This window comes from Pollachius pollachius (genome assembly GCF_949987615.1).
Source record: "Pollachius pollachius genome assembly, chromosome: 3".
Taxonomy (NCBI): Eukaryota; Metazoa; Chordata; class Actinopteri; order Gadiformes; family Gadidae; genus Pollachius; species Pollachius pollachius.
Window position 1 is genome coordinate 49,541,792 of NC_136936.1, and position 72,089 is coordinate 49,613,880.

Below are 72,089 nucleotides of genomic sequence, written 5' to 3' on the forward strand. Positions count from 1 at the left end.
AACCGTGTAGAGGGTGCAACACAGTGGAGAGGTTTGGCAGAAATTTCTGGTAGTAATTGATGAGGCCCAAGAATGAGCGCATCTGGCTCACATTCTCCGGCTTTGGTGCTCTCAGAACAGCATCGATTTTGTCCTGAGATTTGTGGAGTCCATGTCTGTCAATGATGTGACCACAATACTCAATTGAGTCTTTGAAGAACTCACATTTGTCCTTGTTTGTCCCTCAATCCATACTCCTCCAATCTCAACAGAACTCTTTGTAGGTTTGTCAAGTGTGTCTCATCATCAACTCCCGTGACAATGATGTCATCCAGATAGCATTGGGTTCCCGATATCCCTTGGAGTACTGGGTCCATGGCGCGTTGCCATATCGCTGGGGGACTAGATATACCAAAGACCAATCTGTTGTATTGGTAAAGGCCTTTTGTGGTATTTATCGTCAGATACTTTCGTGAAGACTCCTCCATTTCCATCTGTAAGTATGCCTGAGCAAGGTCTATCTTTGAGAAACGCTCTCCACCTGCCAGGGACGCAAATATATCATCAATGCGTGGGAGGGGATACTGGTCTGCATGCAGGACAGGATTCACTGTGACCTTGAAGTCACCGCAGATTCGTACAGCACCAGTCTTCTTGACCACGGGCACAATTGGTGTTGCCCATTCACACCAGTCGACTTTGGAAAGAATACCTTGATCCTCCAAGTGCTGTAGTTCCGCCTCCACCTTTGGGCGAATGGCGTAGGGCACAGGACGAGCCTTGTGGAATTTTGGTGTTGCATTTTCTTCGAGAACAACCTGTGCTTTCAGGTGCTTCAGGGTGCCTATTCCATCTTGGAAAACCTGTGCAGACCGCAGTATCCGTTTTAGTCTTTCATCTGTAGTGCTTCTGTTTTCCTTTGAGGTGATCTGTATTGCCTTTATTGACTGCCAGTTGAGATGAATGCTTCTCATCCATTCACGTCCAAATAAAGGGACACCCTCACTCTGCAGCACATACAACTCCAACTTTTGCTTGTCCTTCCCATGTTTCACTTTAACTTTCAATTTTCCCATAGGAGAGATTTTCTCCCCTGTGTATGTTTTCAGCATTGCTGAGGTTGGTGTCAGTTTCACCTTTGGAAATGTACTCACATAATCTTTGTGGGAGATGATTGAGAGGGCAGATCCTGTATCCAACTCCATCTTTAATTTCACTCCCTCTACCTCAGGTGTCACCCATATGATGTCACGATCTGTCTCTTTAAGAGAATGAATTTTCAGACATGACAAATCTGCATTTGAATCGCTTGAATCAGTTTCACTGACCTGATGTACATTTCTGTCCCTCTTTCCTATTTTCCTTTGGTATGATTTGTTATCACTTTGCTTCGACCTGCACATTTTCTGTATGTGTCCAGGTTTGTTGCACTGTCTACAGTCTTTATCTTGAACCAGCACTCAGTTGGGTCATGTGAAATTTTCCCACACCGAAAACATGACTGTGTTCTGTCCTTTGGTTTAGTGTGAAATTTATTCACAGAGCATTCTCCCATATTTTTCGTTTGCAATTGAATTGCGTCTTTTTCAACAGTTTCCATTGAAACGGCGATGTCATATGCCATATCCAGTGTTAGATCTCTCTTCGTCAAAAGTATTTTCTGTGTATTGCCATTGTCCAATCCGCATACGAGCCTGTCTCTGAGTGCATCCAAAAGTCCCGCCCCGAAGTCACAATGTTCAGCCAATCTCCGCAGCTCCGCCATATATTCAGCTATAGACTCCATCTTTAACTGATCTCTCTTATGGAATCGGAAACGTTCGGCTATGACTAGTGGCTTCGGATTCAAGTGGCATTTTAGCAAATCCACATTCTGTTGGAACGTTTTCTCAGACGGCTTATCCGGTATGGTGAGGTTACGTAGCAAATTGTATGTCTTAGCTCCCATCAGACTCAAAAGCACCGCAACCTTCTTCTCCTCCTCCACGTCATTTGCCACACAGTATTGTTCAAGTCTTTCCACATAAGCCGACCAATCTTCTACAGTACTGTCAAAACAATCCATCCGTCCAATATTCATTTTCACTTGTTTCGTTGCTCTTCACTCACTGTGAAACTTTTATCCGGTCACTTCTTCCGTAGGATACTCCGTAGCGTTTCCATTAACGCAGCCGCCATGCGGGTGGGTAAACAACGTGATCCTGACGGCCATCAAAGACACATTCAACCTGTCTTATGGAGCATTGCACCGCGGGGATACAACACGATTCTCGTCGCCAATTGTTATGTATTACTTCATAATTATAACGTAATAAGGATGTCTAGACCAGGAGTTGTAGTCAACATAGTTTTTACTGGATCTACATAACTGGGAACATTAATCAATGCGCACACATAGAACAGGCAACGCATACAACAAAAAGTAGTTCCTTCATTATGTGGGTATACCACATACATAACACCTGCTCGGACTGGAACGCCACTGGCGTTGTGCCACGGGAGAGGGCTGCCCCAGCCGCGTCCACCCGGGCACCACAGCAACGGCAGCAGTGCTTGGCCGGACCAGACTGGTCCTGGCAATCATCCTCCGTGGACGGCTGCAGGCTGGGTTGGTCGGATAGCTCCCGCTCCGCCTGTTCGGCCACATCGAGGGTCGGGGGCATGGTGAGGCTGACGTGCTGCCCAAGCCGCGGCGAGGCAAGTCCCTGAAGGAAGGCATGAAGGGTTAGTTTAACCCTTGCTGCAGCAGGGAAGTCAGGGTAGCCACTCCGGGCGTACAACTGAACGTCCGCTGCGTAGGCCCCCAACCGTTCCCCCTCCTGGCGGCGGCGGCTGGTTAGCAGCTCCCGGCTGTGGTTGACGACTGCCCGCTGCCCAAAACGCCTCTCCAATGCCCGGGTCAGGGCCTGGAAGTCCCGTTGGTCGTCTGGGGCTAGGTCCATGAGCGCCGGCACCACCGTCCCCTCCAGCGCCAGGGCGACGTAGACGACCGCCTCCCTGGCACCCCAGCCATTGTACCACTCAGCGAGCCGGAATTGGGCTAGGTACGGCTCCAGCTGCATTGCCCCGGAAAACATCGGCAGCTTCACCGCCGTCCTTGCCACTAGGGGGCAGTTGACAGCTGGCAGTTGTCCGTCCGGGGGGCACTGCGCTCCCACAACGCAGTGTGCGTCGTGTCGGTTGGGGCTTCCATGGGCTCGACCGTCAATCCCAATCCTTTCTTCGCCTGCGCAGGCCAATCCCACTTCTGACACCAATGTGACGAGCAGCACGGGAAGGATGAGACGGGAGCCCAGGTTCAACCAATTATGTCACTGTTAATGAACTTGGGAATTCAATGATTTATGACCAGATAGTTTTTGAAACCAACGATAAAGTTAGGCAAGGTGCGTGGCACTCACGTTGGTTAATACAGGGAGAATGTGCCAGGCTGGTCAGCTTGCAGAGGAGGAGGGCTTGTAAACAAGCCTCCTTAACGCTATGTAATTCGTAACCTCTACTTTAAGTTCTACCTAACATCTTTCGTGTTTCCCGAAACGTTCTTTGCTACGAATCTCTATCGTACGTCGTTCGTTGGTAAGGTTGGTCTAAAACGCTCGTAGAACCTTCTTAGCTCTACCGTAGCGATGTTTCAGCTCCTGACGCTAGTCGCCACCACTGCCACAATGACCTCTGAAGAATAAGTCCCGCCTCCGAGCCTCCCGGTTCCCTCGGTCCTTCGCTGGGTTTTTGGATTGTCGGTGCCGTTAAAAGTAGTTAACGATTATTAATGCTACTTTAACAGCACCGACAATCCAAAAACCTAGTCGAAACTAGATGGAAAAAGTTGTAGTTCAAAACGTGACGCAGCTTTCAATTCTTCGCCACCTACAGAGTTTGATATGTACGATCATTCAAGAACCCCATGTTATTTCCCATAGACATTTCACAGAGGGAACCTGAGCCTCGGAGGCGAGACTTAATCTTCAGAGGTCTATTAGCAGTGTTGTGTTTCACCAATATACAGTACAGTACAAATAGGGCAGAGCAGGCGAGGTCAGCTTGACTCGCTTCCAATAATTTCACAAATCGCAACTTTGAAAAATTATTGTATTTATTTTTCAATTAAAAAATGAACAAAACTGTCTTCTAAATTAAGGAAATGATACTGGGAAACGAATAAACCATTATAAGCAAGGAGTGAACTTAATAAGCGATCAAAATATTTTTTTCAACCACCGCCTCTTTCTCTTGATGGTGCGCAAAAAGCAAAGCAAAGTCTCAGCATAAATAGTATTATATAATAAGCTAATTAAACTATGAAAATATACTATCAAACTATCAAAATGTCTATTTCCATAAATAATCAACAAGTCAGACACCTTTGTAAACAGAAAATCAATAGCCTCATTTGAACAGCTGGGATGAAATTAAGGATGTGATTGCCTCATTCTCCTCTGCTGTTTCTTTTTTTAAATCAGTGTTGGCTATGCTATATTCGCCCATAGTTAAATAAATGTTTAGGCCTACTAGAAGGATTTCGAACAATGTTTTATTCGCAAAGACTACAACATTTTTAGAAAGCTGTCATGCACGCGAATGAAATGGAAAATCAATCTCTGAGCAATTGATTTCAGCACGTTCTTTCCGGACAGCGCCGTTTACGAACGACGTAAGGAGTGTTTTCTAAGAAGACTCCTAAGAGACTGTTCGGGAACCACGCCTATATAGGTAAATAACTTTGATAATTCTAAAGGTAGGAATCTTCGTAGCGTGCTAAGTGTGGACGTTATCCGGAAACCGGGCCCAGATTTGGACACTCACATTTTGGACAACTTAACGGGGACTCCCAATTGACCTACACAGGGCCGAGGTTGATCAATTGGAACCGAGCCCAGGAAGCTAGACTGGTGGGCAGACTGGGACGGGGGCCTTCAGGGACTGGGAAGACCACAAGCTTCCGTAAATTGGAGGTAAATTCGGGCATCTGTCTCATGCTGTTGGTGGAGTCGGACTTCTGGCTCACATCCTCGTTCAGCTCCATCAGGATACTGACTAAGTCTTTGTCACTGGAAAGGCAAAGAACACACAAGTCCCAGTCAGTAATAAGCGAACAGTTATAGGAAGTTGTTGCTTCATAGTCTAAAAGGGCTTAACTTACTTTCAAGGATAATTTTTTTCTAATATTAGTATTAGGATGCTAATCTAAAATGAAAAAAACAATAACTGTGTATGAACATTAAAATATGGCACAAAGAAAATATATATACAAAATCCAATAAAATTAATAAAAATAAAAAGTGTAAAGTGTGAAACGGTTATGGAAAAATAAATTGATAGATGTATTTATCAGCTTAAAAGTTGTTTCGGAATTTCGAAGCAAAATATGATGACGGACAACAAAGTCTAAACAGGAACGTTTCACTCACCGTGGAACCAAGAGTACAAGGTTCTTGCACAAGGACTGGATGAACCAGGAGCCTTTCTTCTTGTCTCTGAGAGAGACATAGGAGGGAGGGGTAGACTTGCTGATCAGGAAATCTGCCATGCTGGGTAGCGACTCAATCGCGACCGATGCGTCGCTGCAGAGATCCCCAGGGCTGCTGGATCCGTCGGTCTGGATGTTGACCCTGGGGCGGCTTGTTCCGTCAGTTTGGTCGTGGACCTCAGGGTCGACGGGTCCGTTGACCTGGACGGGGACCGCCTGCTCCCTCTGGTTGCCCTGGCAGGCCTGGATGAAGAACAGCTTGGGCTTCCCTCTCAGGGAGGCGCACCGCACCCCATTCAGAAGGTCTGTGAGCTCCTCCAGCTGGACCACCCCTCCGTCCACCCCGTACACGCCGCCCTTCAGGCCGTGGCTCAGGACGACGCAAGCCACGCAGTCCATCCCACTGTGGTCCCTGCTGGCCAGCTCCCGCATGGAGGAGAGCATCTGGTCTCTGGTGGCGTCCTGCAGCACCTCCACCTTGAAGCCCAGCCAGGTGAACACATGCCTCAGGCTCTCTGCAGGACCAGTGGAACGCACATGTGCACACACACACACACACATAGACAAAGATGTAACAGGGCTGAATCTTTGCAAAAATCGAACAATCTATATATTTTGTTAAAAGTTTTTATAACATGATCTGGTAGTGTGTATGTACTGTAAAATATTTTCGCGACAGTGGTTGTGGTCGCCGTGTTCCGTGTGCCGCTGGAGTTGGCAAACATTGACACCGTCACTGAGGTGTTCATGGTGGAGGGTTAGGTGGAGTGTGTTTTGTGTGTGTGTTATTAAAGGGGTCGGTGTATGGGGCATGAGAGTTGCAAACTTCTGAACCTGGGCTCTCGTCTCGTCATTCCCGTGCTGCTCGCAACAATATGTATAAAGGAGCAGAGCACAATATATAAGTATGTTATTACTATGGGATGGACCTACCGGTATCAATGTGTGTCCCTATCCGATTGCTTTGGCTTCCACGGGAACGGCTGAAGTCAAAGTTGTTAATTATCAAGCAGAAGCCTCTCTGTTGAGCCTTCATGGGGTATCGCGTGGGATCCGTCTGATCCTGGAAACACAAAATTGTGGGAGATGGGGCTTCATATAACACCAGAGGTCAAAATCAGACGGTAACGATGCTTAACCATTCAAGGTACTTGAGGAAGTTGTGGACCAGTCGGCACTGGTGGCCCAAACCGATTTCAAGGAATTGCAAATGGGTTTATGACGTAAACGGGTATGAATAAGGGACTGTGTCATAGTTCATACCGTAAATGGGCTAATCAGGGACTGAGTCGTAGTTGCTGACCTTTAAACAGGCCTATCAGGGAGAGTGTCATACTTTATGATGTAAAATTAAGGCCGCCGCAGGAAAACAGTAATGTCGACGCTGGAAACAACGAGTGGTAACGTTAACATAAGAAGGGCAGTTATTGCAGAAATAGCCTCAATATTAAACATTACAAAAGAACACAATCATGCACCCGAGGTCACGGCTAGAGCTTTCTTTGATCAATCAGAACCAGAGTTCTGGTAAGCTTGTATCACTACTGAGAGTGGTCTTTCTGGTTGTGATGTTGGAATCTGAATCAAAAGATGAAAGGACGCTCCCCCAAAACTCAATCAAAGATCATGTGATGATCATGCAAAATAAGGACATGGTTTATTTATACGTTGGGATCATCATCTGCTGCTGTACCTTTCCAGGGCGAGGGGCATCCGATGAGGACCTTGGTCGGGAGTCGACAAGTCCCGTCTCTTTTGCTATTTTTCCTAAATACAGTATAGGTTTATATTTTATTTATTTGGTATATTAAAATGGTAATTATGTAAAATGTGTGGATGAAGACCATGACACTATTAAAAACATTCAATGTTTACCTTGTGAGGCATTAAACTGTTGGATGTCTTTCACCAACACTGGACAGACATCTTCCAGGATCTGCTCCAGCAGGTCGAGGTGAGAGCTGCTCAGGAGGTCCTTGCGCTCCATTTCTAAGAAGACTTCAAGTGTAGACTAAGGGATAAGAGCATTGAAAATTACAAAGTATAGCATTATAACAGACTATTCCTCTGTAGAGCACTCTGAAGGGCCTGTTGGAAGTGTGTTACATTAATTACGTTACTTCCCTTGGCTTAGGTCTTTAAAATGTTTGTAGAATTACATTTTAGATGAAGAGTTTGAAAACACGATCTCATAAAAATTAAAACTATATTCAGAATTCACAAAACAGCAGCCCTGAGTATTGAGAAAGCACTTACAACATTCAGCTCCAGTGCTGAACGTTGGAGGTCTTTGTTCAAAAGAAATTTGATCATTTTCAATTCTTTTTGGCCGATGCCTTTCGAAAGTTCATAAAGCAGCTTCCTATATGACAAAAGCAGACATTTAAAATTGGAATAATCAACATCTTTTCTAGATTAATAATGAATATTGGGGGGGATGGGGAAATTCATTACCTGTAAGGGGTGATAGGGTTTACTGTTGTAGACATCGTACTGTTGAGATCAAGCTCACGCAGTAACTGAAAGTGTTCGATGACACGGAGTAGATCGGCGAGTAGGTACGGCTGATCCTCAGAGAGGACGTCTTTTTCCTCCAGACGTTGGAAGAGGTCAATGGGGGACTCCACCAAGCGTATATCACATTTCAGGATATCCTTGCAGAGAAAGGCTAATGCTTTTGTGTCATCTCTGCTCAGGGCCTGGTCCACCTTTAGTAGCTTCTCCTGGAACTCCATCTCTGTTCCAAAAGTCAGATATTATAGACTGTTTAGTTATTGTTGCAGTTACGAGATATAGGCCCAGGCATGTCTCAGGGCGTTGGCCACTGTGAGAGAGTGCCAGGCATTCAACTTGAATCTTAGTTGTTGCATCTACAGCTACGACATGTCTATATGTATTGATTAACTTATTAGTAGCTGCTCTGTTATGAAAACCGGTGTCACTCCATTTCCAGGAAGTATACAGTAGTGCTCATTACAAAGAAACATTCCTCGCCACACACTCTCACACACAAACACAGAGACACTCACTCTCACACACACACACAAACACACAGACACTCACTCAATCCCACACACATACACTACGTTGAGCACTTTTGATCTACTTTGAAAATCGCTAAATAAATGCAATTAATTATTAATTTTATTGTTATCACCTGGTGCCGAAAGGTTCTTTCTGCTTTAGTTCAGGCTCTCCTATAATCGTCCTCCACAAACATTTTTTCTAAAGTGATCTAAATGAAGACACACGTCCTGTCTTACCTTAGTGTCGTACCTTATGGAGGCGTTTCCCTTACTGATAAAATGTGGTGGTAAGGAGGTTGTTTAATCATCATAAGTTTATCTCTGCAATCTGGAGAATTTGGTGATTTGTTTACCCAGAAGGAACCGGAAAGACCATACAGCAATAAAAATATGACACACACACACACACACGCACACAAATGTTTGTTCAAATCAGGCCCCCTCCATTGCTCAAAGGTTCTATGCTTACATATATTGTGACTATGCTATTCAATAAGCTATATTAACTTCCCTTGCTTTGCCCACTATTGCCGTCACTGCCGAACTAACTGCTAATGCGGAAAGTGCGCCCATTACTAATGGTTGTACTGATGTGTCTATAGCTCGGCTATTCTTATCATCCACCAACAGATGGTGCTATGGGTATTAAGCGTGACAGCCCATAGAGAGAGTAGGTCAAGAGGAATTCAGTTTAGTGATGGAATCTTTGGCTCCTTTCAGGTAGCCGGATTATTTGGATCAGCTCACCAGCAAGAGCCGGCTCTTTCGGCTCCCAAATGGCTCTTCATATTACCACGTTTTGACTTATGATTCGTACATGCCTATATGTCACTTAAATTATTCAATACATCCTACTAGTATTCAACAGTGAAAATTACATTTTCTAATATCAACAAATTGCTGTCGCCGATTGTTTTCATTGCATATGAGCTCAACGTGCATCCCCACCCCTCGCTGCTTGATTAATGGTATGATCCTTGTCGATCCACACTTTATTGGTTGCATGCATGAACCTGACAGTCAGTCACTGCACACACGCAGAGCATGCACGGAGCACACGTAGAGCGGACACTTCATATCATTCTGCCTAGGAAAACTTTATAGTTCTATTTGATGTAGGTTACGCCGTCTAGGCTTCACCTTATGGGCTTTTCCCGTGCGCTTGCTCACGCACGTGAAAATTTAAACTATGCACCAATCAACGTGGGCACCGCCCACATTTCCCACGGCACCGCGGATATAAGGCGGCACATACCGCCGCTCATCCTCCCATTTCTTTCAGCATTGTACTGATCAACAGCAGATTATGACTTCTAAGCTTCATAAACCTTGTGGCAGCGGCGTGGGCGAGGCGACAGACCAAAGGCCCTTTTCAGGGCCACTGGAGAGCGCTTCCTTAAGGGCTGGGCCCTTTTCAGGGCCTCATTGTGCTTCCTGTCCCGCTTCTCTGGCGCCGGGTGATGGGCACCTGGTGTGTTTCCGATGCCTCCGCGCTGAACACGGCGCGGTTGCCTTGGTTACCCCCGCTTCCTGCGCCACTTCCTGCGCCGCTTCCTGCTCCGCTTCCTGCGCCGCTTCCTGCGCCGCCTCCTGCGCCGCCTACTGCGCGCTACCTAAAGAGGGCTCCTCTCCAGGCACCTCTTCGTCTCACCGTCGGTGGACCTCTCCGAGGCCATCGCCATTTTTAAGGCTGGAGTCCCGGACGTCGAAGACGACAACAACCACATGAGGTGGACGACGATGCCTCCTTGGATGACGTCTTTGCAGACTCTGCGTCCGGTTTCTCCCACTCCAGGGCTTCCACCGCCTCGGTCGTCCTCAGGGAGAAGCCACGCCGGATGGCCGATCTATTCGGCGAAACCATGGGCGAGGCGGCGGCTATCAACGGCATCCCTATGCCAGCCCCGCCTCTCGCCCCCATGTCGGATGACATGCAGGGCGAATGCTTTCGCACCCTGTCTTCCTCCCGGCGGGCTACCCAGCGCCTCCTGTTCCCACCCATTCAGCATTTTTTCACCGCTTAGGGTGGGGACCCTTCTACATTGAAGGCTCCGGTGAAGGCCTTCTCCGACTTCACGGACGTGGATGGGTGGGCTGATACTCAGGCGAGGGGATCCCCCGCCCTGCTCTCCTCTGTAGAAGAGGGTTCTCTTCTACCTCGACGACCTCCTTATTCTGAGCAATTCAGAGGAAGCTGCGAGAAGGGACACCATGACAGTGATAAACCATCTCTCTTTCCTGGGTTTTGCCATCAACTGGGAAAAGAGCTCCCCGTTCCCCAGCTGACAGATAGTCTACTTGGGGCACTGCCTAGACTCAGCCACCATGACAGCGATGCTCTCGCCTCCTCGCCGAAACGCCGTCCTGTTTGCATTCTCCCTGCTTTGCGTTCGCAGAAACGTGACCGCACTGTCCACCATGTGCCTGTTAGGGCTGATGGCAGCCGCCCATCCCGTGGTTCCCCTGGGTCTGCTCTTTATGCGCAGACTCCAGCGGTGGTTTGCTTGCCAACGGTTGGACCCCGTGCGACACAAGCTCAGGGTGCTCCTCGTACCCCGTTCGGTGTCACCAGACCTGGAATATTGGGAAAACCACCCCTGCCCTTCTCGGGGGCGTTCCCCTGGACAGAGTAACGTCCTCCACTATGGGCCTTCCTAACGTCCAGGTGTCAATTATTTTTTGTTTATTACACGGCTCTTCTCAATGCAGTGGAATGCTCACGTCCACCATATTTGACCGCTTTCAAGGAAAGTGTTTCTTTTTGCCTCTGATTCACGTCGTCTGTATCACTCCGCAGTCCGGTAACTTATCAACCCCAGCGTGTTCGGTTGCTAAGCGACGTCAACGACTTTGGTGAACTATTTCTCTGCTGATCAACGCTACGAATGATAACAAATACATTGGGAAAAGACACACTGTGCAAAGTTATTTTTTCGATTTGGCAAGTAGCCATTACTAATAATACCAATACTCTTTGGCTGGGATGATGAGGCATCAGACAATCGAGTCAGTTTAGCCTGAATACATAGGTAATAAGCACCAGAGCGGGTTGCTAGTTCCATGGACAGTATCAGAACGATAACCTGTTGAACTAAATGGAAGTGGTAGGCTACACCACGGGATGCATTTGCAGACCACTGCCACATAAATAAAGGTAAGACGCGATATTTATTGCTTAAGATTTGCTGGTGCTGTGGCGAGGTCTTTTGTGTTTTTTGCACTCAAGTGGTCGGCTGTTTGAACTTGCAATTGATAGTCGGTGGAGTCAGGATGCGGTCTCTTGTTGATGTAACCCTAATGTCCCGCTGTGTCTCTATGACCCTGGACTCTGCGTTGTGTTTGATTGTTTGGTGTGATGGGTAGAGAAGGACCACGGGACATTAGGGTTCTGGATTGTGGGAGACGCTTGGCAATTTATTAACAGTGGAAAGTCTTCAATATGGCCTTGTATCTTGTATCCCTTGTATCCATGAGGGTCAAACACCAAACAAGAATTAGAAAAAACTCTTTGACCCCAAAAAATGTAAAAATAAATACATATAACTATAAACTATCTAATTTAAGAAACATTCTCTTTCAAATAAAAGTCAAAAACATTAAATTAAACAGTAGACAAAATCATATCGTACGAGATCATATAAGACGCAAACACACACATCACATATAACACTCAACAGGTAAACGAACACATTGTAATATATGCAATATATTGACCAAACAAACTGAATGGATGGGTGGTTTAAACTTATATTAAAAATATAGATTGTCCAAGATAACTTGCTCACCTTGTATCCGGGTCAAACACGAAACAAGATGGCACTCACACGAACTACGTTGGCGCACACACGTGAACTACGGTGGCGCATAAGGGACATGATATTAAAATCGCGGTAAACAGCGCCACATGGTGGCCTGTCTAATTAACAGCCTTACATTGACACAAAGTGACTTTTGGTCATTCTTGCTTTGCTTGAATTCTGGAATAATTGTGGGGGGGAGTGCATGAGTTTTGGTCAGAATGCCGGAATTAGGCTACATTTGATGGAATGCGTGTTGTGATTGAGAACAGCCAGCTCATGATGTGATACAGCGTTCAGCTGTGTAACAAATATTTTTTTCTTTTTCAATCTTGATGACTTTTGTATTGCTGTGCTGCCACACGTTTGGCCCTTCTGAACTTAAACACGCAGTTAATTTCCTTTCCTAGCTCCTCTTGTTTATGTTGTTAGCTTAGCCATGTCATGTCACGTTGTCAACATTGGATACATGGAGCAGAACATAGGTGGTCATATGTCCATGCTTTTTTGGAAACGTTTTCTTCATAAAACGTGCCAGACAGATTTTGTATACATTTTATTCCTTAGTAATTAGCTACATGGGTATGCCGTCTTTCAGAACCTTTCATTACCGACACTTCCGAATGCGTCTCTACATTTCAATCCAAACAGACACACTGATGATTCACCTGCACCAACCACAGAGACCGATACACCAGCCGTGAGAACGTCAACAAGACATGTTGGACTCAGAGACCGATAGAGGAAACATGACACTGAAGGGGAATGTCTAGGAGAAAGGAATGTTTTTGTGTTAAATTTGTTTTGTAACTGATAAGTGAAATAAATGTCTTGGTTTTATCGTCAGGTGTTAGGAGAACAAGGAATTAAAACTAAGAGTATTTGAGTTACATTTAATGTTATGTTTGGCGGGAGCGTATCTATGTTCCCCGGGTCCTATGTTCCCCGCTTTGTATGTGACCGGGGAACATAGGACGTAAACATAGGTTTAAATGTCTCTTCTCAGATTGGTTATGGTTAGGGTTAAGTTTAGGGTTAAGCCTCACCCTAACCCCAACCATAACCCTAAACCTGACCCTAACCCTTTGCACCCGGGGAACATAGGGATGGCCCCGCTTGGATATACTTAGGCAAATTCCCACCGGAACCGGCACGGAAGTGGCACGGCAGCAAACCGGTCGCCGAAAATAATAGAAATCATTAAGTCCCAAAACCGGCTCTTCGTTTACGATACCTGCCTCTTCTATTTTTGAAAGTTGCCGGTTCGCAGTCGTCTCAGAACACCTCTACAGCCAATAAGTTTGCCTTTGCTCATGAATATTCATGAGCTCACATCGACCCCTATGCAATTCACAGGGTATTGTTACAGTCTATCTATGGTATCAATAGCTAATCAGTGGCAAAGAAATGAAAGTCTGCGTCGATGCCTCGCAAGTCCAGTGTCGCGAGCGGATGTTGCCATGGCATCTGGAAATCATATCGTATTTAATGGGTTATAATATTGGTGTGTAGGGGTTGATTGTAACTCGTGAATAATATTGTATTTATTGGTTTGCTGCCGTGCGCTTCCATGGACCTATTCCGGCGGAAATTAGACTTTATCATCCAACAGATGGCGCTATGGGTCTTTGGTGTGACAGCCCAGAGTGAGTAGTCAAGAGGAAATCACTTCAACCTGTTCACGCATGGCGAAGAGACGCTAGCAAACATCTACTCCTATTTCTTATTCATTAACAAATATTACACTGGTAAAGGTAAAAATGAAGACATGTACATCTGTGAGAATTTTTATTTCAACATAGATTATGAACATGTATCTAGCCATAAAAGTAATATAAAAAACATAACAAAACCCGACTTAAGTCACTTATCTGTTGCACATTTGTATTCTTCTCCATTGCCAAATAATGAATACATCAATATTTAATCTAAAAGTAAACCAAGTCTTCCAACAGTCCCAGAAGGCCTGATGGTGGAGCGCATCTTCAGTAGGCGAGCGGAGGACGAGTCCCAACACTGGCGATCGGCCCAGCAGGAAGAACCCCTTCGTGCCGGAGCATCTCTATTGGATGATTCCGATGACGATAAAAACCGCTGTTCACTATCGGGTATTGCTTTTGAATGAGTGGGCAGTTGTACACCTCTGTTATGACCCTACTGACTAGAGGAAATAAAGGATTTAAACATAAACCAGTAAAACAGGTGAGTGACAAAACTTGTGTTGAGTCACATGTGTTTAATGTGTGGCACACTATACAAAAAAAAGGGGGGGGGGGGGGGGGAGAGAGAGAACTGGAGGAGGTGCCAAACCAAAGAACTTGGCAGGCAAAAAACACTACATATAACAGCTTATTTTACAGTTTATTATGGGTACTAAGTAGTGCAATATGTGGGGAACCAGATCTGTACACTCACATTTTGGACAACTTTACAATATGGCGACATGCAACCTATTGTGGCGAGCAGCACGGGAAGGACCCGATCACACTACACACTGCACGGGAAGGTCCCGATCACACTACACATCACACAACAATGGAACAACACACAATTAACACACAACATCCCAGACCCATAAGCCCCAACAACAGAACAAATCAACAAAACCCCCTTTGTCAACTGACTACCCCAACTCCCAGAATCCCCCGCGGCTCCGGAACATGGCGCCCACACCCGTGGTCGCCACACTATTGACCTATATAGGGCCAAAGTGGTAACTTAAAAGTCTAGACGACCCAAGCTGCAGCGAATTTAACATGCAGCCCGGGTCACTCTAGCAACTCTACACACTTCTACTACTACTACTACTCTACATTAGCTTAGGGTTAGGTATTTTACATGATGTTTTACTTGGTCACATTTTGTAATAAGAAGATGATTTGGAAGTCTTCCAAAACTTCTAGAGGAAACAAACTGCTGCTTACATGACATTTATACCTGAATTCATTAATCAATGTGATTTAATATGTTAACTGTTAATGTTATTTTTTAACTTGATACACATTTTTACGTAAGCATACCAAAGGGTTTGTATGTTAATGTTATTGTTGTATTATTTGATTTTATAATTGTGTATGTTATAATGGGTACCAATAGAAGGGATCAAAATACTTGAAAGTTAAGACGCATGAGAGACGCGGTAAAGCAGAAGAAGAGAAGAGCAGAAAATACAATTGATAATGGATACAAATTCCAGAAAAATATTTGAATCAAAATGAATTTATTTATTACTGGTTATTAGGCACACAATATACACCGTAACAAAATAAAAGGCCAACTTTCACTGGAGCAATACATTTTAACTAGAATTTGAAATAAAAACATTTTTCTACAGGTCTACAGCATCAATCATCAGTTGAGCAGTACACTGGTTTCTGCAACCTTGTTTAGAAATTTTCAATTGTCTAAAGACATGAGGATTTCCTTCTCAGTGCGCATTAGCATGAAGGCCTCCAAGTGCTCCTGAGACATTGAGCTTCGTAGCCTATTCTTCACAAACTTTAAAGTTGAGAAGCTCCTCTCACATGCAACCGGAGAGCTTGAAAGCGTCAAGAAGAACTTGTAGGCCAGCCCAATTATATGGTAAGCATCTTGGAGGAGATTATACTGTGAAAGTATCAAATGAACACAAATGGCACAATTTTGGCAGGAAGAACAGGCCCTACTGTCCAATTCCATCTTTGGTTCTGTGAATCTACCATCTGGTCCACTGTCCTCCGTCCCTATCCTGACAGTATAACCTTCTAGAGGTGACCTCTTCAATTTCTCCCACTGAGATGCCAGGCTATACAGTTCACAACGCAACGCACAAACAGTCGCTCGATCATCAAATCTAATCAGACACCTGCTGATTTCTGTGAGTGCTGCGTTTGGGAGTCCATTTTTCCTTACTTCAAGGAAATTTTTAGGGTTGAGACAAGCAAAATCTGAGACTAATTTTGCGTTGGCCGAAAACCTAGTGTCTATGCTGCTAAGAACAGTGTCCAGAATGATATTGTGGATATTAATTTCATAGGAGACATCAGGTGAAGCTACTGGGTCATCCTCCATAAGCTCCCCTGGCATTCTTTTCTTTTTTCTTAGACATTTCTCTGGAAGTGCTGACTCCAGAACCAGGTCACTGCCCACATCTTCCAGTTTTTCATTGGCCCAACTCACAAACATATCAGCTGCTCCTTTCACACCCTTAAAGTCCCTGACATATTTACTCAGGCTATCCTGTGTCCCTTCAACCAAACGCTGAGATGTCAAAATATCCATCCCATGTGTCTGTAGGTAATTGGATAGAGGGGTTGTAGCTTGAAAAATTCGTAAGAAGATTTGAGCAGTAAGGATAACCTCATACTTTAAGAGATGGTTGATGTGTCCCATAGCTTTTGCTCTCACTGACGAGGTCATAGTCTTATCTCCTACAACTGAGGCTAGGGTCAGCAGCAGGTCAACATAGAAAGCATCCTTAGGATCACCAAAGTATCCAAAGACCTTGATGAGAGCCTGATCATTAGCCCACAACTTTGTCGCCCCTATTAGGCCAAGTATCCTATGACTTTTGTCCTCACTTGTCTTCTCACACATCTCTATGCGCTTCCAAGACTCTCTGAGAAACACTACCACATCATTCAGCACTGTAAAAAGAGATGCACTTTCTATCACGCTCCCTGTTGTATCTGCCAATACAAGATTAAGTACATGTCCATAACACCACACATGGATCTGCGTGGGAGAGTTCTTGGAGAGTAATGCAGAGAAGCCCTGATATTGTCCCTGCATATTGGCAGCACCATCGGTAGAGTTACCCACACATGTGCTAATATCAATGCTGAGGTCATCTAAAGTCTGTTTCAATAAGTCTGCGAAATACCTGCCAGTGGAATTCTCACAGTCCACGACAGAAACCAATCGCTCATGAATGGTATCAGTGACATATCTTACGATGATAGCACACTGGTCAGTTGAGGTGTTAACTTGGGTAGTGTCAATTTGCACAGAAAACATACCTGCCGCTCTAACCTCATCTGCAATCGTGCACTTGATCCACTTTCCGAGATTCTCCAAAACCTTATTTACTATGTCCTTTGACATAAGAGTCACAACAGCCTCCCTGCCTTTTGCACCACCATCATGATGCTCCTTGCTTTGCTCAATAAAACGGCTAATGAGTAGTTGCAAGTCTAGAAAGTTGCCATGATTGACTGCAGTGTTTTCTAGTGTATAAGCAGCCTCTGCTTTATCCCCTCTGTAACAAAGTCCACGTTTTCCCATGACTTTAACCACATCTACCTGACGGTTCTTCTTAAAGTGATTATTGTATTGTCCACGGGAACGACTGCAGTCAGCGATGTTGAAGATCCAGCAGAAGTCTCTCTGTTGAGCCTACATGGGATATGGTGTATCCAAGAAACACAAAGCTTTGTGAAACAAGGTTCTATATAACACAAGAGGTCAAATCTGACTGTTAAGTTGTGTAACCATTAAAGGTATTTGAGGAAGTTGTGGACCAGACTACACAGGTTTTGGTTTCAGTGGATCAGTTTTTATGCGCAAGTACTACACAATTAAATGAGATCTCCCACGACTAGCTAGCCTGGAGACCCCTGACCTCACATTTTGTATCGCCACACGGATCAGTCTGGACCTCGAGTCGCACAAATTGATTTCAAGGATTTACAATGTAATTTGAATGAGACGAACAAATGCTCCCCCAAAACTCAACCAAAGATCATGCGGTGATCATGCAAAATAAGAACATGGTTTATTTATCAGACCTGCAAACACCTCAGAGTAAAAAAGGTTAAAAAAAAATCATCGGTCCAAGGACTGATGGGTGTTTCGAGATATACGGCTACTCGAATTCTGAGCTACCCTGGGCGGGATTTATCATGAATATTCATACGTAGGTTGTAGCACACAATACAATGGAAAGATTTCAAATGACGGACTTGGATGCAAAATGTAGCCCTTTTTTATACAGAAATTTGCTGTTGGTGTATTAGCCTAGGACAACACCCGTGCCATATTATTTATCTAAATAGCCCTATGTTGTTAATATTTACTAACTTTATGCAAGGTCTATGTTCGTGCAGTACTTGGCGTTGACTTGGTCCTAAAAAAAATTATTGTAAATTATATCACTTCAAAAAAGCGGTAGCTAACGTTAGTTGAATCAAGCCAACAAATAGCTGTTGTTTTTGCTCCAAAAAGCTTGACGTACCTCGAATTTAACATAAGATAGTTCCTTCAAATTAGGGCTGTACGGTATGGACTAAAATGTATCTCTATTAGGGCTGGGCGATATATCGAATATATGCGATGTATCGCGAGATGTTCTCCAGGCGATGTATAAAATGCCCCTGTCGCGAACATCGAATACAAATTGGCACGTAATGTTTCTTTTTGCCGCCGCCGGCATACTCGTTGTGTTCCCTTCTCTCGCTCTTTCCTGTGGCTCTCTGCCTCACAGACTCATATGCATTAAACACACTCACTCCCCCCGCGAGATTCTAGGATTCTACGCGCGTGTGTGACGGTCGCGTGTGTGACGTCACACACGCGACCGGTGAGTGAGAACAGCGACCGGTCACTCATCTCCTACCGTTGAGTGAGAACAGCGAGAGAGAGAGAAAAGGTGATGGAAACGGAGGATTTGGTTTCAAAAAAGAATAGTACAGGATCCGTCGTCTGGCAGTGGTTTGGCTACCGAAAGGAAGATGTGGAACAAAAAACGTCTTTGAGCTCTGTTTTCGCTCGAAAATAATTAACGGTTTGAATAAATGCTTCGTTGGTAAATCTAACTTGCTGTGATTTTCCTTTTCTTATGTGCAAGTTCTAAATTCTTCCAATAGAAAGCACTAATGAGTTTAAGCAATATGTTGTTTCATGTAATCTACATGCAGACTTATGTTTCAGGAATACTCAAATTATTATAACATGTAGTAACATTATGCCAGACATGGTTGAATCGAGCATTTATGATGTGCTCTAGAGGAGATTCAAAATATATCGAGATATATATCGTGTATCGAGATATAGTAAAAAAATATCGAGATATTCATTTTGGCCCATATCGCCCAGCCCTAATCTCTATATTTGAGGCATAGACGGTAACGGTATTATATCACGGTATGTTAATTGTATCTTCTAATTTCGATGTAAAGCTGAAGGGGTAAAATACTGGTAAGGCAGCAAAACTTTTTTTTTTTTCTCAAGTTACTTCCATCTCTGAAAAACACTAATGTTTAATAGTATGGATTTGTTGCTCCACTTGCTTGCAGGCCTTGCCGTATAATTTTGGCATCTCAATTTGGCTGAAGTGTGTGCGGGCCAGTAATTGGTACCTGGGATCGAGTGTTTTGACCATCTTTTTTGACCACCTCCTTTCTATCGACATTTTGAAAGGGAACCATGTCCTTACACAGGTAAACAGTGACAGCGTTTGTTATCTCGTTCCACCACTGGCATTTTGTCGTAAGGACTGGCTTTGGAAAATGCCTGCTGAAGCGATGTCTGATATGCAGAGACAGCTTCAAGCTAAAAGCATCTGTCTCGTAGGCTACGGTGTGGAATGAGAGCTCGTGAAGGGACCAATGCGCAATAGCATACTGCCTTAGAAGGCAGTATCGCTGTCAAATCTGTCCCTGGGAAAAGTAACGTTTCACCGAATTGAAAAAAAAACTATGTTTCGTTACCGTATTTTCAGTAGTTGCGCGTAACTTTACTTTTTACATGAAAAAGTAGGTAGGTTACTGTATTAACGCGTTATTTACTTTGTTACACACAACATTGTCTACCGGTCACACGGTAACGTCAAAATCCATACCGTAGCGCAAATTTACATAGGTGTACTTTCTATACAGTTTATACTGTACAACCCTACTTCAAATTGACGTTAAGCGTTTCCATCAGACTCGTGCGGTAGCCAGGCGTCTCATCCAAAGACGAGCTCAGTTGGCGCTGTGTGCTTCAACATTCTGAAGCAAGTGCTGAGATTCTGATTTGCCCAGAGAAATGTCAATTATAAGAATTATCCCACAATGTTTCGCAATTCTAGCCTGCATGGCATGGATATAAAGGACAGCCCCCCCCCCCCCTAAAAAAATTCTCCGGTTCTACGCGATTCACGTGAGTGACCCAATTGACCAAGAAAACGGCGATTCTTGCCGAAAAGCGACAAGTTTGCAGGAATGATTTATACATTGGGATCATCTGCTGTTGTACCTTTCCACGGCGAGAGGCATCCAATGAAGCCGTTGGTCGGGAATCGACAAGTCCCGTCTCTTGGGCTATTTTTTCTAAATACAGCATAGGTTTATATTTTATTTATTTGGTAAATTATGTTAATTCTCTCAAATGCGTGGATGAAGACTATGACAATATTAAAAACGTTCAAATGATTACCTTGTAAAGCCTTAAACTGTTCGATGCGTTTCCCCAACACTGGATAGCCATCCAGTATCTGCTCCAGCCGGATGAGGTTAGCGCTGCTCAGGATGTCCTTGCGCTCCATAGCTAAGAAGACTTCAAGAGTACACTAAGAGAGAGCATTGAAAATTACAAAGTATAGCATTATAACAGACTATTCCTCTGTAAAGCACTCTGAAGGTAGAAGTGTGCCATCTAAATTAACTTCCCTTAGGACTTTGAAATGTTTGTAGAATAACAGTTTGAAAACATTATAAAAATGGAAACTATATTCATAATTAGAAAGATTAACAAAACAGCAGCCGTGGGTATTGAGGAAGAACTTACAACATTCAACTCCAGTGCTGAACATTGGAGGTCTTTGGTTAAAAGAAATTTGATTTTTTCCAATTCTTTTTTGCCGATGCCTTCCGAAAGTTGATAAAGCAGCTTCCTATATGACGAAGCATACGTTTAAAATTGGAAAAATCCAGTTTATCTAGATAAATGTTTATGCATGTTGGGGGGGATGGGGAAATTCTTTACCTGTAAGGGGAGATAAGGCTTTCTGTAGTAGACACCTTACTATTGAGATCAAGCTCACGCAGTAACTGAAAGTGTTCGATGACACAGAGTAGATCGGCGAGTAGGTACGGCTGATCCTCAGAGAGGACGTCTTTTTCCTCCAGACGTTGGAAGAGGTCAATGGGGGACTCCACCAAGCGTATATCACATTTCAGGATATCCTTGCAGAGAAAGGCTAATGCTTTTGTGTCATCTCTGCTCAGGGCCTGGTCCACCTTTAGTAGCTTCTCCTGGAACTCCATCTCTGTTCCAAAAGTCAGATGTTAAAGACTGTTTTGTTATTGTTGCAGTTAGGAGATATAGGCCTAAGCATGACTATGTGCGTTGGCCGCTACGATAGAGTGCCAGGCGTTCAACTTGAATCTTCCTTGTTGCATGCACACCTAAGACAGTTCTATATGTATTGATTAACTTTTTAGAAGCTGCTCTGCTATGAAATCCAGCGTCACTCTATTTCCAGGAAGGGCGCACAGTAGTGCTCAATAGAAAGAAATAAAAGCATGTAGGCTAAACCTAGCCTGGCTATTGCCAGTCCTAGCTCAATCGTAGATTGCACGTTGCTCTGTGGAAACTGCTGTCATTTTCTTCAGCACAAGAGGCGTGATCAATGGGCCTAGTTCAAATGACTCTGTACGCAATTGGCTGCTTGCCAAAGACGCATTCTTAATTTGTCTGTTTTTAGCCGAATTACCAAAACGCTATAAACTTGGAACGATAGGGGCATGTCTCATGGTAAAAACGAAATCGCTATTTTAAACCAGTTACAAGGCTTTACGACTCGATATTTAGATTGGTGAACACAGAGCTTGTGACATCAGTCAACAACACGCAAGCTGTTGGTTTGTTCCTGAATCCTCGGACGCCAGCCTTCTGAGTTACGTCATTTCCGGTCTCTGAGCATTTATAGTATTCCCGTTCGTCCTTGTGATTGTGTCATGAAATTGGCTAGTCGTTTATTATTAGCTACATTAGCCTCTTTAGCAAACCAGTCCGAAAAGAAACAACACAACTTTACATTGTATTGTACGCATAGCAAAACCGTGCAAAGCATAAATTGGTGAATAAAGTAGCAATGTAATCAAGTGTGTAAGAGCATTTTTTAAAAAAAATCAACATTAAAATGACCAACGTGGTAGAGATACAAAGAAAATAAATCTTTTAACAGGTGCAGCTATTTCTGTTGAGAGCGTCATCACTACCCTCGGCTTACTCTCAGAATTCCGAGAGACGTAGACGAAAAGAGGGTGGTGCCTCAGAGAAATGCCACAAGAAAGCTGGGAGATTTCCGACTTCTGACTCGGAAAGCTGGAGTCCGAGGATTCAGGAACACACAATAATTTCCGGTCTCGGAGCATTAATAGCGTTCCCGTTCGACTTTGTGATTGTGTCATGAAAATTGCTAGTCGTTGTTAGCTTAATAACTTATCCTGCACCAATCTTTGCCAGTGCGGCAGTGCCTGTCAATGATGAGGACACACAGAACAAGCATGAAACTGATGACGATGATAGTGATATGTTAAGACTTGTTGATTGCCTTACACATTAAACACATTTGTCATGAAGAGCATGTTGGCCCTTAATAGACATTAATATCCATTAATTCCAATAGCCTCCTTTTTAGCTCACCTCAACTTTAGTGGGAGCAATGAGTTTGCGTAGCTGTGTTCGAAATCGTTCCCTATCACGGATATAGTGCACTATATAGGGCGCTCGCCATTTTTTTAGTGGTGTTCGAATTCTCAGTGGTGAATTTCATGCACTATACAGTGGACTTAAAATACCCAACATTTGAGTGAACATACGATGTTCCGTACATGTTACTCCCGTACACCACAATGCAATGCGGTCGTGTTTTCCGGAGGAGAAGAAGCTGAATAACTGAACATTTCTGAATAGAAATGTCAACAATTTATTTGGGATTTAACAAAGAAAATGTAACAATCAAAATTAATTTAAAAAAAACCTTGATCAAGGAAATGTAACTTTTAACATCAATACAACCTCCAGCTTTCCTCGTGAGTGCCCGGTTTGTTTACATGATGTGGGCGCAGCTGTCTGCGTCACACAAATACCCGGCGCATTTACTGACGCAAAAGACGTTTAGAAATGTTCAGCGTAGTGTCCGAATTCTCGTTTGTTCGTTCCCTATATAGTGCACTATATCATAAACACTATATAGGGAATAGTGAGTGAATAGGGAACGATTTCGAACACAGAGCCTCTTCGTCTTTGCGGTATTTTTGCGTTACTTTTTCTGGTATATTTTTTTCTCACGTCGCGCCCCCCCTGAAGAACTCTGGCGCCCCCCAGGGGAGGAGCGCCTCACAGTTTGAAAACCACTGCTCTAGGTTATTAGAACCTTTTTCACGGCAGCCATTTTGTAAAATCCAAGATGGCAGGCATATAGGTATCAGGGCAAATGAAAACATTTTTCTGATTGCTTATAGAATAAAGTTTCCAAAAATGTAGTTTTAATACTCTCCACAAAAATCTGGCGACATTACATAATGAACCAGCCTAATGTATTTGCCAAGATGGCGTAGACGGGTGAACTACTGTGTGTATAAAATGTCCCTTTTAATAAACAATCTGTACACTTTAGTTATCAATGTTAAGACCCTTATTATACTACCAAAGAAGTGTCGGGCTACTTCTAGCCTTTTAAGTGGTTTAAAATAGCAATTTAGTTTTTACCATAACACATGCCCCTATTGTTCCAAGTTTATAGCGTTTTGGTAGAATCGGCTAAAATCATCCAACTTAAGAATGCGTCTATAGGCGCTTTTTTGCTCCCAAACGAACATTCCAACTCGTTTTCACACTAAACATATCCCAGATCCATTTTACACCGGATTTCTCCTTTAAGCTCTCAACGGAAAATAACATATACTAAACGTGTAGGCTACTTATAACATCCTTTCAAAAGTATAGTTGAAGAATAATATTTTTTCACCTGGGTAATTATGAATTGGATTATTATTACCTGGCGACCTTGTGTTTGAATGGCGAAAGGTTCTGTCCGCTTTAGTTTCAGGCTCCCCTATTATAGGCCTACTCCTCCACAACGTCGAGCAGAAACGTCGGAAACGCAACAAATGTAAAGTGATCATCTAGATGACGACACACGTCTGGTCTGTGGCTGTTTTATGCCGCCTTCAAAACGGTGGGAGGTTCGGACCTTAAGCTCGGAGGAAAGTGCTGTGAACACTCTGTTGGGGCCGAGTTTTCGCGCGGATTTTCACGCGGAAGTAAAGCTACCCGAGTCCTCTGAGATCACGTCCAACAATGATAAAAAGTGGCTCCTCTCCCTCTAGCACCCCGCACTGCTCCCCCGCGCCCTTCTGCCCGTTCTCGATGTCCCTTCACACCAAACGCGAAGGGGCGACACGAAAAAACCTCGTTCACGAGGATTTGCAGAGCGACACTTTCGCTCGAGTTGAAATATTTGAACTTTGCCGCGACATTCGCGTGATGACAGCAATCAGCGTTCAACAGCGTGGCCACTGAGTGACGTAACGTAACAGCCAATCAGCGTTAAACTATGGCGACACATTAGTGCCATAAAGCACTAATGTGATAAAGCAGTCGAATGCTCATCTGTGAGAATATAATTTTAACATAGATTATGAACATGTATCTAGCCATAAAAGTCTGAGAGAACTGGAGGGGGTGCCAAATCAAAACACTTAACATGACAAACCCAGTCTTCCTAAAAGTAGAGGTAACCAGAATTTAATGAAAACAAACCTTCCTACTCTCGACTTTAACACAACTACAGGGGTGGCACACACCAATAACCTAATGTCTTTGATAGAGAAAAAACGATTATATGTGATGCACATGGAAAGGGTACCCCAAACTTACCTTGCCATTTCATGATAAGAGAAAACATAAAAGGGGCAGGAGAAGTTGCATAAACAACGGAACACAAGAGCAGTTAAATCTATATAGGATGGCAAATGCTCTCACTTTTCAACAGGAAATGTACATTTCAATATCTCATTCATGAGAGTTGGTTGGTCGTTGAGTGGTGGACCAGTCTTATGGGAGGCCTCTGTGATCCCGCTTTGCATCTCCTCACTTAGGCCATTAATGTGGGTGGCATCAAGAATTTGCATTTCCTGCATCCTGTGCTGGCAGTGAAAGGGATAAACACACACAGCACACAATAGCAGTGCAGGCATAAAGCACTGCATTTAACGACTTCTTTAACAGTGCATTATGGGCTAGAGCCTTTTAACCGGCTCTACATTTGGCCCATGTGTGGTGCGAAGTAGGAGAACTCGAAAGAAGAAAATGTTGTCTGAGCATGCTCACCGTAGCACATATTCCAGTTTGTTTGTTGTTGTCCATTTCAGTTCATTCATTTCTATCAGCTCGTTACAGAGCAAACAAATATTGCTGACACGCTGAAACGGTACAAAACTGTTCCTTTCCTAAATTACACATACCTGACCGTGCCAGGTGATTAACTATATGCTTTCCCCTGAGCCAATGCGCCACCCAGTGGTCATACACAAAACTGCATGTCACCAAATAAATCAAACACAAACGAGTAGCATAATGGCTCGTAAAATGGGTACCAATTAGTGCCCTATATGGGGAACCAAATTGGTACACTCACATTTTGGACAATTTTACAATATGGGACACCCTAAGTATTGAACTATATAGTGCCCAAGTGGACCAATTGGAACTGAGCCTGGGGAGCTACAGACTGGTGGGCAGACTGGGAGGAGGCTCTTCAGGGACTGGGAAGAACACACTCATCCGCAGAGTGTGGGAAGGTTGGGGCATCTGTCTCATGCTGCTGGTGGGGTCGGACATCTCGCTCACGTCGTTGTTCACCTCCGTCAGGATACTGAGTAAGTCTTTGTCACTGTGAAGGCAAAGAACACAATTCCCAGTCAGTAATAAGTCAACAGTTATAGGAAGTTGTTTCCTCGTAGTCCGAAAGAGCTTAACTTTTACATTCATTGATTATTTTTTCTGATATCAGTATGAGGATACAAATTTAAAATGCAAAAACAACTGGATATCAATATTAAATGATGGCACAAAGAAAATAATTATATACAAAATAAAAATCTAAGGTGAAGTGTGTAAAGCATGCAACGGTTATGGAAAAATACATTTAGAAATGTTTTTGTAGCGACAGCTTTCCAATCAAGGCCACTAAGAGGATTACGTGGCCTCCATGCAGTTACGCTTCTTTCCAAACAAATCCAAGTCCAGATGTGAGAATAGTTTGAAAGTTTATTTTACTGAAAAGATGGACTAACAACTGATGAATAATTAACAATAACAATGATGACAACGACGGTAAACAGAAAATATCAGGAGCGCCACTAACCCCCTTTCCATAACTCGTGTTATGGAAAGGGGGTTAGTAGGCTAGACATAAAACCGGAAAACAGATCGTTCTGGAGACCAGACTTCATAACAACAAGTATGGACGCCCGCAGGGACCTCTTTGCGCTTCTTTGCTGAATCAGATGAACCAGTTATTAGAACTGCTTGCGATGGTTGAACATGGGCGAAACTAATAACCCTCGCTGAATGCCGAGGTGGGTTCGCTTCTGAGAGCATGAGATGCTGCGTTCAGGTCCGGGGACTCAGACACACTCAGGGACGCACGGCGAAGCAACCGGCATAAAGACAGCAAAATCGGACTATGCGTTAAAGATACAAGGGCATTTCATCTCTAATGACCCACGTAGCATGTGGAAGGGCATAAAGTGTGTTACAAATTACAGCAAGAAGAATGCACAATGACCCACGACCCCTCCTTGCCTGATGCTCTGAACCACTTTAATGCCCGTTTCGAGGCCTCCAATAACTCCCCTACCACCAAGATTACATCCTCGCCAGGGGACTACCGTCTGGGCTTTTGGTAGTGGCTGTAGCAGGAGTGCAATCTCCCTCTCTGATACACTCAGTGTGTCACCTGTGTCAATGACTATAGACTTATTGCTCTCACCCCAATCATCATGAAAACATTTGAGAGGGTGTTGATGTCACATATCACAACACCATTAACATTACATCCGACTGTCACCAGTACGCTTACAGGCAGAACCGTTGAACTGCTGATGCACATTCAGCCGTTATCCACCAAGCCTTCACACATCTGGAGACTAGTAATTCATGTGTGAGACTACTTTTTCTGGATTTTAGTTCTGCTTTCAATACAATCATTCCACAGACACTGGTCAACAAGCTGTCAGCACTCTGTCTCGCTCCATCAATTTGGAATTGGATACTGGATTTCCTGACCCACAGACCTCAGTCTGTTAGGATTAATAACCTCGAATCCTCACCCACCATCCTCAACACCGGCAGTCCTCATAGCTCTGTGCTCAGCCCTCTACTGCACACACTGCTTACTCACGACTGCAGAGCACACTACGGCAGTAATGTCAAAGTTAAGTTTGCAAATGACATAGCCGTGATAGGACTTATCAGCAATGAGGATGAGACGGCTTACAGGCAGGAAGTGAGGGGACTGGAACTGTGGTGCGGGGAAAATAACCTGATCCTGAACATAAAGAAGATGAAGGAGTTGATTGTGGACTTCCGCAAAAAGGGCCCTACCCCTCCCCCCTCTACATCGACAAAAATGTCTAAACACGAACGTTTCACTCACCGTGGAACCAAGAGTACAAGTTTCTTGCACAAGGACTGGATGAACCAGGAGCCTTTCTTCTTGTCTCTGAGAGAGACATAGGAGGGAGGGGTAGACTTGCTGATCAGGAAATCTGCCATGCTGGGTAGCGACTCATTCGCGAACACAACGTTGCTGCGGAGATCCCCATGGCTGCTGGGTTCGTCGGTCTGGGCGTGGACCCTGGGGCGGCTTGTTCCGTCAGTTTGGTCGTGGACCTCAGGGTCGACGGGTCCGTCGACCTGGACGGGGACCGCCTGCTCCCTCTGGTTGCCCTGGCAGGCCTGGATGAAGAACAGCTTGGGCTTCCCTCTCAGGGAGGTGCACCGCACCCCATTCAGAAGGTCTGTGAGCTCCTCCAGCTGGACCATCCCCCCGTCCACCCCGTACACGCCGCCCTTCAGGCCGTGGCTCAGGACGACGCAAGCCACGCAGTCCATCCCACTGTGGTCCCTGCTGGCCAGCTCCCGCATGGAGGAGAGCATCTGGTCTCTGGTGGCGTCCTGCAGCACCTCCACCTTGAAGCCCAGCCAGGTGAACACATGCCTCAGGCTCTCTGCAGGACCAGTGGAACGCACATGTGCACACACACACACACACATAGACAAAGATGTAACAGGGCTGAATCTTTGCAAAAATCGAACAATCTATATATTTTGTTAAAAGTTTTTATAACATGATCTGGTAGTGTGTATGTACTGTAAAATATTTTCGCGACAGTGGTTGTGGTCGCCGTGTTCCGTGTGCCGCTGGAGTTGGCAAACATTGACACCATCACTGAGGTGTTCATGGTGGAGGGTTAGGTGGAGTGTGTTTTGTGTGTGTGTTATTAAAGGGGTCGGTGTACGGGGCATGAGAGTTGCAAACTTCTGAACCTGGGCTCTCGTCTCGTCATTCCCGTGCTGCTCGCAACAATATGTGTAAAGGAGCAGAGCACAATATATAAGTATGTTATTACTATGGGATGGACCTACCTGTATCAATGTGTGTCCCTATCCGATTGCTTTGGCTTCCATGGGAACGGCTGAAGTCAAAGTTGTTAATGATCAAGCAGAAGCCTCTCTGTTGAGCCTTCATGGGGTATCGCGTGGGATCCGTCTGATCCTGGAAACACAAAATTGTGGGAGATGGGGCTTCATATAACACCAGAGGTCCAAATCGGACGGTAATGTTGTGTAACCATTAAAGGTACTTGAGAAAGTTGTGGACCAGACTCCAAAGGGTTTGGTTTCACTGGATCAGTTTTTTTGCGCACGTACAGCACAAGTAAATGAGATCTCTGTATTTGACCCACGACTAGCTAGCCTGGAGACCCGTAACCTCTCATTCTGTGTTGCTGCAAGGATCGGTCTGGACCTCTAGCCGCCCAAACCGATTTCAAGGAAATACAAAGTAATCAGGGCATAAACCAATAAGCCAATAAGGGACTGTGTCACACACATCCATGAGGGCAGTTATTGCTGAAATAGACTCAATATCAAATATTGTTGGAATCTGAATCAAAAGACGAACGAATTCTCCCCCAAAACTGATCATGGGATGATCATGCGAAATAAGGACATGGTTTATTTATACATTGGGATCATCGGCTGCTGTTGTACATTTCCACGGCGAGAGGCATCCGATGAAGACCTCCGATGTCGGAAGTCGACAAGTCTCGTCCGTTGGGCTATTACTCCTAAATACAATATAGGCAGCACTCGAGTTGAGGGGGGATGTGGGGGGATGGCATCCCCCTTTGGAATTAAAATGATCAAAATCATCCCCCTTCTGAAACAGCCATCCCCCTTCCCATCCCCTGTTATTTTATCAATTAATGTGGAAATATTACTGCTATTTCATTATAGCGGTTTCCTTTTTCAATTCGGCGCAACGTTATTTTTCCCAGGGACAGATTTAACAGCGATGCTGCATTCTCGGGCAGTATGCTATTGCGCAGGCACGCTTGCTGCGCGCCTGCGTGCTTGCCCAATAGTGCCTTCACGAGCTCTCATTCCACAACGTACGAGACACTGGTAGCGTAAAGCTGTCTCTGCATCTCGGACATCGCTTCCGCAGTCAACTCTGTTCCCTTTTCTCGCTTTCATTCCAACCCGTGAGCAACGCTAGTCTCCCTTCTCTGCCGAATGCATTTATGAAAAAAGAAAATAAAAAAATAAAAAAGAAAAAGAATAAGAATCAGTTTTTAAAATCCTTAAATGTGATGCATGCCTCCGAATCGTGTGATGCGTCCGATCAGCTGCGTTTTTGGGGATCCAATAAGAGCGATGACTATTTTATCCCAAAAAATATATAATAATATTAATAATAATAATAATAATAATAATAATTATCACACCGTTGGTCTCCCACCATATGCGCTGTCATCAGCACAAATGAGCACCTAAAAGTTAAAATCCACCATCCCCCCTGGCTTTTTATTACAACTCGACCACTGAATATAGGTTTATATTTTATTTAGTTGGTATATTAGAATTCTAATTCTCTCAAATGCGTGGATGAAGACCATGACATTATTAAAAACGTTCAATGTTTACCTTGTGAGTCTTTGTGAGTACCATGTGAAACTGTTGGATGTGATTCCGCAACATCGGACAGACATCTTCCAGGATCTGCTCCAGCAGGTCGAGGTGAGAGCTGCTCAGGAGGTCCTTGCGCTCCATTTCTAAGAAGACTTCAAGTGTAGACTAAGGGATAAGAGCATTGAAAATTACAAAGTATAGCATTATAACAGACTATTCCTCTGTAGAGCACTCTGAAGGGCCTGTTGGAAGAGTGCTGCCTAAATTAACTTTTTGAATAACATTTAAGATGAAGAGTTTGAAAACATGTTCAATAACTATGACCAATATTCATAATTAGAAACATTCACAAAAGTATTAGTATATAGAGTATTGAGAAAGCACTTACAACATTCGGCTCCAGTGCTGAACGTTGGAGGTCATTGTTCAAAAGAAATTTGATTTTTTCCAATTCTTTTTTGCCGATGCCTTCCGAAAGTTGATAAAGCAGCTTCCTATATGACGAAAGCAGACATTTAAAAGTGGAAAAATCCACAGCTTGTCTAGATTAACAATGTTAATGAATGTTTTGGGGATGGGGTTTTCTTTACCTGTAAGGGGAGATAAGGCTTCCTGTAGTAGACATCGTACTGTTGAGATCAAGCTCACTCAGTAACTGAAAGTGTTTAATGACATGGAGTAGATCGGCGAGTAGGCACGGCTGATCCTCAGAGAGGACGTCTTTTTCCTCCAGACGTTGGAAGAGGTCAGTGGGGGACTCCGTTGAGCTTATATCACATTTCAGGATATCCTTGCAGAGAAAGGCTAATGCTTTTGTGTCATCTCTGCCCAGGGCCTGGTCCACCTTTAGTAGCTTCTCCTGGAACTCCATCTCTGTTCCAGAAGTCAGATGTTACAGGCTGTATTGTTATTGTTGTGGTTAGGAGAGAGGGCTGATTAACTTCTTAGTAGCTGCTCTGCTATGAAAAATGGCGTGAGTCCATTTCCAGGAAGTGTACAGCAGTGCTCAATACAAAGAAACATTCTTTGCCACACACACACACACACACACACACACACACACACACACACACCAGATCAAATCAGAACAGGTATAGATACACACACACACACACACACACACCCCGGTCCCAACCCCTCGGGCCAGGGGAGAGGTGGTGGATGGCGTGTACCGCCGATATCCACCAGTCGGAGCCAGAGAGCGTCCATTGCGTCACCCTAATCGGCGCAATGGAGAACACCTGCGACGGAGAACGACAAAGACCAGGGGTCTCATTTATAACCGTTGTAATAATTTATAACCACAAAACGGGGCTGAAAGTGGCGTACGTGACTTTCCACGCCAAGGTAGCGATCTATAAAAAACTAACTTGACGGGAGAATGTGCGCAGCCCTAAGCAAACTCTGACCCATGCGTATGTAACGGGTGTTGAACTGCTTTGTGTTCTGGCGAATGCGTTGGAAGGGTGGAAGGACGGCTGGACAACAATGGAGGGTTTCTCATTTATTGGAATCTGGATGAGCCAAAGAAAATCATGTCACCGCATGTAAACCGTCATAGCCAGGACCACATTCCCGCCTCCACTCAGATAGCCAACCGCATTCTGAGCTTGGCGCTGCATATACGTCACTAAAACACGAACTTTTCTTAAAGCGACAGTACAGGTATTGAAAACACATTGACATAGGGGTTGGAACAGGTTACAAAAGGGACCTTGAACATAGCTTAAACACATATTTACTTCTTACTAATCAGAATTTGGTGACATTTCAACATAACTAAAACATGTTGTTTCACCCTGGTTACACGTACGCATGGTTTGGAGGAAAATGAGAATTGGCGACACAGACGGTGTGGTGGTGAACTGAAGTCAGACTGAAGAAATGTAGAGTGAGAAGAACGATTATGTTTTATCATCGCCCTTCATAAGTTTAATTTCAACCCGTATCATGCGTTAGATCTATGTAATCAGAATAATTTAAGTCAACTGCGTTATTTCTCAGTTATAACTCCAGAAACATCTCCTTAGAATCGAAGGGTTTCAAAATTCTCTATATTTAATCCCGTCACTCCATACTGGCCACTGACGGCGCGACTGCATGGAATAAAGCATCTATCCAACATGTGTGAATAACATAATATTTTTATGTGACACTGTAAACACATAATCAAATGTCAATTAAATCCCAAGTGCGGAAAACCAAGCCACATACTCCTCATCACAATCGTTATATTATTGTCCGTTCCTCTTGATGCTTTTCATGACAAATCAGGCATTAAAAAGGAGTTATGTTCAAGAACATTTAACGTGGGTGATTGCAAACTGATTATCCAAGGTGTTCTCGTTCAGTCTTATTACCGTAACCCTATAAATACAGCGGCGAGCCCCGTGCGTAATGCTGCACCATGGCACTGCTGGAGGACCATGCAAATGGCAGGATTCGGAGGGAGAGGGTCTTCAGGGACCATAACGATTCATTGGTACATAAAAATATGTACCTTTATGTTAGGCCACTTCTTTTTTAATTCTGGGACTGTGAGATCTGTGCCACTGACAGAGTTCACTGCTGCAGCAACATGTTGCCACTCACTCTGCCTTTTGTTGTAAGTGATCCCAATCCCATGACCGCCGAACAAAACTACTTTTCGGGCCTCCACCTCACCCACAAGTGTCTCCACACGCTTTTTTGCTTTTCTCAGTCCTTCTGCCATTGTTTCCGACAAGACATAATACTTGCATCTGAGTCTGTTTTATATGCAGATCGCATTTATGAGGTCGTATGCATTGACCATTTATGGCTAAAAAGGGGCGTGTACAGGGCGGAGCGTGAAGCTGATTCAGCTGCGCACACTTGTAGGCACTCTGTGATTTATAAAGCAAAGATTGCTTAGAGGCAGGCCCGCCGCTCCCTATACGCAGAGTACGCAGAGTGCGTAGGGCACCAAGTACCTGGGGGGGGGGCACCAAAAATTATGGTTTGTAAAAAAAAAAAATAATAATAATAATTATTACATTGTTGAATTAAAAAAATATATAAATTAGTTATGAAGAGGCCCACTGTTGTTTTTTCTTAATTGCATAGCCTATCACTCAATTTCGGCAATTATATGTTTTTACCTAATATATAAAAAGAAGCTCCCCTTCCCCCCCCCCCCCCGCCCCACTTTATAAATGAGACCCCAGGTACCCTTTAAAAGGCTGTGACTCGTTCTCTTAGGCAGGAGAACTGGGAGCACGGGTGAACCAGGGAACCTCCGGGACCCGATACGGATGGGTCGACAAGCGGATCTAGCGGACCTTTCCCTAGCGTTCCCGAGGGAGCCCGCACATACGGACTACGTTCGACGACGAGGAACGCCCCGCCGGCACAGCGCTCCAGACGGGAGCGACCTCCCTCTCCAGGGACAAGACCGGCCCGGCTGGAGAGACAATGGCATTGACTTTACCATGGCTCACGGAGCCATTAGTATTATTTTCGTTTATCCCGCGTTGGGCACCCACCCACGCGTTTCAATTCAGTTTAGTGATGGGAATTTCGGCTCTTTTCAGGGTGCCGGATCATTTGGATCAGCTCACCAACAAGAGCTCCCAAACGGCACTTCATATTACCACTTATACCTTTTATAATTCAGCCAAATGTAGCCATTTTTTACTTATGATTCGTATGTGTTTGCCTATATGTCACTTACATTTTTAAATACATCCTATTAGTATTCAACAGTAAAAAATACTTTTTCTAATATCAATATTTTGCTGTAGCCGATTGTTTTCATTGCATATGAGTGCAACATGCATCCCCGCCCCTTGCTGCTTGATTAATGGTATGATCCTTGTCTATCCACACTTATTTTGGTTGCATGCATGAACCTGACAGTCAGTCACTGCACACACGCATAGCATGCACGGAGCACCCTTACAGCGGACACTTCATATCATTCTTCCTAGGAAAACTTATATATAAAAGTTTTCCTAAAAAACAGAGCTTTCTTTCTTTGAACCGGCTCGTTCGGGACCGAACCTTCATTAATTCAGCTGACCCTGTACATGCATGGCGAAAAGAAATGTTCAAAAGGGTACCTCTCCTAGCAACCATCCTCTCGTCCTATTTCGTATGTTGGTTGAATCCATTGATCCGTTGTTATTTACCGTCAAACTCAACAGACCTGGTGGCTCAATATAATGCTATTAAGCCACCGGAGGGCTCTCAAACAGCGTGTTCCACAGCATGTTGCAGCTGTCAAGAGTGGAGGGACAGCCTTACGGGAGAAAGATGGCTATGTTTTTGCTAACCGTTTGCTGGCACCTAAGCGCTGGAAGTATGTATGTGCGTTCGAAGGGGACAAAGACAACAAGGAAAAGGTATTAGAGAGATTCGACGAGCACTGCCTGTCTTAAGAAAAACGAAACGTACGAGAGATGTGTATTCAACATCAAGGAGTCATTTGATGGTTTCCTCACAGACCTCAAGCTAAAAATTAAGTTGTGTACTTTTAATGAACTTGGGGACTCATTGATTTGTGACCAGATCGTTTTTGGAACCAACGACAAGAAAATGAAGCAAGCTGTTCAGGTAAGTGGTATTCACGTTGGATAATACAGAGAGAATATGCCAGGCTGGGGAGCTAGCAGAGCAGCATGAGGCGTCCGACGGCACCACACATGGAGCGGATGCGAAGTGGCAAGGGACATTGCACATCGTTTTCCCGGAATCTTAACATTGGAAACAACCGCTCTCCTAGAAAATCCAACTGAAAAGGGATGCCAATTTGCATTCCCAGAGGAGAGTGCCAGTGCCACTTCGTGGCAGCCTGAATAAGGAGGTGGCCAGGAGGACAAAGTTTGGGGTCATTGAACATGTGGAACAACTGACTCCATCACCTGTGTAAGGGAAACTAATGGTGAGTTAAGAGTCTGCCTGGATCCCGACGATCAGGATCCTTGCAATTGTTGCCTCAACAAAAAGGCAACGCAACTAATTAAATTTCCCATGTAATTCGCCACCATCAAGCTCTGTATAACAAGTGTATAACGCTACAAAATCACACCATTATACAATGATAAAATATATATATGTATATATATTTCGCAATACGTATCGCAGAAAGACAAAGGGGTGACGTGTTATCCCCATGGTTACGGCCCACCCGAAGATACTGTAGCGACCCCGCAGGAACATGGGGGAGACTCTTGGGGAGTTCATGGGGTAAAGAGGTTGCCCCTAGGTCAGCTGATCGGTCAGGTTCAGAAAAGGGGAGGGGCCGTCGTTGTGTATCAGCTTTATAATGAGCGATGTTGCATATGAAATACACCCCACACCGCGGTGTTAAGATGAACCCTCTCTCGGACGCGGCCACCAACATCAACCGCTGCAGACGGAGCTCCACACAGCCACGTGGTGCCGTGAGTTACCATCAGGGGTGGACTGGCTATCGGGAGGTTCGGGAGATTTCCCGAACGGACGGACGGTTTCAGACTGAGTCGGCCGGCCGTAATTTTTATTATTTTTAGGAAAATAAAAAATAATAAAAGTGACTTGACTTGAATAAAAGTGCCTGCTGGATGTTCGCAAGAAAGCGCGAAACGGAGCTCTGGCCTGGTAGTAAAACGGGGCCGATTTATAACCTCAATTTAGAGGGGGGATCACTTTAAACAGTGTTGGGACTAACACGTTATTAAGTAACGCGTTACAGTAACTACGTTACTTTTGCGGTAACGAGCACAGTTACTAATTACTTTGTCAAAATCAGGAACGCGTTATCGTTACTGCGATTTAAACAGGCTCGTTACTCGTTACTTCACGTGCATAACCCAGGACTACAGTTTCCGTGGTTGACGTGAAGCGGACGTGAGTCACGTGACGCAGCGACGTGCAAGTAAATGAATTAAAACAACGGCGGCAGTCGACGGTCCAGGCGTTGTATTTCTCTCATGGAAATATGCACATTATTTTTCCTTTCTGACAGTAAAAGACATAAGGAATATTTTGGTGACCTGTCATCTTTGTGGAGGTTCGAAAACTCTTGCCACATCAAAAACTAGCAATTCTAATCTGATGAAACATCCTCAGAAACAACAGGCATCTACCAAGCTAGTTGAAAAAGACCCTGAAGGTAACACAGGTGATGCTGCTGCTAACGTCAGCTCCGCCGACGCTAAAGGAGAAGCCACTCCAGTCAAACAACGAAAGCTTGATTTTACAAAGCCTGTTGCACAGTCTATAACCCAGACACAGCTAAACAAATGATGGAGATGTATGTCTAAGACTGATATAGACATAGACATACTAACATAGACTACTAAAGCACTTTATCCACCATTATTGATTTCATCAGTTGTTTTATTTATCTAAACGGCCAGAGTGGAGGAAATATTATTTTTGTTAAACATTAACTATGTTTGTGAGGCTGAAAGTACTTTTTATTTATTTAGTTTCTCTTTGTGAGGCTGAAAATACTTTTAAGTTTGCCCATCATTATTGATGATGAGGTCTCCAGTTGGTGGAGTTTAGCTGTTTTGAGTTAAGGTTAACTTACAAAGAACGGATAAACCTCACTGTGTTTACATTGAAAACATCTATTGTATCAGTTTTGAACTATTGATTCCTACAGTTGCTAAATGGTCTGAGGCACAGTTTAATTTTTGCACAGCCAAAACAATACTTTGTACCTGCTTCAATGGCTACGATAAATATGCCTATCAAAAGTTTCAAAACATACTATATGTTGTGTTTTGTTGATCCACTGCTTCATCGTAGTGATACTTGGTACAATGATCAAATTTTACAGTTGTTTTGTCGAACACTTTGCCACATCAACCCCAAAATGTACGTGTAAGCAATTACGTGTAAGCAAGCCAGAGGACTGGCAGCCTCCCTAGGTATCCAGTTAGGGAGGTCCTTTGCCACATTAACACAATAAGATAGTTTAGAAAAAAAAAAGTTACTTTCCCTAGTAACTAGTTACCTTGAAAGTAACGAGTAACTTAAAGTAACTGAGTTACTTTTGAAAGAAGTAACTAGTAACTGTAACAAAGTTACTAATTTAAAGTAACTTGCCCAACACTGACTTTAAAACACAGTGTACGGGGCTAAAAGCGAGCGGCCGAACTGCCCACCCAAATTGGACTGCTCCGCGTTCTTTCAAATCTGATTGGCTCAGCCTGACACACGGCCGGGTCACTTACTTCCTGTTTAACTCCCTCTGAAGTCACAGAAAAATATGAAAATGTTGAAAAGGAGCAGGTCACAGCAGCGTAGATATGACAGGTGCACTAGCGGGCATGTTTGGCAATATAATAATGACTTAAACTCCTAAACTCATTAATATTAGCCTTACATTATATGTATTTTATTTCTTTGTCTTTCATTTTGTTATTTTCTTTGTATTTAAAGGGTAACTGTTCCTCCTAAATTATGAAAAAAACATAAATTAAGAGAATATCCACTATTCCCTTTAATGTATTGGCCTGCTTGATTAGAATTATTTGTTACTTCTCATTTTCATGCTGGTGTAGCTCTACAGTCAACACAGGCAGATTCAGAGTCCAGCAACAGGGAAGGTGAGCTAGCTACCGAGATGAGGGATTTAAATTTTTTGAATTTGTATTGTTGTATTGTATTGATTTGTACTTTCTTCCACCCTCAACAACCCCCCAGAAAAGGTGTGCGCATTTATGAAACCAATGATGGTATAAAACAGAAAGTGGTTCACATGCTGTAACAAAGACAACTCTCTGTTCTGCTCAGTATGTTTGCCTATGCAAAGCTGTCTGCACTATTTGGAACCTTTTCTCCCTTCATTTACAGAGGGTTGCTTATTTGCTTATACATTTTTGCCTGTGAACCTCACACAATTCTAACCACACCCACATCCCAACATTGACATGTATTTGCAATGCAAATATCCACGGTCAAGGACTAGTTTATATTATTGTATATATCATATATATATCATTGCCTAGAATCACGGGCGTGTGGTCGGCCGCTGCCTGCTCAAAAGGTCTGTGCTTCTCTGCTGCAAACACGACGCCTTTTCTATATTTATCTGGGGACATCTGCAAGATGCAATTAAAAAAATTGTTGCCCTTCATTGAAGTCTTCACTGGCAACATGCAATGGAATTAGCCCTGAAGAACGATCTCTTCCTCGCAGACTCCGGTGCGTTTTGGTGCAGAACTAGCCATCTCCAATCTGCAAGTCAATGGCATGGAAAAACACCTCAAGTAATGTAACTGTGATCTAATGAGGTCACTTGGTGAGAACATTAGGCTTGATTACTGGACAGAGCTTAGGTTGCCTGAGATTCGTTTTGAACTTAAAGGCTAGTTAGGGAGCCAAGCACAAAGGGCAAGGCAACTTATTGTAATTGTTAGTTTTGTTAGGGGGCCAGGCACAAGGTGCCTGGTGACCTATTTTATTTTATTATTGCATCTTTTATATTCCATGGGCTGCTGTAACAAGTTAATTTCCCATGTATGGGATGAAATAAAGTTCTTATCTTAACTTATTGTGGGTGTTTTTATGTTTATTATTCTGCTACGTTTGACTTACACATCCTAAACTGCTCGCACGCTTTTGATGAAACTTTCTACAGCTGTAGAGGCTGACTCAAGATTAACAGAGAATAAATATTACACTGATTGGCCCAAAGGTGGCGCTAGAGCAACAGTGCAAAAATGCAAACTTTGAGCAAACATATCTAGTAACCGCTTTGACTTAAGAGTCATGAAACTTTGTTCACACATGTATAATCCTCATGGTGAACAAATATGTCTCAAGAACCTATGACTTTATTTGGATTTACAACTATCTTGAACTTTGTAAAAAATACTTCCCTAAGGATCCTACATTTTTTCAATTAGACAAAAATCCTTTACCACGTATCATCTTCGGACAAATGTCTTCAATCTGACATAGAGCGAAGTCTGTACAATAATGATTTGAGCACCCAGGAGCCATTGACTTCTAAAATTAAAATTTCAATTAGGACGTGGCATTGGAATGGGCGTGGCCTGTGGCTAAAATGAACACAGTTCATAGACGGTATGTTTGATTTGAGCGGGACCAACTTAGTGGCTGTTTGGGACTAAAGTTCCAACTGCTCAAGTAAAATTAAGTCGATTGACAAAACAACATGGCCGCCAGAGGCTCAAAATCGTCCAAATTTAACTTAACGCCAAAAGGCAGGGTTCATTTTAACCCAATCATCATCAAACTTGTTGTAGTCAAAGGCACATCGGTCAAGAGGAATCCAATATGGATTTTATCCATACTGGGCTACAGGGGGAGCTATATCAATTAACTGAAAATGCAGACTTTGGACAGATATATTTTCTGACCTTTTTCTTCTACAGTCATGAAAACCTGTACACATTTGTATCTCCTCATGTTGAGCAAATGTTCCTAGGAAACCCAGAACCTATAACAAAATGGCGGCTGGACGTCCAAATTAGCCCAATCAATGTTAGGTGACTAAAGGTGGGGTTAACTTGAGTCAATTATTACCAAACTTGGTGTACTTAAAGAAGTATAGGTCAAGGTTAACCAGGCTAAAGTTAATAAAAATAGGATGATAGGTGGCGCTAAGGCAATCAATTGAAAACTTGAAAACTCATAACTCCTCAGCCTTTAGACGTACGGTCATGAAAGTTTGTTCGCCCATCAACAGATCCAAGCTGAGGTTATTCCAGCGTTATCAACCGTATGCAAACAAAATCGGTCTTAATTGTCTTCGTCAGGGTCTTAAAGGTTTGCGTCAGTCTTAATGCTCAATCAGATTCTTCATGGTCTGCGTCAGGGTCTTAATGGTCTATCAGGGTTTTATTGGTCGAATTTATGCTAGGCAGCCGTAAAATGCTGCTTGCAGCTTTAATTAATTGTATTACCTGGTGAGATTGTGTTTGAATGGCGAAAGGTTCCGTCCACTTTAGTTTCAGGCTCCCCTATTATCCTCCTCCACAACGTCCAACAGAAACACGATTTCTAAATTGATCTAAATGAAGACACACGTCCGGTCTGTGTAGGCTGTGATACTGCCAGTTTCTGCTGTTCACCTGAACGTTTATAAGAAACCAAAATCATATTTCCTTAACTGGCAGGCGTGTCCTACCTAATGGAGGTGTTTCCCTTACTGGTAAGTCATTATAGAGTCAATCCTTATTACTTTCAGAGAAATAAAGCATTGGGATACAGCACAGTGATACGATGTCATACGTATGTGGGCCCACTACTGCTTAGGTCTTTGATAAACGTGTTATTTTTGGGGTCCTGCTGTGAACTTTGGCCGCCGCTCCCGCACAAAATCTTACGCTCAGCCACGCGTGAGATGATCTCTTCAATCTGGAGAAGTTTGACTGCTGGAGAAGTTTGACTGCTGGTAAATTTGTTTACCCAGAAGGAACCAGAAAGATCATAAAGCAATTGAAACATGACTCTCTCTCTCACACACACACACACACACACACACACACGCACACACACACACTAATATGTACCAGGCCTGAAAAAATGACAATAGAAATAGATCGTAAAAAAGATTATAACATGATAGGATAGTAGTGTGTATGTACTGTATATATGTGTAAAGGAGTAGAATCTGGACTAAGACTGAGACTATATTGGTTTTGTATAAGTATATTATAGGCGTACCTTCATCAATGCCTGTCCCCTCCCGCTTCTCGAGTTTTACACGGGAACGGCTGAGTCAAAGTTGTTTACTGTGTGACCAGTGTAACACACACACATAATGTTGTGATGATATTTAGATTTCGTCACTGATTTGATGTGACTGTCGAAATGTAAATCTGAATCCATGATAACCCCAGATTTCTGGCTTTGATTGAGGTTTTCAGGGACAGGGAGTGAAGGTTTTGGGTTACTTTAAGCCTTTCCGTTTTAGCACCAAATACAATTATCTCGGTTTTGTCCTCATTTAGTTGACGAAAATGTTGGCATATCCAGTCTTTGAATTCCCAATGCACTGGCACAGCAGAACTATGGGCCGATGGTCATTTGGTGATAGCGCTACATAAATTAATCGGCAATGATGGTCAATATTGTTATTTTGCATGATTTGCAAACATATAGGTATATATTTTATTTATTTGGTTTATTATGTTAATTCACTCAAATGCCGGAATTACGACCATGATATTATTATGAACTTTCAAATGGAGACTCTGGCCCAATCCCAAAGTCAGCCCTGAGGACTAAGGACTAAGGACTTAATTGATCTCAGGTGCTAAGTGAGCGAGTGTGTGAGGCCACATGGGCTCAGATAGGTATATATGGGATTGGGACAGCACTTCACGAGAGCACATGTTACCTTGACAACGTTTAATGACAAAGATGTTGCTGACACATGCCGGTTTGGGAATTCTCATTTTTGTAAATGCAATGAAAACAATCGGCTACAGGAATGTATGGATATTAGAAAATCTAATTTTTACTTTTGAATACTTCAGTATAAAGGATGTATTGAATTAGGTGATAATTGGCCTACAGATACTAATCATAAGTCAGAACGGGCTACATTTGGCTGAATTATAAAAGGTATAATTAGTAATATGAAGAGCCGTTTGGGAGCCAAAAGAGCCGGCTCTTGTTGGTGAGCTGATCCAAATGATCCGGCTCACTAAAAAAAGGCAGAAATTCCCATCTGGTCGCGCATTGACAGTAGTGTCGTCTTGTTGTTTACCTTCGTAATTTCCGGACTTCCCTATGGTCTCCGGGGTAAACGTCACAACGCTTTGAACTGTGGGTCATTCCCTTAGGTGAAGTGTGCACTGATGCAGACTCACAGAAAGGGCTCGGTAAGTGTGGACTCCAACCCTCACGCCCTTTGGAATTGAACATTGGGACAGCCCTAAAGCCTTAATAATTTTGCAAGAGGGCGCAGCAAAGTCTTTGAGTCTGTGAGTCCGGACATTGGGATTGGGCCTCTGTTTCCCTTTGATGTCTTCCAACAGCTTTTTTACTTTTCAAGGCATTCGGCATACCATGGAGGCCTCGGTTGGAAGTCGATAAATCCGGTCTCTTGGGCTATTTTTCATACAGTATATGTTTATATTGGATTTATTTGTTATATTATAATTATAATACACTCAAATGCATGAATGACGACTGGACATTATGATTCACTTTTAAATCAGGAGATTGTTTACCTTGTGAGTCCTTAAACTTTTCGATGTGTCAGCAACGATTGACAGCGTTTGGATTTGAGTTGGTCCTCCAGCAGGTCGAGGTGAGAGCTGCTCAGGAGGTCCTTGCGCTCCATTTCTAAGACTTCAAGTACAGACTAAGGGATAAGAGCATTGACAATGACATAGTATAGCATTATAACAGACTATTCCTCTGTAGAGCACTCTGAAGGGCCTGTTGGAAGCGTGCTACCTAAATTAACTTCCCTTGCCTTAGGTCTTTAAAATGCTTGTAGAATAACATTTGAGATGAAGAGTTTGAAAACATGATCTCATACAAATGTAAACTATATTCATATTTAGAAACATTCACAAAACAGCAACCCTGGGTTCACATAGTAGGCTATTGAGAAAGCACTTACAACATTCAGCTCCAGTGTTGGTTGATTGTTTGTGGTCAATTCTTTCATATCTTGTGTTTTGAGGCTCCTCGAGATTTTATAAAGCAGCTTTCTACATGACAAATGTAGACATTTCAAATGAGAACGATCAACAGCTTAGTTTGATGACTAATGTTAATGCATGTTGGGTGATTTCTTTATCTGTAAGGGGAGATGAGGTTTTTTATCTCATTATTGCCATCAGAATCAGACAGTAATTCAGAGCGATCGACAGTTAAGAGAGGATCGGTGAGTAGGTTCTCTGAGTCGTTTTGGTCTCCCAGACGGTGGAAGAGGTCACTAGGGGACTCCAAAAAGCGTATATAACATTTCAAAGGCTAAAGCTTCTGTGTCATCTCCGCTCAGGGCCTGAGCCACCTCTAGTAGCTTCTCCTGGAACTCGATCTCTGTTCCAAAAGTCAGATGTTATAGACTGTTTTGTAATTGTTGTGTTAGGAGATATAGGCCTAGGCATGTCTCAGGGCATTGGCCACTGTAAGAGTGTGCCAGGCATTCAACTCGAATCTTCCTTGTTGCATACACACCTAAGACAGGTCTATCGGTATTGAGTAATTTCTTAGTAGCCGCTCTGCTATGAAAACCGGCTTCACTCCATTTCTAGGAAGGGCAGAGTAGTGCTCAATACAAAGAAACAGAAACCCTGTAGCCTAACCTTGACTTGATAGGCAATTAATTTGCTCTAACATGAATCTAACCGCACCCCCCCCCCCCCCACACACACACGTATTAGTATAGCATGGGCCTACCTTCATCAGTGTGTGTCCCTATCCGAAAATACTTTGGTTTCCATGGGAACGGCTGAAGTCAAAGTTGTTGACGATAAAGCAGAAGCCTCTCTGTTGAGCCGACATGGGATATTGCTTGGCAGCTCCTAGAAACTCAAAGCTGCATGAGATGAGGCTCCATATAACACCAGAGGTCAAAATCGGATGGTAATGTTTTGTTACCATTAAAGGAAGTTGTGGACCAGACTGAGGTTTTGGTTTCAGCGGTTTCGTTTATATTTGTCCTTGCATATGTGCAAGTACTACACACTTACATGAGATCTCTGCATTTCACCCAGGTCTAGGTAGCCTGGAGACCTCCGGGAGGTTTAGGGGGGTAGGCTTGCAAGGGGTGGGATATGACGTGGGGTCGTAGGTCGTGAGAGGCCGGATATGAACAATGTTGGGGTAAGGCATTACAAAGTATCGTTACAAAGTATCGTTACAAAGTAACGATATTACTTTTTTGGGTAACAAAGTAAAGTAACGCATTAAATTTAAAATATCGGTAAATACTCTACTTTACTAGACTATAGTAACACGCTTTCCTGCGTTACCCAAGCCACTTTTGCCTGTGTAAAGTTTTGATCTGTTATGGTGTGTGCATGCGTGCTGCCTAGGAATGACGGTGCACTGGATAGACAGCATTACTTTAAAACTTGAGAAGGCTGCTCTTGCCTGCAAGAGGGCGAGAGGAAGACAAACTTACAATGTCATAGCTTGCGAAATAGATCAGGTTCATTCAGCCTTTGGACCACATAAAGTAACAGCATGTGTCACCGCCGCTCAAGTGCATTTCTGTTTAAATTGTATGGGATAAATTGACCTTTTTATATTTTTCATTGACCACTTCATTTTTGTTCTCATGTTTCCCAAAGCCTGTGTTTTGAAACGTATGTGTTGCTACTGATAAACTTCACCATAGCCTACTTTATCCTGTTGTTTGTGGATTTTACAGTGAGGCATTTCTTTGTGCAGACAGGGATAATGTTCTTTCATATGGTTTTATATGCCATTTTGTATAGATTTATACAATAAACACTAAGTGATGATAGGGCTATGAGGTTTTTCCATGTATCTACAGTAAATTAAGAAACGTGAAATTAAAGTAATAAGTAGTGAAGTTACTTTTCAAATGCAGTAACTAGTAAAGTAATCTCATTACAATTTACAGAAGTAACTAATAATAAGTAACTCATTTTTTTTTGGGTAACTAGCCCAACACTGGACATGAAGCAGAATAAGTGCGGCCAGTGTCAATGTAGTTTGTCTTGGTATGACAACAGACAGCATGGAGGCCGAACGGGCAGAACTCATCGCGATCGTCTTAAATGTTGCCGCAACGTTGCATCATATATTCTTCTGCATCCACAACATCCGAAGCATTGATGAAAGATTGGAGCATGTGTTAGAGACAAATAGAAGAAATGACGAAGAAGAAAAGCGTCGCGATCACTGCATGATTGGAGAAAGAGAGCGTTTTTGCTGTTTAACCTGCATGGACGGCAGGGAAGGATCTGGAGAATCGAGAGACCGAGCAGCGAAATGTTCTTGACCAATGTTCGAGAATTGTTATAACGAACACTTGGACAGATTTAGTTGATTTTATGTGTTTAATTGAGAAAACAGGGAGTGGAAGGCTGGGACCCTATAATGTTCAGCTTTCTGTAGTAAAGTTATAATAAAAAAAAACAATTTACTGTCTACGCGTGCAGCTGGTAACACATTGATTGTAATTTATTGTATGATGTGTACTTTTAGGGTTATGATAAGACCTATCCTTTAGCATTCATCTAAGTGCAAAAAGGCCATAAACCTGAATGGGACATGATTGTTTAGTTAACAGTGTATACAGAAAGACATGTATGGCTGTGCCATCATGCACATATCTGCCTACTTGAACAAAGTGCTAATAGGTCATGAACCTGCAATAAGCTTGATGGGTTGTAGTTAGCAGGTGTATTGACCCACAAAAAGACATGAAAGACTCTGAAAAGCAGTGCCAACATGCAAATATTTTAACTCCTATAGTCAGTCGTATGTTTATTTTAAGTGTTCCCGCCACAGGAATGCACGAAGGATGCATCATCAACACGCCCACTCGCGTGGTGTGAGAAATACCGACATTGTATGCCTCAATCACATAAGATAATTTACATTTCCTCCAGAGAAAATAAAACCTCAGGGGTAGTATTTTTACGGGAGAACTTCAGGGTACAAATGTCAGGATATGTTTTTCAGACATACGAGCCATCTAGAGAATATACGGGGAATATCAGGACTTACATGTACGTCTGAAAGCAGCTATAGTTTATGATGTAAACGGGCCAATCAGGGACTGAGTCATAGTTTATCACTTAAAATTCAGGCCAACGCTGGAAAACAGTAGTGTCATCTCTGGAAACAACGAGTGGTAACACTAACATTAGTAGAGTTAAAACATCCATAAGGGCAGTTATTGCAGAAAAAGACTCAATAACAAATATTACACCAGAACACGATTTTGCACCAGCTGAATTTCTCTGGTTAAAAATGTTTTTTATTCCTGTACTTGCTGAAGGCATTTTTCTGTCAAAGCAGGAGCTCGCACCTAGAGGTCACGACTGGAGCTTTCTTTGCTCATCAGAACCTGAGTTCTGATTAGCTGGTATCACTCCTGAGAGTGGTCTTTCTGGCAGTGATGTTGGAATCTGAATCATAAGACGAACGGATGCTCCCCCAAAACTCAAAGATCATGTGATGATCATGCAAAATAAGGACATGGTATATTTAAACATAGGTATCATCAGCTGCTGTTGTACCTATGCAAGTTGAGACATCATCAATAGAAGCGGTGGTCTGAACTCGATAATTTGCAGCTCTATAAGGCAAGGCAAGGCAATTTTGTAAATATATCACTATTCATGCACAAGGCAGACTCAAAGTGCTTCACATAGAAACATCGTCATCCAATAAAATGAAATAAAAGAAAATAGATGAGTAAAAGAAAACAAAGGCAAAGTGTAATGTATTTAAGATTAAGCCGAAAGCTAAAGCAAACATAAAAGTCTTCAGTCTTATTTTAAAAGTGGTCAGAGTTGGGACAAGTCTTAAATCCTCAGGGAGTTTATTCCAGCTATTTGTTGCATAGTAAATAAATCCTGCTTTCCCATGTTTCGTGTTTACTCTGGGGATACTTAACAGATTAGTCTCAGAAGATCTTAGTGTTCTAGAAGGCTTACTTAGTGGAAGCATATCAGTGATATACTTTGGCCCTAAACCATGTAGGGATGTATAGGTGAGCAGTATGATTTTAAAATTCTCACATACAGGGAGCCAATGGAACGATTTAAGAATTGGTGTGATGCGTTCACATTTTTTTGGTCTTTGTTAGAGCTCTAGCAGCATCGTTCTGAACAAGCTGTAGTTGCCATAGAGGGTTTTTTTTGTATGGAGACCATTTCAGTAATCAAGCTTACTAGAGATAAAGGCATGTACAACTTTGGTCAAGACTTGAGTGGACATGAGCCCTGTAAGTCTTGCTACGTTTTTAAGGTGATAATGGGCAGATTTTGTAACTGATGTAAATCTGAATCATCCATGATAACCCCTAGATAACTGGCTTTGATTGAGGTTTTCAGGGACAGAGAGTGGAGGTTTTGGGTTACTTTAAGCCTTTCCGTGTACCGTGTGCCGCTGGAGTTGGCAAACATTGACACCGTCACTGAGGTGCTCATGGTGGTGGGTTAGGTGGAGTGTGTTTTGTGTGTGCTGTGTGTGTAGATAAAACGATTCAATGATTTATGACCATATCGTTTTTGGAACCAACGAAAATTAAGCAAAAGCTGCTACGGTGCGTGGTAGTCACGTTGGGTAATACAGGGAGAATGTGCCAGGCTGGTGAGCTGGCAGAGCAGCTTGAGGCATCCGACGACACCACACACGGAGCAGACCGTCACGTGGCGAGGCTGTGGACGCCATTTCAGTACAAGGAAAGCACCCAGTTCAGATACAAGGACAGCTAGATCCTTCACAATACAATCTGATGATGGACAAGTATACAGTAGGAACCGCGGGAGTTTGCTTTGGATTCAGGAGCATGGTCGGGAGCTCATGCTGGGGGAGCAGATCAGAGTAAGTTCAGACACACGCTGATGATTCACCTGCACCAACCACAGAGACCGATACACCAGCCGTGGGAACGTCAACGAGACATGTTGGACTCAGAGACCGATAGAGGAAACATGACACTGAAGGGGAATGTCTATGAGAAAGGAATGCTTTCGTGTTAAATGTGATGATTTGTAACTGATGAGTGAAATAAATTTTTTGCTGTTATCATAAGGTGTTAGGAGAACGGGGAAATATAACAAACAAGGTCTAAGAGAATTTGAGTTAAATGTAATGTTAGGCAATGTTTTATGGAAAGTTTGAAAATGTATCTTGTTAAAGTTACCAGTAGTCAGAATGGAATGTCTATAGCTCGGCTATACTTACCTTCCACCAACAGATGGTGCTATGGGTTTTTAGTGTAACAGGCAGCCCATTGAGCGAGTCGGGCAAGAGGAAATCATTTGATCCTGTAAATGCATGGCGAAGGGACACGTTGAAAAAAAAGAATAACTCCTAGCAACCATCTACTCGTCCCATTTCTTATACATTACACTGGTAAAGGTAAAATTAAGAGATTTTCATCTGTGAGAATATTTATTTCAACATAAATTATGAAGATGTATCTAGCCATAAAAGTCATTTAAAAACCCTAACAAAACCTGACTTAAGTCACTTAACTATTTCACATTTGTATTCTTCTCCATTGCCAAATAATAGATAAATATTTTCATGAGAACCATTCAAATAAACAATCATTTCATGCCTTGAATCAACCATCTAAAATAAAATATACATCAATATTGAAGTAAACAAAGTCTTCCCCAACAGTTGGATAGTGCCACTCATATCCACCACAAGTCCGAGGTCAGTTTCATTCTTCGGGGGCATTAAGCTGTACGGTCTTAATTTTCATTTTGACAAAGCGGTCAATGGCTCGACCGTGACAATGGAGGGCATGGGGGTGATGCGTCCATTGGACCATTTCTGCTGCCGCCTCCCCAATCCGTGGCTCCCGGCCAAGATGCAGTCCACCCAGATGGTGTCTGGTGTCTGACGCCTTGAGGAACACCATCAGGTCCCGGAAGGCCTGACGGTGGACCGCATCGGTGAGCACATCTTCAGCAGGTGAGCGGAGGAAGAACCCGTTAGTGCCGGAGCATCTCGATTGGATGATTCCGATGGCAATGAAAATGGCTGTTCATCAGGTGTCACTTTTGAATGAGAGTGCATCAGTTGACACGGTGCAACTTTATAACAAAGTATTTTTTTTACTCTTACTCAAGCAGGTTTTCAAATTGGAATATTTACTTTTACTCAAGTAGATTTCGAAGGAAGTAATTGTACTTTTACTTGGGTATAGATTTTCAGTACTCTACCCACCCCAGTGTACACTGTGTACACTGGGGCCTCTACGAATTCTCTTTTTTCAATAGGAAATTTCCTTTACTAACGAGATGACCCGGAGGTACTTGGAGGAAAGGTGGTTCGAATTCTAAAAATGCTTAGGAAAGGAGCATTTTTAAATAAACATTTGATAATAATGGATACCAATGCCAGAAACATTATTTGAACCGAAATGAATTCATTCATTGCTGGTTAGTAAGCACACAATATACACGTAAGAAAATAAAATTCCCACTTCACATTTAAGAAAGACTACTGGGGGCAGTGAATTTCAAAATCTACACAAAATGAGCCTCTTTTTTTCACATGTGAATTGGGATTCAAGTGTCCTTAAATATTCCCGTTGGCCAAGTCCGACCTATGTGATTCTCACTGTTGTCGACAACCTCATTGAAATCAATATGACAAGAATGCATGGATCGAAAGAGCACTTGGCTCCAGTCCAACTTCGGAACTGTAGTTCCACGTTAGAGACGCCAGAGTCAGCAATACTCGCAGTCGTGCGATGACGTCGGTTAGGAAAAGTGGAGTCGAATTAATTTCAGACAGTGATGTCTTTTCCTATGTTCGAAAGGAAGCACCTTTTCATCTCCTTCACCCAATGACGTTTTCCACAAAGATTAAGGAAAGGAGGCATAAAGGTTAGGAGATCATCTGAGCTTATCAAACTTATATCGGAGACGGGCGCATTTGTCCCACCTAAAAATTATACCGGATCTATCAGGTTTCCGATATGTGTCCCCCCCAATGTTAAACTCATTCCTACGCCCCTGCTGTTACACAACATGAAACGGCTTTTAGAGCACAGCTTAGCTCCGAAAAATGGTGCCTTGCCCAGTGAAGCAGGTAGTTAGTACAGAACAAAACATGTGAGCAGGGCCGGCCCAAGGCATAAGCGAACTAAGCAGCTGCTTAGGGCCCCGTGACCACTAGGGGGCCCCCAAGAGCAACTAACTTAAAAAATAAAAACGCTTTTTTTTTTTTTTCACGTGTGCGTGATGATGATTCATATATTATCAAATGACCGTTCTTGAACAAAAAAAAAAAAAAACCAACAACAGTATCATGTTAACAGAGTCTGTTAACATGATATCAAGCACAGTGTAGTTTCCTACTGCCTCGCTGCTTGACATTTGACCTCCGCTAGTAACGTGTGCAGTGCACCCAACCGTGCGGTGCGCACTCAGCATCTAGGAGCTAGGAGCAGGTGAAAGATGTCGCAAAAAAAGGACTTACCCCTCAGGGGCAGAAAAGAGAAAAAAGAAGAAAGATGAAGAGGAGAAAAAACGACAAGATAAAGGTATGTCTCGGTAATGTAACATTTGGTGTCAAGGAGATTTTGAAAAGTTCCCTGAAATTAGGAAAGTCCCTAATTATTGTTGACATTTCGTTTCAAATACGTTAGCCTATAATAGCAAATTTGCTAGCTAACATTAGTTCAAAATGTCTTACTACTTCTCTCTTGTGGGTAGGTTAGATAGCTTAGCTTACTATTCAAGCTAACGTTTTTGTGTTTGTGTAATACTTTGAATAAGTTAATTCTCAGTGTATATATATTATTCTGGGTCACTTTTTGGCATCAAAACGTTTGATAACGTTTGATAGTAAATGTTTAATAACTAACGTTAATTACAAACGCGGTGACGTTTGCTAGCAATATGGTTTTGCATTAATGAATTAATTTAGTTAACTTATAGTTTGAGGTATGTTGTTTGCAATTGTTTGCTGCAGAGCACAGTAATTTATGTGAGTAAATAAATATATTCCTTTTACATCAACTCCCTGTTATGCTGATACGTTATATGAAACTTCCCCAGGAGCACTGTTAAAGTATTTTGGATGAGGCTGTGACTCATTCCAGGAGCAATCCACCTCCTCAGGAGCAGCCCAGGCTCAATCAGGTAATCAAAAAACTGTCACCATATATATTTAATTTCTAGTCAAATTATCTCATTAAGATGTAATAATATAAGATATAATCATATGACAAGGGACATTTTTTTCATCTCAGATCCATCTCCATCCTCTGCTACATCCACTGTACCCACTGTCCTCTCTGCAACCTCAGCTGTACCTGGTAAGTTAACTACAAAACAGCCTTTAATGCTCAGTGCACTGCAGAACATACTGAGATGAATATTTTTATAATATAAGATATAATATATAATCATATGACAAGGGACATGTTTTTCATCTCAGGTCCATCTCTATCCTCTGCTACATCCACTGTACCCACTGTCCTCTCTGCAACCTCAGCTGTACCTGGTAAGTTAACAACAAAACAGCCTTTATAATTGCTCAGTGTACTGCAGAATATTCTGAGATTAATAATTTTGTCCAAAAATATTATTTTAATTTCCCTATAGGTCCTTCATCTTTGGTCATGGAGATTGATGTGTCTTCTTCAGCATCCAGTTTCTAGCAGGGGTCAGCAGCTCCGCCAGTGGACCCAGCTGAGTGTCCCTCTTTCCTGACGGACTCAGAAAGGACTGAACAGGTATTAAGAGGGCCACTGCCTATAAAGGACACATTCACATTCCCGAAGAGACACGATGGCCGAAGCTTCCACCATCACTACACATACAGACAACTAGTAAATGGGGAAAAAGTCAAGCGGAGCTGGCTCACATATTCAAAAAGTAAAGATGCGGTCTATTGCTTTTGCTGCAAATTATTTTCAAAAAAGTCCATAAAACTGGCAACTGAGGGACAGCAGGATTGGGTCAACATAGGTGCACTGTTTAAACAGCATGAAAACAGTGGAGATCACTGTAACAACCTGGTTAAATGGAAGGAATTTGCCTTGCGTCTTTTAAAGGGGAAAACTATCGATGAAACAGAAATGGGCCTCTTAGAGGCAGAAAAGAATCGCTGGAGAGATGTCCTCACACGTCTAATCAGCATTATCCAGTCATTGGCAGAAAGGAACCTGGCACTCAGAGGATCTGTAGACACATTACATCAGGCCAACAATGGGAACTTTCTAAAAGAAGTGGAACTCATGGCTACATTTGATCCAGTGTTGAAAGATCACGTGAGACGAATTGACAGTGGAGCTGAGCATATAACATATCACATATTTGGGGAAAACAATTCAAAATGAGTTGATAACCTGTGTAAGTGATAAAATACTGGACACAATGGTTTCAGAAATCAAGGAATCTAAATATTATGCAATAATATTGGATTGCACCCCAGATGTAAGTCATCAAGAACAGATGTCTGTTGTTGTCTGCACTCTAAGTCTTGTCAAAACACCAGAGATAAAGGAACACTTCTTGGGGTTTCTTGTAGCTCCTGAATCTACAGGTCAAGGCTTGTCTGAACTAATTCTTCAGAGGCTTGAAGAATTGAACATCCCCTTTGAGGACTGTAGGGGACAATCATATGACAATGGTGCAAACATGAAAGGGGCAAATAAAGGTGTGCAGGCTAGGCTTTTTAAAAAAAATCCACGTGCTTTTTATTTGCCTTGTGGAGCCCATACCTTAAATCTTGTGGTTTCAGATGCTGGCAAAGTGTCCGTGGATGCCACTTGTTTTTTTGGAAATGTGGAAAAAATCTACAAACTCTTCTCAGGTTCTCCTCAAAGGTGGGACATCTTGAAGAAGCATGTGAACATCACACTCAAGTCCTGGAGTGAAACACGATGGGAGAGCCGGATTAAAAGTATAGAACCATTACGCTACCAAGCAGACAAGGTGAGAGAAGCTTAGCTTGAAGTCAGGGAAAAAACTACTGACTCTATACTGAAAGTTGAGACCCACTCTCTTGCTGAAGAAATCGGATCATTCAGATTTCAAATTTGCTGCGTGGTTTGGCATGACATTCTCTCCCAGATTAACACCACAAGCATACTTCAGTCGCCCAACATGCAGATTGATGTTGCAGTGAGCCTCATTCAGAAAAACAAACAAAATTTAATCAGTTACAGGGCAACTGGTTTTGAAGATGCACAGGTCTCAGCAAAAGACATGTGTGAACAAATGAACACTGAAGCAGTGCTGAAGCAGAAGAGGTTGCGAACCACAAAACCGCACTTTGCCTATGAGATGCCTGATGAGCCACAAGCTGATGCAATGAAGAGGCTGGAAGTGTCCTTTTTTAATGCTACAGTAGACTGTAGCATCCGGTCTTTAGAGGACCGCTTTCAGTCCCTAGGGGAGGTCAGAAGCCATTTTGGAGTGCTTCTCAACTTTGGCCAGCTTGATGCACAGACAAGGAGTGATCAGCGTAAACTTCTTGGAGACAAACTCACCTTAGGGGAACAGGCTGATATTGATGGGAGTGCACTGGCTACAGAGATGGAGAGCCTTCCAGAACTCCCCAAAGCACAGATGACCCCATTTGAGCTGCTCACTTACCTCTCTCAAAATGAGATCTGTGAGTTGTACCCAAATCTTTGGGTAGCTCTACGGATAGCCTGCACTCTCCCTGTTACTGTTGCGTCTGCAGAGCGGAGCTTTTCCAAACTCAAGTTAAGCAAGAACTACTTGAGATCACCCATGGCACAAGAAAGACTGAGTGGACTGGCAGTGATGAGTATAAACAACAAAGTTGGCCATCGGATTTCTTACTGTGATGTCATAAATGACTGCCTCCAGAAAGGCCAGGAAACACAGGTTCTAAGGAGTGTATTTTGTATTTCCCTCCCTATTTTTACCAAAGATTATGCACATTTTTACATAGTTTTCAGACGTAATTATTTAACTTTCTATTTTATTTGATATTTATGTTTATTTCATCAATGCTGTTTTTTACATATAAAAGTCAAATGTTTGAATTACAGGAGTGTGTTTTGTATTTCCCTCCCTATTTTTACCAAAGATTTTGCACATTTTTACATAGTTTTCAGACCTAATTCAACTTAATATTTTATTTATCAACCATTTGTGTGTTACCTTGTTTTAGGTGCCTGTTGATTTTCATCATTATTTAAGTATTTGTTGTATTTTTATTTTATTTAATACTGTCTGTTTTTGTATATTTGGTGTTGCAGTTTATTTAAAATAATAATAATAAAGCAGATTGTGTTTACAGTAACTGATTAGTTTATTTTGTTACTTTTAATTGACCTAGATGACATTCAGTATCCCACTTAGTACTATATCACTTTGAATATTAAGTGTTAATCAACCCCAGGCTGCTCTTGTAGCTGAATTTGCTACCATTTCAGATTAAAAACCATAGATGGGTAAAACATGCCGGGCTGCTCTTTGAGGTTTAATGTATTGATTCTCTGTGTGGCCAGTAGGGGGAATTGCTGACTTTGCCAAATATTAATTGAAAGATTTTTCTGTAAGTTTGCAAATCTTGTGTCTGCTTCCATTGCATTAATCACTGTTGATTACAATCTAACTACAACAAAAAGTTTTCGCATTTAGTTTTACAAGTGTATTCGTAATGACGGAGTAGAATAAGTAGAATACGTTTATAGTAGGTGTGTGAATGATCAATAATCATTATTATTGGCAGTAATAGAGGGCCCCAAAATCAAATTTCGCTTAGTCGCTTGAATCACAGCCAACCTGAAAGCATTTCTATATCTTTTCAGAGGTCAATAAACAAGTATAATATATAATGATGTGAAAATATGAGCCTTAGGACAACAGAGTATAAACAATATTTTTACATTATCTAAAAGGCTATTCCATACAGGAACATAAGGCACATATAAAGGTAATTAGGTAACTTCAAAGGAAGGAGAAATAAGTTCAAGCATATACATTTAACAAACAAAAGAAATTATATATATATCCATATGAAAATGTAATTATAGTAAGCCCTAACGGTACAGCACCCCTTTATTCTCATCCATCGTTATTTTGTAAAGGTCAACTCTTCATTAATCTACATTATTAAATGTTAGTGTAATCTATTCTTAAAAAGGTCCATTTAAAAATTGATATTTGGTTGTAGCTTGCATTTAACCTAAACTATAATGTTTGTACTGTGGGGCTTTTCTATCAATTAAGGCTTGCACATCCGTGCCAAAAGTTAATAATCGTGAATGATCATGTTGGCTTAATCCAACTTGCAAGTGTAAAATAGTGGGGCGAAGGGCATTTGGCTGATGGGGGATAATGATTAGTGGAAGTGTCTCTGTTGGCTTTTGGAGACATTCGTTTTCTAGGTTGTCGTGGTTGCTTCCCTTTTCAATAACTAAAAGTAGGCCAATCACAAGTTGGTATCCAAAACGGAACGGTTGCGATTCCAGAGCACACCGTCATGTTAACTAAAGCATCCTACATTCATGTACCGCTTTGCAAGTCAACATTGGCTTATAGCACTGACCATTGTCCACATGATACAACTGATTTAGCGAGCGTGAGAGACTACTTACTCTGTAAGGACTATTTAAAGTCCAAATGTGTAACGCAATTTATTTTTTGTTTTTATTTTATGGTTGTTGCCGTTGTAAAAAGAGAAACAGATTAATTTAATTGGAGCGTCGGAGAAATGATATGGACCGATCAGTGGCTCTCTCGCACTCGTGCTCTCTCTCACGCTCGCTAAATCAGTTTGGATACCAACTTGTGATTGTCCCACGGACGTCAACATCAGACGTCGTAAAAAAGACGTCGCCTGGCGTTACAAAACAACCCCTTCAGTGGACCGAAACTTGACGACCAATAATGACACAGAAAAGACGTCACTCCGACGACACATTGCGCAGTGGGAAGGTGAACGACCACGAAGGTACCTGATTGTATTTGATTAAAACTGGGTAATTCAAAGGCTAAATCAGTCCAAAATCCACGATAGATTCTAAATGCATGTGTAGTCTTTGCCAAAAATGACATATTTCATGATTTCTTATTAGGCGAAAACTCGAAATGAACCATCGCGCTCAACATGGCAGGATCTTCAGACTGTGGGTGAAGTACGTTACCTCTCAATAAGTTACGAGTTTCGCACGGTAGGTCCTCCATGCCCTCCAGACCTCTCAGCAGGTCCTGTGCTGTGGCCTCTGTTATCCTCTGTTTTTCTGCGCTTCCACAGCTCCAACATCTTCAGTTTTATCATGGTCACATTTGTACCCCCTTCCTTGATACCATCCAGATCTGTGATGCTCAGGGCCAAGTTAATGGCCACCTCTTCCAACTCCTTTCCCAGCGTTTTGGCCACCTGCAGGAGCTGCTTAGTGGTCAGAGCCTGACCTCGGTTTGTGCCTGGAGAATGGACACCATGGTAATTCATTCATTTGATAAATAAACTGGGAACATTTCCTTAGTTTCTACTCAAAGTGCATGCAAACTTAAAATACATAAAGAATTGAGTGTGATATTAACATTTAAGACATTATATGTAATTTCTGCCGCTAAGGGTTGTGTAATCAAAACAATGTATTGTGTGATTGATAGCCCAGAGGTCAAAACAATCATACTAAAAATAACTTTAAGCATGTAGAACGTTGTTGTAAGTTCATAACATTACCATACACATTACAGTGTTTTACACATAATTATATTTAGTGGTGGATGCTGACAGAGGGGGTTGATTACATTGATGTGACGGTAATCACCGGTATGAGTCCCGTGTGTCTTGCGATGTTCAGGCCTACCTGCCCAGGAGAGGGTAGGACAGCAGCAAATTCTCTTCATAGAGCCATCGCTTGGTCAATACTCCTATATAATAGGCTAATTACAAAGTCCCCTGCCCTTAACATAACCTAGCTAAAATCCAATTGAACTGGAGACATCTCACGTTTCAAAAGGTTCCTAATGGATTCAAATCACGTGAATAAAACTACAAATTTCTCTGGGTTTGAACATTGGAAACAATTCGGATAATATAAATACACAACATCAAAATATATAACATAGGTAGTCATTTTTAGTTATATGTTACATATTAGGCCTTTATCAACATTAACAACTAGCTATGGCAAATAGTTGCTATGTAATAACGTTACATAGCAACTATTGTTACTAGCTAGTTGTTAATGTTAATTTAGCTTAATTATTCATTTGTAACACCTTCCAAGGCTCACCTGGCAACAAAGGATTGTTGTTCGGCATCACTTCACTACGGGACTTCTTCTTTTGGCCTGTGTTCTGCTCTGCTGAAGAGAAGGCGGATGTCATAGAGGATGTACACCTGTTGTCCAGCAACAACAATGATCCAAAGAACACAGCACCACCGAAAAACATGTGAAGTTATACCTTTGGTTCTTTTCCTTGGCTCTAGTACCTTCTTGCCCTCCCAGTCCCCTAGGATTTGCCATGAAAAACATCACAGTCTTACGATGCAAACCACAAAAAACACAAAATTAAATTGTGTACATCCGTTACCTTTTGTGATTTTAGCAGTCCATAATTCCTGGTCAGAGTCTGGGTCCATGACAAACAATTTGAAAGTGAGCGGCTGATCGAAGATTGCTTCAAAGAATCCCTTCTTCTCTGCTGCCTCAGTGCAGAATTTTTGTTGCTGTATTTTACACACACACACACACACACACACACACACACACACACAGACACACACACACACACACACACAGACACACACACTTAATGGACTGCACAACACTTCTTCATTGCAGGATTATGTAAGATTAAATGGGTTCACAAAACATACCAGAGGTATAATTTCCACTTCTGGGTTGCTTGTGAGTTGGTAGACCTTCTCTTACAGCGGGCCGATTTGTAAATGCTGATCAATTTCTTACCGGAAGAGAGCACCTGTTTATTAATAGCCTGCACACACAGGGAAAGTATGTGCAGGAACAAATTATCAGAGAAGGAGAGAGGGAGGAAGAGAGAGGGAAAAAATAATATGTGAGATGAGATACATTTTCAAGATAGCAAATCTTGAAAAGGATTTAGACAGATGGAACCTCAAGACAGGATCTTCAACCGAGTTATCTAGCCTAGTCAACTCCACTCTAACCGCGCCTAGCCTAACCCAGCTCAGCCTTGTCTAACCCAGACTAGTCTAGTCCAGCCTAGTCCGTCCTAGACCAATCCAGTCAAACCCAGTGTAGTCTAGTCTAGCCAGTTCTTGGCTAGCCCAATCGAGCCTAGCCAGTTCTAAGATAGACCAGTCCAGCCTTGCCAGTTCTTGAATAGCCCAGTCCAGCCTATTTTAGTCTATCACCAGGACTCTCTTTCCATTACTGACCCATTGGTTCATTTGCCTTGTCACCTTGATCTCAGACTTGTCGTTCAAGGCCAAAAACACGTGGAAGCAGAATTGTTCTTGATGGTCCTGCTCCTTGTAAACCAGCACCACCCCGTGGTACTCTTCAGGCTGACTGCTTGGAATGATGGGACCCACGGGACAAAGCGAGGACACGCGCCATTTAACATGACTCGCCGTGAACTCCACCGTCAACTCAATGTGTCCATGTTGTTCCTTTACGTGCAGAAGACTGAAGCTCAGCGCATGCTCAGGGTCTGTGGAAACGTTAGCATAACATAACATTATTCTAGCCTGTTGGGAAACGATAATAGCCAGTATGTACATAAAATATCATAATTCAGAGTGTAATTTATGCAAAAGTAAAATGTATGATTTTTTTTTTACGGAAAGTTTGACAAAGCAATATCTGGAACATGTAACAGAAACAGAAATCCAGCTATCAAAAGTCCCTCCCTCTGTCTCGCCAATAACTTATTTGGAGCATCCCGTTCAAGGCATTACGTCGCTGGATGAGAACTCATGCGATCGAGGTTACCAGAGCTGCCATGCACACGGAGATTCAGTATTCGGCTCATTAATCCCCCCCTTCTTATGTTCTCACCAGCAAGGCACAGAGAGTGTGGGAGATGGATAAACTTGAGCACAGATGGATCCTTGTTGACCACATTCACATTATAAATCGATCCAGCAGGTCTCCATGAGTCCTTGAGGAACTGAGAGAATTTGGACCAGCACAGGACCGAGTAGCGGACCAGAGCCTGCTCAGACACTTCAAACACCAGACCTGTAGCCGAACACTCATAGGTCCCCTTGCCTTCCAGCTGTACCCTAGCACGCACGCACGCACGCACGCACGCACGCACGCACGCACACGCACACGCACAACAACAGAATCTGTTTGTGGTTGGGACCATATTATTCTGATAACCCGAATGTCCGAATGTCACTCACTGGAAGCTCCACTTAGAAATCTTTTTTGGGGTAACCTTCCAAAACTCAGGCCTCTTTAAAAAAAAAAAGCAGAAGCAAACAACAATAAAGAGCAATACATCTTATTAACTTAACTTTAGGGTAATTTATGTAATGTAAATAAAAAAGTATTTATTTGATTGAAATTCACCTGCTGAGCTGCTTTGCATTTTTCACAATGTGAATTGAAGTACATCTCCTCTGTCAGGATAAATAATTACTGTCAGTAACAAAACCGACAGCATGTCCAGCGTAAGAGTAATGTGGACATTAAGCTCTCCAATAACAGTTGGCCTAATGATACACTGGCAGGCAGCATTCCTGGTTCAGTGAACCTGTATATATTTTTTAACACTCAGTGAAATACTTCTGTTGTCAGATCACCTAGTCATTGAGACTCAAAGCTCAATGGAAGAGTGACACTGCTCACCTTCATCAATCTCAGCACTGGCGTCTGGCAAAAAGAAAAAAAAAGAAGAGAGAGCAAGAAAGAGGCATGGAGAAGCCTGGAGGTATGTAGCGTGAGCAGGGGCGGACTGGCCATCGGGAGGTTCGGGAGATTTCCCGAACGGCCGGACGATTTCAGGCCGAGCCGGCAGGCCGAAATTCTTTTAGATTTTTTTTATTATTAATATTATTAGTATTTTTAATTATATATTTATATATATATTTTTGTTGCAAAAGATGTTAAAAAAAATGAAAAAGTTAAGTATGCCGTGATTTGGGGTGGCCTGCTGCCGGATATTTGCTTACAGCGCGAAACGGAGGTCTTGCCTGACGGTGAAACGGGGCCGATGTATTCCTGTCAATTTAGAGGGGGGAGCACCCCCACAGTGTATGGGGGCAAAGCGAGCGGCCGAACGGCCCCTCCCAACTTGGACTGCTCCGCGGTCTGTCATTTCTGATTGGCTCAGCCTGACGCACGGCCGGGGCACTTACTTCTCGTTGATCTCACAGAAGTTACACAGAAATACGAAAATGTCAAAAAGGAAAAAAAGGTGGTGGAGAGGAAAAAGAATTGGGTGGCGCTCAGAAGTTGAGGTTGAAAAGGAAAAAAATGTTAGAGCAAGACGCAGCCAAATGTGCTAAATTAACCGACCTTTTCCGTGGAAAAGCCAAGGTTGACGGCGACGACCCTCCTGTCAGCGAGACCAACGGTGAGGCGGGAACAGGACACAGCAGCATAGCTATGACAGGCGCACTAGCGAGCATGTTTGGCAATATAATAATGACTTAAACTAATTATGGAAGTACCAGAGACGCCGGAGAACTATTCATAATATTGTAATGACAACGGAAGAGGCAGTGAATGAAGTATTGATTAGAAAGCGATTTATTAGATACCACCGCTAACACTTCAACACCGGTAACCACAGCAACGCACAACAAACCCCCGCCCGCCCCCATCTCCCAAACCCTGTGACGCTACAATATCATCTGGAGGCGCACACAGCTTTTGGCCGTGATATTATATATTATATTATATACTATTATATATAGAGCTAAAAGTAAGTTTAAGAATTATAGTCTCTTAACTTTTATTATTATTGTTGTTATTAGTCAAGTCCAGTGAAAGCGGAGGTGATGCTGAGACACAGGGTGACTCCAGGCATGGTGGTGATGAGGAGGTGGAGGAGAAGGAGGAGTATGGAACAGAAACCAGCAAAGAAACAGTGAAAGGTACAAGGGCAATTGTTTTATGAATATAAATAAAAACAAGATTATGTTTGAAATGATAAAAAACATAAATTAAAGAATATCCACTATTGCAGATGTAGCTCTACAGTCAACCCAGGCAGAGTCACGGTCCAGCAAAGGGGAAGTTCAGCTAGCTCTTCACCCAGATGAGGTTGAGGGATTTCCTTTTTTTGACCGCCCAGCCTCAAAAGATTTTTCCACATTTTTTAACTTCCACCCTCAACAACCCCCCAGAAAAGGTGTGAGCATCTATGAGACGAAAGATGGCATTAACAGAAAGTGGCTCACATACTGTCAAAGAGACAACTCTCTGTACTGTTCAGTATGTTTGGCCTATGCAAAGCCATCTGCAAGTTACAGCAAATTTATTAAGGGGGGGATGACAGCCTGGAAGCATGTTCATCAAAGAATAGAAGAGCATGAAAGAAACCAAGTCCATAGAGATAGTGCAGAGGCATATTTTATGAAAGCCAGCCAAGCAGACATAGCAAGCCTACTTTGTGGGAAACAAATCTCTCTGCACCGTGATCAGGTCAGGAAGAAACGCCAAGTCATGGATCGTGTAATAGGAGTGATCAAAGTTTTAGGGAAGTGTGGTCTAAGCTATAGAGGCACTGAATTTGAAGCAGCATACACCTGGGATAAGTTCACTGTTGACCATGGAAACTTCTTGGAAATTATTCTATTAAGCAAATTTGATGTCTCGCTCCAAGAACATGTGAAGGAATGTGTTCAAAAAAGCAAAAGCCTACATGACAGTGGTGCAAAAGGCAGAGGATCCCTGGTAATACTGCTCTCTAAAACCTCTGTCAACAAAGTCATTGACGTCATCAGTCACTTAATTAAGGAGAGCATATCTAGGGAGGCAAGAGCGGCAGGGATGTTTTCTGTGCAGATTGACACCACACAGGATGTTACTTCCACAGACCAGTGTGCTGTAATCCTCAGATATGTCAATGATGAAGTTCAGGAGAAGCTCATAGGTGTGGTTCAATGTGAGTCATCAACTGGAGAATATTTTGTGGAGCTACTTAAAGAAACTCTGTCAAAGGTGGATATTGATCTTCAGAACTGTGTAGGCAACTCAACTGATGGTGCAGCAAACATGCAAGGCCAATACAAGGGGTTCTCTACCTTACTCTCATCAGAGTCTCCTAATCAGGTGCACATCTGGTGCTATGCACATGTGCTTAATCTGGTTTTGGGAGACACCACAGGCATTGTTATCGAAAGTGCATCTCTTTTTTCTATTATAAATGATGTAGCTGTATTTTTTAAAGATTCATACAAGCGTATGAATGTCTGGGAGAAGGTGAGTGATGACAAGCGACACAAAAGGCTGTCTCCAATTGGAGAAACTAGGTGGTGGGCAAAGGACCAGGCTCTCAGCAAAATATTTGGCTATTTTGGTAACCCCGACAATGCCTTGTTCGTGGACTTAATCCTAACACTGAAGAGGATAGTGGAGGATAAATCAATGAAACCACCTGTCAGAGCAAAAGCAAAGGGTTACTTTGAGTCCTTTTTGAAGCATGAGACAATCCTGACTGCACAAATATTTCTTAGGATATTTGAGATCACCTCCCCACTCTCCAACTACCTGCAGACCAGTGGCATGGACCTAATCACTGCGCATCGCCTAGTAATGGGGGCCCAAGACTGCCTAAAAATATGCACAAGGGACATGGATGCCGTGACAAAAGCCGCTAATGTCTTTGTTGAGTGGGCTAACGATAAGCTGGAGGAAAACAAATCTGAAGAGGTGGTACAGGCCGCTCTCCCTCAAAGAAAAATCAAAAAGAAAAAGACCATGCCAGGTGAAGAAGCAGAGGAAGAACACATATTGAGTGCAGAGGATCAGAACAGGATCAAGGTACACAACATCATTTTGGATACAGTGACTGAGAGCATCCAAACACGCTACTCTACAAATGGAGCCCTTTATGATGATTTTGCCTGCCTCGACCCAAGGAACTTTGACACATTGAGAGTTAAGAACCTCCCATCTGAATCCCTGGAACAACTCAGCCGATGTCTCCTGAGATTTGACGACAGAGCCACCACTGGAAGGCTCAAGGCCGATTATAAAAAAACATTAATTAAGAGAATTTCCACTATTGCCTTTAATGTATTGGCCTGCTAAATTAGAATTATTTGTTATTTGTCATTTTCATGCAGATGTAGCTCTACACCGGCAGATTCAGGGTCCAGCAGAGAGGAAGCAGAGCGAGTTCTACATCCAGATTATTTTGATGACCAGCTGTTTGTTTTCTCTAACTATATAAATCAAACTATATCAATTAAGGAAAGTCTTTCTGTCTGTGTGTGTGTCCTAATTTTTCTCCTAAATGGCTTGACCTATCACTCTGAAATGTTGCATAGCCCCTCAATATATACCTGGCCAGAGACTGACAGAGCCATTTTTCTAATTTGTCAATGCAAACGTTGGTTAAAAAAACCTTGATTAGTGATTTATGTGAAGCAGTAACCAGCAGACAATGTGTATGTGTATGACAATTTTTTTCCACTAAAATAATTGTATCTTGCACTATTTAGATCATTTTCAGCTTTGATTTACCTTTCTAGGCAAATGCAATTTGTAATATTTTGTACATGGACAAGATTGCTTATAAAATATTTCACAATATTCTAAACACATGCACATCCAGACATTGACATGCAGTTGCAATGCACATATCCACGGATAAGGACTAGTTTTTATTATTTTACACCGTGGCAAAATTCTACGCACGCTATTCCCGCGGTCTCATAAAAGGCCTCTCCATCCCAAAATTCCGGGCCAAATTTTTGTCCCAGTCCATCCCTGAGCGTGAGTGAAGAACCAGAAGTACCATGACTCTTACCAGAATCTGAACCGCCCTCCTCTTTGTACCTGTCCACCACGGGCACGCTTGCTTCGGTGAGACTCAGCCCTGGGAAATGGTGGTCAATCAAATCTGAAATGTATGAAGATGAGATGAACAAATTCAGCTGCCGTGAATAGTGAAATAGTATTTATTAATACAGATAGAGTGTTGGAAAAGATATTAAAATGTTGGTAAAATTACCATATTTATAAGATTGCCACGGCCCGCAAGGGAAAGGGAAGGGAGGCCCATCTGGATATATCCGATTAACATTTGGCTAGTAGTGGCTGAAAACCTTTGATGAAGAGATCCTTGAAGGAACTCTTGACAAAGACTCCTAAGTAAATTAGAAAACGCGTTGCGTTTTCTAAGTCAAAACGCAACGCTGTCAAAAATATTTACAGCTCATATCGCTCATTCGATCTTGCTTTTCCATTTAAAGGAACCGCGCTTTTTGCCTACTACGCGCTCGTAGTTGAGGAAATGCTGCTGCTGATGCCGAGCCACAAAAACACAAGATAGTCACAAGTTTGGTCAATAGAAAAAGAATAATAAGCATAAATACATGCAACACTGAATAACTAATTAATGGAGCGATTGCTTGTATGCTAGATTATAGCTTAGTTGATCGCTATCGTGTGTGTGTGTGTGTGTGTGTGTGTGTGTGTGTGTGTGTGTGTGTGTGTGTGTGTGTGTGTGTGTGTGTGTGTGTGTGTGTGTGTGTGTGTGTGTGTGTGTTGTTGATCATTATGGAAGAGATCCACTCAGCGGGAGCATTTGTTCCAGCAGACACACGGCAAACAGACAAATTAGAAATATTTTTTTGGTGTGAACGCACAGTCAGAGCATTTAAAATCAACATTAAAATGACCAACGTGGTACAAATACAAAGAAAATAAATCTCTTTGCAGGAGCAGCCATTTTTGCTGAGCACGTCATCACTGCTCTCGGTCTACTCTCAGAAGGCGCCTAGGAAGGCTGGCGTCCGAGGATTCAGGAACACACTATAATTTCCGGTCTCGGAGCATTTATAGCGTTCCCGTTCGACTTTGTGATTGTGTCATGAAATTTGCTAGTCGTTGTTTATCGTTAGCTTAATAACTTGTCCTGCACCGATCTTTGTCAGAATGATGAGGACACACAGAACAAGCATGAAACGATGACGATGATAGTGATGATATGTTGAGACTCCTTGATTGCTTTACACATTAAACACATTTCTGCCATGAGGAGCATGTTGGCTCTTAATGGACATTGACTTAGTGGAACGTTCATGATTGATCACTTGTAAAACATTCAATTAATCTAAAAATGTAAATCAATTAAGTTTTAGGTTGAAGCTAGCTTATTTATTTTTTTACCATTTTTTTTTTTACCAGTTACCATTAGATTTCTTGGCCCTGAAAATGGTAGTTTAGCTATCAAAATAAAAGCTCTAGGTTATTTAGAACCTTTTTCACGGCAGCCATTTTGTAAAATCCAAGATGGCGGGCATATAGGTATCACGGCAAATGGAAACATTATTTTTCTGATTGCTTATACAATAAAGTTTCCAAAAATGTGTAGTTTTCATACTCGACATTACATAGTAGTGGTGCAACGGTTCAAGGGTTACCCGTGATCCGTACGGATCAACCCTCACGGTTCGGGACGCAAGTGATCAGAGGATCGGCTGATAAAAAAAAAGTTGTGCGAACACGTGATCAGCGCATGTTTAAAGGACAATTCCGGTATTTACAACATCATCAAGTATCGTAGCGAAAGACAGTTTCTGTGGTGTTTTATTTGGCGTTCCGCAAATCCCATTGAAACGGAGGGTTTCAATGGGATTTGGGGGGATTGGGACTAACCCTAACCCTAACCGGAAGCGGAAATGTACGGTTTATGTTTGGTTGTAGTCTTTTCGCTCGGTTCTCCGTATCAACAGTAGGGCTAGAACCAAGCGAAAAGACTACAACCAGCCCCCCTTGCAATGAGCAATGAGTCTTCCAACAGAAATCAATGGATTTACCAAATGCCAAATAAAACATGACAGAAACTGTATTTCCCTACCATACTTGATGAAAAAAAAAAGATGAGGATGTCTGCATTGACTTGGGAGAGTGTAGACTCTAAAATCTCCCCAGGCAATGCAGACATCCTGAATTTAAAGCTGTAAATCCAGGGTTAGGGATTATTTACTATCCATGTTAAAAAGAAGAAGGAATAATTCCTCAGATTGCACTTTATTTTGTTTAAATTAGTTTTTCTAAGTTTTTATTTTATGTGGACACAAGCAATTTTTTTTAAATATTGACTTGGCTTAAAGGAAGCAGAATTATTACCTAATTTTTCACTTTATTTTGTTTTTACACATTTGAAGATTTTATTTTAAGTCACATTTGTCTTGTTATCTTTTTGTTGTTGTTGATCCGAAAATGATCCGACCCGTGACTCAAAAACCGTGACAAGATCCGAACCGTGAGTTTTGTGATCCGTTGCACCCCTATTACATAGTGAACCTGACTGAATGTATTTGCCAAGATGGCGTAGACGGTCGAACTACTGGGTGTATAAAATGTCCCTTTTAATGAACAATCTGTACACTTTAGTTATCAATGCCTCGTTTTATATGTTAAGACCCTTATTACACTACCAAAGAAGTGTCGGGCTAGTTCTAGCCTTTTAAGTGGTTTAAAATAGCGATTTAGTTATTACCATGAGACATGCCCCAATATATCGTTCCAAGTTCATAGCGTTTTGGTAGAATCGGCTAAAATCAGCCAACTTAAGAATGCGTCTATAGGCGCTTTTTTGCTCCCAAACAAACATTCCAACTCGTTTTCATACTAAACATGTCCCAGATCCATTTTACACCGGATTTCTCCTTTAAGCTCTAAACGAAAAAAAGCACATATACAGTTAGATACTAAACGTGTAGGCTACTTATAACATCCTTTCAAAAGTATAGTTGAAGAATAATATTTTTTCACCTGGGCAATTAATTATGAATTGGATTATTATTACCTGGCGAGATTGTGTTTGAACGGCGAAAGTTTCTGTCCGCTTTAGTTTCAGGCTCCCCTATTAGGCCTAGTCCTCCACAACGTCGAACAGAAACGTTGGAAACGCAACAAATGTTAAGTGATCATCTAAATCAGCGGTGTCAAACACACGGCCTGCGAGATGATTTGATCAGGCGACTTGTAGAGCATAAATTAATTAATAAAAGTAAGTCTCTAGCCCATTCCTGTGATGAGTAATGATTTTTTTTAAAGAAATAACCAAATTGCTCACTCCAGCCGCTAGGGGGCAGCCAAAATAAAAAAGGAAGGAATTCCACACTTGTCCTTGTTTCACCAAAATCAAGAAGTTATCATGGGTGGCATCCCCATTACCAAAATGTCAGTGTGTGAAATGTGCAGGTACTCAGGATTTTACACCTGATATTGATGCACTCGTAAATGCTAAAAGATGCCAAGTTTCAGGAGCCAGCAGCAGCAAATAGACTGCTGTGAGAAAAAAAATAATAATCAGCAAGTAGGCCTGGGCCTAATTCTTGTGATGCCCTTTCAGAAATGTTTGTGTAGCACTGCATATATTTACATGCAACTAGGGCTAGATTCTAGGTTTTTTTAGGAGCAAAATGGTGAATCCATACATCAGAGATATCACAAATACACATTTCGGCATATAAACCAAAAAAAGAATAAATCAAATATGTAAAAAAAGGAACTAGACCAGCATTATGGTGGACAGGAGGGTGGTCCTGCAGCATGAAATGCTACGGCTCGAAGATGTCTTTTACAGGTAGCTCGCCATCTTGTTCTTTTCTCGGTTCCACCACACGATCTCCTCCTCATAAAAAACCCGGCCTGTATTACAACAGGCGATATACAAAAATGTCCTTTAGTTCACATGCATTATACCAAAATTAAGAACTGTGTAATAACATACGTTTCATACAATAACATAGCATTTACACTGCAAACCACGGAGGACCGCACCTAAAATGGCGGCGCCGTTCACTTTCATTGAACTTGATCATGCTTAGCCTCGTGTTGCTTACGGTAAACTAAAACACACAGTAGCCTCCACAAATGAAAATAAATACATTCCCATTGTCTAGCTAACAAGTACAGAAAACATGAACAACTGATATATCATTTTACACGGTTTAACTCACCGAGTCCTCCAACGAATAACAAGAGTCCCGTGAAACAATCCAAAAAACAAAACGAAAAGTGAGGCCCAATGCTCCCCGAAACCTTGCTTTGTTTCCTCTTTTCTCTATCCTCTTTTAACTCTTTATTCTATTCTCTTTCTACTTCGCTTTCCGTCTGTGTCGCTAGTTTTTACCCGCAGAAAAAACTGCCTCGTACTCGTTCCTCTCCCTTCCGCTCGCTCGCCCAATCACTCGCAAGTGACGCTACTTCGCTCTGATTGGTTGACTACGGCTGCACTCGCAAAAAGGGGTATTACACTATATATATACATATATACATCATATCATATATCACTATATTATTATAATATTATAATATACATATTATTTATAAATATATTATCAACTTTCCATTTCTTTAGGTCAGTTAACCTGGGTTACAATCACACTCTGATTAATACAGATCTTTGAAAATAAGTTTACTCAGGTTTCATGTTAAAAGATAATGAATATTGTGCAGTATATCATTCTCAGCTTCAGAAGCCTACAAAACAGTTTGATCTGATGTAGCCTAATCTCATTGCTCACGAATATTATTAACAAGTGATGGGGCAGATGGGCATCACTGGGTTGAAGTGGTGTGACTTTTTTTGAAGTGATGTTTTACAGACTCGTAAAGATGAACAGTAATGATGGTTAAGGATTTGAATAGATTTGTAAAGAAGAACAATAATGATGGCTAAGGTTTTGTACAGATTCGTAAAGAAGAACAATAATGATGGCTAATGTTTTGTACAGATTCGTAAAGATGAACACTTTTAATTCAAGGTTTGAATACATTTGTGGATATTAAGACTACAATAGAGATTTACATTAACATTACAATTTTAAAAGATAGGACCTTGGAAATTAGTTAAAGATTCGTAAAGAAGGACAAAATTCGTAAAGAAGAACAAAGAAGAACAATAATGATGGCTAAGGTTTTGTACAGATTCGTAAAGAAGAACAATAATGATGGCTAATGTTTTGTACAGATTCGTAAAGATGAACACTTTTAATTCAAGGTTTGAATACATTTGTGGATATTGAGACTACAGTAGAGATTTACATTAACATTACAATTTTAAAAGAGAGGACCTTGGAAATTAGTTAAAAGGGCACAGACAGCCCACAGTTGGTACTCTTTAACCCGCCTAATAGCGCGTTCTACATGAATTTGCAGTCTTGCTATCGCTTGAGTCTTTCAAACTTCCTCTGCAGTGAAGTGTCCACTTGGGCCTAAAAAAGGAGGCATTACAAGGGAGACCTGTCTTTCAGAGAGAAGGTCCTTGATGAGAAAGCCTTTATCGGCCATTACCATATCTCCTTCAAGCAGAGAAAGGATAACAGATTTTTTGGTTATTTCTTTGTCAGATATTGAGCCTGTATATAAGGCACTGACAAAAGTCACTTCACCTGAGGGAGCAATGCCTATAAGGCCCTTAAATGTGGTGTTACCTTTGTAGTGTGAGTAAATCGCAGAGTTAAGGACCTTGGAGCTAGGTTTCTGTACATGAATTTCTGTGCAATCCAATATAACTCCAGTAGCCGGGAACGTACATTTGTACGTTCATGCCTGCATAGGTTCATCCACAGTTTTTCTTGAAGGCCACATTTGAAGTGATCCCAACGTAAAATACACAAAGTTGACCCAGGTCACACAGATCCTGCTTACTGTTGGCTGTGATATATGGAAACGGGTTGCAAGGTCCTGCTCAGGAAATCCCTGCCTCAACCTACAAAGTAAAAGAAAAAACTGGTCCATAGTGGACAATTTAGAGGCGCTAAAGCCTTGATGAATTACCTCCCCACTAGTATGTTTAAGTCGCTGAGCCTGACTCCATCCCACCATATTTTCTGCAGTAGGTTGCAGGGCCATAAACACAGCTTTAAATGTAGCATAATCCGGGAACCCTGTATAAAATGATATCTGTTTATCATCACCTTGAAAATTTGAAACCCCAAACAGTTTTCGTTGAAGCTCTGCAATTAAAATTTCTTGATCAGCGAAGGTCTTGCGGGCTTCCTCAAGTTGATCTTGAAGTGAGGGAGGCAGTGCAGCATGATCGTGGTCTGGTTGCGGAGGGGACGTCTCTTCACTGGAAGTATAAGAGAAACATATCGATGGACACATTAGGTCTTTTACAAGGATACTCATGCTCAATGCATGTAACCAATTACACCTTTTACATAACTCTTCAGTTCTAACAACACTCCTCCTCTCTGGTCTGAAAGAACTCCAAGCAAACACAGTTGGCACAGCTCCCTGTTACAGCTTGGTGATGGTGTCACACCAAAATTGTACCAGGGGCGAAAATTGTACCGCCTACGTAATTCGCGTTCGAAATATTACGTCATCGTTCGACGCGTTGCCAGGCAGGTTTCAAAAAACATTTGCGCTCATGTTGCCAAAGACGAAATAACATAATACAGATAACACTTGTTTTTAAATTATATTTGTATTGTATTGAATTTAGCTAGTAAACTGAGTGTTTGCAGTGTATCATAGTCTAGCTAGCTTGTGTTTATAGACTCAGTTTACTAGCTAAATGCGATTAAACAATTACATACAATACAAATATAAAGTTAAAATAAATGTAATTTGTCAAAATAAATGTTATCTGTTTAATGTTATTTCGTCTTGTGACGCTCAATGAATGAACGCGAATGTTCGTGAACGTTCATGAACCTTCCTACGTCATCGACGCCATCGTCAGGCAGGTTTGGAATTTTCACAATTTTCACCCCCTACAATTTTGGTGTGACAATGTCTGGATTTTTACAAGGCAGTCTGGGAGGAAAATGCTCCGAGCACACTTTTGTGTATGTGTTTATCAGAAAATAAAATGTAATCATATAAACATTATTACATGTATAATTTTATACATGTACATTTCAACAACTGGGCTCTCTACCTTAATCTATCTACTAAAACGGGCTAGTTCTTGCTAGCCTGGCTAGCTGCTAGCGATACAAGCTAGTTATGGGGACCGGCTCACAGCACCAGACATATCATAAAACGTGCCTTAAAATGACTACCAGGATCTCTTTTGATGTTGATAATCCGCTCTCTACGTAGTCCCAGATCTTTGGGGAAACGGTGAAAAGCTTGTCCTCCGTTCGATTTTTTCCTGTGTGATGAAGTGCATTGGGGAACACAACAGTGAGGCGCGATTGCATCGCGTTGCGAAAACTCCCGGAAGTGGTAGGTGTACCCCTCAGGCCCCTTCGAACGTTCGAGGCGAATAAGGCGAATAATGAGTGATGTTGCAAATGAAATACACCGCGGTGTTAAGATGAACCCTCTCTCAGACGCGGCCATCAACATCAACCGCTGCAGACGAAGCTCCACACAGCCACGTGGTGCCGTGAGTTACCATACAAGTAGTAACATATAGGTTTTCATATGGTTGAGCGTTATGGAATAGGCCTACTATACTATTAAATAAATAAAAATATATGCGTTCAATTGTGTAGATTTGAATGTTTTTATTTAAATATAACTTATTAATGAAACCTCCACACATCATAAGCATTCCCAACAATAACAACTTTAACATTCAAGACTTTTTGAATGGGATGTCAAAAAATATTTCAATCAACAAGTTATGTTTGCCTTCCATTAAAAAAAAAAAAAAAAATGAGACCGGCAAGAACGAGAAATAAAAATGAAACATTTGACTTATCACATTCAGGACTAAAAGTAAAATAATACCCAAATACAACCAGTTAGGAAAAAGCACAACTTGTTGACATGTAGCTTATATAAATCCCACAAATCCACTCAGCTATGCAAGAAATGTGTTCTAATACTTTAAATGGGGATTTCATTAATAACAATATCTTCTGTGCCATTAAAATTATGCTGAATTATTATGATACGACTTCTTACTATGCTATTAATTACGACCATCCTGTATTCAAACATTCCCT

At 42.3% G+C, this 72,089-nt stretch overlaps 3 protein-coding genes across 6 annotated transcripts in view; all 3 read right to left on the minus strand.

Annotated features, from left to right (window-relative positions):
* Positions 1-3,975: 3,975 nt before the first annotated feature.
* On the minus strand, positions 3,976-8,942 carry LOC307072594 (caspase-8-like). Of its 2 annotated transcripts, none has more exons than XM_079731952.1 (8): positions 8,710-8,942; positions 7,901-8,183; positions 7,703-7,808; positions 7,322-7,457; positions 7,140-7,213; positions 6,380-6,509; positions 5,388-5,961; positions 3,976-5,027 (listed from the first exon to the last, which is right to left on the minus strand). In XM_079731952.1, the coding sequence occupies exons 2-8, from the start codon at positions 8,179-8,181 to the stop codon at positions 4,817-4,819; spliced, it is 1,512 nt and encodes a 503-aa protein (XP_079588078.1). In that variant the 5' UTR covers positions 8,182-8,183; positions 8,710-8,942; the 3' UTR covers positions 3,976-4,816. The 2 variants fall into 2 exon arrangements, with proteins under 2 accessions (XP_079588078.1, XP_079588077.1); XM_079731951.1 differs by having other exon boundaries at positions 3,977-5,027; positions 8,604-8,719.
* An 11,721-nt stretch (positions 8,943-20,663) lies between these two features.
* Positions 20,664-40,453, minus strand: LOC307073716 (caspase-8-like). Its single transcript, XM_079733660.1, has 10 exons — positions 40,322-40,453; positions 31,028-31,310; positions 30,826-30,931; positions 30,453-30,602; positions 28,890-29,019; positions 27,898-28,471; positions 24,235-26,130; positions 21,213-21,495; positions 21,015-21,120; positions 20,664-20,796 (listed from the first exon to the last, which is right to left on the minus strand). The coding sequence occupies exons 2-7, from the start codon at positions 31,306-31,308 to the stop codon at positions 25,962-25,964; spliced, it is 1,410 nt and encodes a 469-aa protein (XP_079589786.1). The 5' UTR covers positions 31,309-31,310; positions 40,322-40,453; the 3' UTR covers positions 20,664-20,796; positions 21,015-21,120; positions 21,213-21,495; positions 24,235-25,961.
* Positions 40,454-71,679: 31,226 nt separating this feature from the next.
* Positions 71,680-72,089, minus strand: part of dop1b (DOP1 leucine zipper like protein B) — a 25,703-nt gene continuing 25,293 nt past the window's right edge. For all 3 annotated transcript variants that reach the window (XM_079731742.1, XM_079731740.1, XM_079731741.1), the window contains exon 38: positions 71,680-72,089. This exon is cut by the window's right edge and continues 604 nt beyond it. The gene's annotated coding sequence lies outside the window, so the exon portion shown is untranslated.

Excerpts from the sequence above, each read along its gene's own strand:
- LOC307072594 (XM_079731952.1), bottom strand. The coding sequence starts at position 8,181 with ATGGAGTTCCAGGAGAAGCTACTAAAGGTGGACCAGGCCCTGAGCAGA. Across the intron at positions 7,809-7,900 it reads AACCCTATCACCCCTTACAG|GAAGCTGCTTTATGAACTTT; the intron begins GTAATGAATTTC and ends TTTGTCATATAG. Across the intron at positions 5,028-5,387 it reads CTTGTACTCTTGGTTCCACG|TGACAAAGACTTAGTCAGTA; the intron begins GTGAGTGAAACG and ends TTGCCTTTCCAG.
- LOC307073716 (XM_079733660.1), bottom strand. The coding sequence starts at position 31,308 with ATGGAGTTCCAGGAGAAGCTACTAAAGGTGGACCAGGCCCTGGGCAGA. Across the intron at positions 30,603-30,825 it reads CAGCACTGGAGCCGAATGTT|TCTACACTTGAAGTCTTCTT; the intron begins GTAAGTGCTTTC and ends CTTATCCCTTAG. Across the intron at positions 26,131-27,897 it reads CTTGTACTCTTGGTTCCACG|TGACAAAGACTTACTCAGTA; the intron begins GTGAGTGAAACG and ends TTGCCTTCACAG.